Genomic DNA, 72,089 nt, shown 5'->3' on the forward strand with positions numbered 1-72,089 from the left:
ACTGCACCAGAAAGTATTACATTTGGACAAGGAGTCCATGGGGATGAAAACCCAAAAAGGTCCTCAGGGTGTGGTGGGTATGGGAGAGGGGCCGTGTTGGATACTCAACAGGTAGAAATTCAACAGAAATGAGACCAGAACCAGAGTTCTGGCAACCAGTTGTCATTGTTATTAAGCCCCTCTGGGCCAAGAGCTATTCCAACCGAACTGCTACACCTGTTAAGTAGAGGTACTGGCATCTCAAGCTGCCAGTTTCCTTTCTGGAAGGATCCTCAATGCTGGAAATAACACACCACCAATACCCTTCAAACCCTCATAAGTCAGCCCTCTTTTAGCTAGCAGAAAGTCAAATAGATGCCAAGATTTACTGAGAATTGGTTGTGTATGAGACTCTATCCTAAGTGCCTCATATTATTAGCTTATATAATCCTCCCAGCAAGAGTCTTAGCCCCATTTTACAGGTGAGGAAACTGAGCTGCAGAGCAGTTAAGTCACCTTCAGAGGGAGCGAGGGTATAAATATGGGCAGCCTTGCTGCGGAGATGCCTTAATAACCATTGTGCTAGACTTCTTTTCACCAAGAAGCGGAGAGAGGTAGAATGAGGGCCAGGTGGCTACCACTTGCACTTACTGCTCTGTTCTTTGCACTCTGTGTAGATGTTTTAGGACACTTTTGTATGAATGCTTTATTTCTTGATACATGTTTTTGAAACGATGCACCAAGGTAGCCGTCTGATAAGGAAAAGCCAGGAGAGCCTTCCGTGTGCCTGCTGCTCCCGGGGCCGGGAGGTGCTCTTCGGCGGCTTGTTCGGGGCGGTCTGTTTGCTGACAACACACAGTGCAAACAAGGGCTCTGGTGGGGACGTCAGGGGAGCAGCTGCTCAGTGTCTAGGAAAGCTTGAGTGTGGTTTGCAAAGTAAACGGACTCTAATTTGGACAAATACTGCTGTGGCCTGGGACCTAAGCAAGATAAAGCAGCGAGGATGTGTTGACATGGATGTTTCCCTGGGCCCAAGTAAGGAATAGAGGAGAGGTCCAGGAATGTGAGGGGTCCTCTCTCCCCAGTATTGAGTTCACTGCTGTCAAGGACTCAACTGCTAGAACTGAAGAGAAAAATCCATCTGAAGTCATCAGTGCCTCCAGTATTCATGGAGAGCATTGCTAGAGGGAAGGCAGAGGCTACTTGGGAGGAGGCGGCCTTTGGTCAAGGTGTTGTTTCCACCAGCTTAACAGCTTTGCGGGTCATCATGGGCTCCAATCCCACAAAAGCAAGCTAGTGGGAGGAAATAACACAAATAAAAATCATTGAGAGACGGAGAGAGAGGTCTCGACATGCAGTGTCTAATCCAGCTTGTCTCAGACTCCACTGAGTGCATGTCACCTGGGACAGAAGCAAGGAGGTCTGGGTTTGAGCCTTGCTGTTGCCACCTCCTAGCCGTATGTCTTGGGCAAGTCCCCTCACCTTGCTTGACATGTCTCTCCATTCCTAGGATCAGCACCTGCCTCACAGGGTCGCCGTGGAGACAGTCGTGGGCAGAGCACGGTGGCTGGCCTATGGCGAATGCTACGGAAAGCAGCTGATTTCGTTTTCTGCGTTGCTGCCAACAGGTATTCACTTCACAAACACACCGCTCTGTGGTAGAACCTTGTGGTGCCCCACGAGTGCCCCAGCTGTATGTTGGCTGCTAAATAGCTGCTCCCTTCTCCTAGAGAACTCCACCGAAGGGCACCACATCACCTGGAAATGACGAGAAAGTTGCCCCCACTGACTTGTACAGCTACGAGAGCCTGGCCCCCTTATATGTGACAGGACAACTTTGTGCTGCTGTTCACGTTCCAGAACTCTCTGTGGGATCAGCCTGAGGCCAGACTTCAACTGAAGCCACATTTTTGCTTAGCATCTACCTTACCTAGTCTTCCTCCCTTCCCTGCAGATTCCTCCTGAGAGCGCTTCCTCCGACGGTGGCTTGCTGGCCCCGGACACTGCTTCTCGGGGCCCTGTCCTAGGTGGCCACCATTGCCAGGCTCCGGTGATACCACAGTGAAGAAGCAGTGGCCCCTGCCCCACGGAGCCTGTATTCTATAGAGGAGGTGTGACCAGCAAAGAGACTATCAGAGTAAGAAACTCCACGGAGGTTAGCTCTGAGGCAGCGTGAGAGCTCGTAGGCTGGCCCCCATGGCAGGAAAGGGGCTTTCAGGAGGAAGAGACACCTATGCCAGGACCTCCCGGGCCAGTAGGCATTAGCCAGCAAAGCAGTAATAAAGGCTGTGCTGGGAGGAGACAGGCCCAGGGAGGGGGCTGGGAACATTTGAATGGCGTGAAGATTTGAATGGTGGCCCAGTAAGCAAGGAGAGCATTTGCCAGCTCTAGAGTTGCCCATCATCCTTTCCTCCAAGACCGCAGAGGTGACCCCTGAGCAGAGTCATGGCAACACAGCGGGCACTCCCTGAGGCTGTCCCCTGGGAGTACTCTGTCAGGGGAAGGTAGGTGCGGTGACCTTCACACAGTGATCCCTTCCCAGGCACTTCCTCCCCAGGGCTCTGACCACAGTGAACCTCTGCCCTCCTTCCCACCTGCTGCAGAAAGACTCACAAGGTGCAAATGCTATGTGATTCCACTTATAGGAGGCCCTGGAGCAGTCAGATTCCGAGAGACGGAGAGCAGGACCGGTGATGCGGGATGGGGTGGGGGTTGCCAGGAGCTGGGAACAGGGGATGGGGATTTGGTTTCATGGGGACAGTTTCAGTTGGGGTCGATGGTCAAGTCCTGGAGATGGATGGTGGTGATGGTTGCACAACAGTGGGAATGTACTTAATGCCACTGAACTGTTCGCTTAAAAGTGACTAAAATGGTAGGTTTCGTCTTATGTATATTTAACCACAACAATCATGATAAAAAGAATAAGGCTGTTGTCTCAATCTACACTCTGGGTATTGAGTGATGTTGCTTCTTACAGTATAAGACTAAGAAGTTACTTGAGACCTTTCTTTTTTTTTTTTTGAGATACGTTTTTAAAGACCTCATTTGTTATCAGAAAGTAGATGAGGAAATCATTGGATCTCCCCAGTCATGTGGTTAGTTCTGACAACCCCGGGCTGCTTCTGTCATGATTCATTCCCCCCGATAAAACCCATTCTGGTGATCTAAATCTCCTCCACTGCCACCTTTCTAGAATTGCACCGAAGGTGATTAAGACAAATACTAACAGTGATCCCTATTTGGAGTTCACAGAACATCTATGTCGTTGTGGGAGCTTCATTCACAACCGGAGCAGAGACAAGGGCGCTGTCTTCCTGTGAGCTCCATCAGGGCATGGGGTATTCCTTCTCGATCTCAGCCCCCAGGTCCACTGCAGGGACTGACATGGAGGAGGGGCTCAGGGGATGTCTCAGGATGGAAGGAGGGAGGGGGAGCGGGAGAAGGGAGGGGCGGCTCCCAGATAACCCGGGGCCTAGCTCCTCCTTGTTCAGATACAGGGACATTTGGTCCAAGCCAGAGAGGTTAAGTCCAAAGCCACATGCTTTAGCTAGGTGAGCGATGACCCTGACTGGGGTCAGAACCAGGCCTCCTGGTCCCTAATCCAAGACTGCTCCCACTGTGTCATCCTAAAATTTGATACTTGAGACTCTATTTGATGACTTTGGTCTAATGAACTCCCACCTGGAATAACTGAACTTTTGTGTTTCTCTTATTTGTTTCTTTGATACCTAGTGTTTGCCCAAGTAAAGTAAACTTTTTAAAGATATGAAGCAGGGTCAGAGGCCTTGCTTTTTACACAGCGATAAGTATAGGAGAGTGACTGTGTCTCCACAGGGTTCATTTGACTAACAAATGGAGGTTTCAAAGATCACGTTATATTCTAAACTGCCTCCTTCGTGTTTGGGCCAAAGGAAAAAGAAGGAACAAAACATTATTAAGCAGTTATTGCCAAATGCTGGCCTGTAACGTCATCCACTTAAATCCTCATGGAAATCCACAGGCATCGTTATCTCCATGGTTACAGGTGAGGCAGCTGTGGCTCTGGGGCCCTTGGGAGTTAGACCGTGTGGCCCTAGGGAGCTAAACTAGACTTACCTGTGGTTGAATTGGGGTGAGTGGCACGGTGATATGCAGGCCCTCAGTGAATGTTTGTTGAATGAATAAACAAACTTACATTGATACCCCTGCCCTTCTGCCATATCTACTGCCATGATTTGGAAGGTGTTGTGTAGACCTTAGAGATCATCCTCAGTCCCAAGCATAGGATGACAATATAGTCAGACAGGAGATAAAAAAAAAACACCTGAAAGGGGGAAAAAAAAATAAGCAAAGCAGGGTACCTGGTGGCCCAGTCAGTTAAGCATCGGCCTGTGGCTCAGGTCATGATCTCAGGGTCCTGGGATGGAGCGCCCTGTCTTAGGCTCCCTGCTCAGTGGGGAACCTGCTTCTCCCTCTCCCTATGCCTCTCCCCCTGCTTGTGCTCTCTGTCTCACTCTCTCTATCTGTTAAATGAATAAATCAAAACCTTTTTTTATTTTTTATTTTTTTAAAGATTTATTTATTTATGATAGACATAGAGAGAGAGAGAGAGAGAGAGGCAGAGACACAGGAGGAGGGAGAGGCAGGCTCCTTGCCGGGAAGCCCGACACAGGACTCGATCCCGGGACTCGTGGATCACGCCCTGGGCCAAAGGCTGGGGCTAAACCGCTGAGCCACCCAGAGATCCCCTCAGAACCTTTTTTTAAAAAAAAGAATAAGCAAAGCAGGTTTTATTAATCATTCCAACAGATGGAAGGGAGGCGGACGAGGGGGTGTTGCATAATTAGTTACTTCAGGATGAAACATCAGATTTTGAAACAATGAAAAGACACAAGAGAATCTTTGTCTCCGTGTCTACGTGTCTCTGAGCAGTCACTGCTTCTGTCACAATGGGGAGGGACCAGGAATGTTTTAAGTCAGCAGAGCGGCACAGCCAGGGGTGTAACTGATAAAACGGGGGTCCTCTGACATAGCTCCCATGGTTCTTACCTTTCCGCACTCACAGGACAGAGTTTAAAACAGAAAGGAGTTTCATAGCGACGGTGAAATCTCTCCAGCTAGAGAGGCGGTCTGGGCCTGCTCCCCCCACCCCCCCAGGAGGGAATGTTTCCTGTTCCCAGTGCTCTGGGAGGACCCCACCATTCCTACTGGGATCCGGGGTCCATGCTATACCACCCCAAGGAGCTGAGAAGCAATCACTCGGGGAGAGCTACCTGGACATCTGGGTCCAACCAGGTGTGCCTTTCCTCCCTGCCCGTCCCCGGGGTTCAGCCCTTTATATCCCTGACCTCAGAAAAGCTCAGCGGAGTTATTTCAATGAAAGGAGGCGATGTGCTATTCCAGCAAAATTTAGTCAGGACCTGGTGACTCCGGTGACTCGGGAGTCTGGCAATGATCAGCTACCCCGGTGTGATACTTAAATTTGTTTAAAAAATGGGGGCGGGGGTGGAGAAGGTGATGAAATCAATACTTGAAATCATCCTCATTGGGTGGGCTGTGTGCTTGCTTTTTCACCCGAGCTGTTGTTGAAGTTGTTTATTGAAAGGTTATGCAAACATGATTAGTCAGCTCCGGGCCCATTAATAATCCACTGGACAGAGACGGCTCTGTTCCAACTGATTTTTGGATTTTGGGAAATGTCAGATTCCTTGCAGTAGAGATGAAAGTCCCGGAGGGGTTGGCAATGAAATGTGAAATGTTTGCCCCTACTGGGATTGATCCTATGGGTTCAGGAGATTGAATGCCGAATCGCCACGATTTGCTTGTCACTCTGGATGAGTCAGAGACCTGCAGCAGTTTTGTAGAGAGAAAGAGGAGTCTGAACCAACATTCCTGTGGCGAGACCAGTGCAACAAGTGGGGGGAGTCTGCCGCTGTCTGCATACTGATGGTGACCCAGGAAAAAAATGCACGTGCTTAAAAAGCAAACTGCGAATTCCGAACCCTCTTCCCCTGTGTGCAGTCCTTCCAAAACTATTAGATCGAATATCCTGAGAAAAGGTCTGTAAGGTAAGCTGTAGGGGGCATGTGTGAGAGATGGCCAGTGGTAAGAGCTCAACCTTTGGGACTGGGACTCAACCTTTGGGGCCTCCTGGGATATAACTTAGAGCAAATTGATCGCTTTGAGCTTCTATTATAGTAATTGTGAATTGAAGATTTCATCATAACAAATTTCCTATTTCAGAAAAAAAAATATTTTCTCTGGACCTAGTCCAATTATGAGCTCAAATTCTGAACATGGAACCCATCAGAGCTAAGTTGTCTACAACGTCCAGTTGCACAACTACATATGCAGGCCTAACATCAGAAATTTCAGAAGAGGGGCACCTGGCTGGCTGAGTCGGTAGAGCATGTGACTCCTGATCTCGGGGTTGTAAGTTTGAGCCCCACATTGGGTATAGAGATAATAATAATAATAAAGGAATTTCAAAAGAATACATACACTTCCAAGAACAAAGCCATGCTTCCTCACCAACGCGTCAAGACTGCCAGGGCATAGCTTTTGTGACCCATTAATTCAACAGTCATTGGCCACTGTCTACAGAGGATATTCACTGAGGCTGCTCCTGTTTGCAGGTCACCCTCCCCATGTCATTCCCAGCTTGGAGTCCACCTTGGGCACCAGTCACAGCCATTAGAATCAAATGGTCCCTGCTCCTATCCTCTCTGTGAGGTGTTCTGTGCAAACTCCTTCCTATCCGCCATCAATCTCCTCTCATACTCTAATTTTCTCACTGGGTTTTGGGATATTCACTCCCTCCAGGTGTACCAAAGTAGAATTAGAAATTCATAAGGAACCTACTGAATGAGAAGACGAAGATTTGAGAAAATGTTGAAATTGTTGAACTTCAGAAAAAAGACAGACTCTTTTGCTTCCTTTTCTTTTTGCAAGGGCAAAATGAACTCAAGGGACTAGGATGGGACAAACATGACACAGAAGGAGCTGGAGCAAGGGAAGAGGGCCCATCCCACCCTACGTCAAGAGCACATGGGTTATTTCAAGGTCCTGTCAGAAATCCTGACAGGTAATGGGGAGCAGAAGATGTGTTGGAACCTGGAAGAGGCAAATGCTGCTCAGTTTTCTGCACCCTGTCCACTATAGTCTAGCATCATTGTCTTTATCTTTGTCAAACCCTAAGAAGGATGATGAGCAGATGGCTCAACCACAGGGGCAATCAGAAGACCTGGTCGTGCAGACTCACCTGAGGTCCTTTTATGAAGTCAGATGGGGAAGTCAGCAAGATATGTAGACAAAATCAATCCCAGATTCATAGAAGATGGCAACTTACACTTTTTCTTAAAGTAGGTTCCATGCCGAGCATGGAGCCCAATGTGGAGCTTGAAATCATGACCCTGAGTTCAAGACCTGAGCCAAAATCAAGCATGAGATGCTTAACTGACTGAGCCACCCAGGTGGCCCAGCAGCTTACACTTCTGAATGGGTATGAGACTAAGGCCCATAGAGATGCAGGGATTTGCAGAACTCTTACTTGAACCCCGGCTCCCTGCTCCCTTCATTCAGGGCTCCTAGGGAAAAGAAGGGAATTTGACCAGTGTTTTCTTCTTTCTTTCTTTCTTTCTTTCTTTCTTTCTTTCTTTCTTTCTTTCTTTCTTTCTTTCTTTCTTTCTTTCTTCTTTTTAGATTTATTTATTTATTTATGATAGACATAGAGAGAGAGAGAGAGAGGCAGAGACACAGGAGGAGGGAGAAGCAGGCTCCATGCAGGGAGTCTGATGTAGGACTCGATCTCAGGACCCCAGGATCGCGCCCTGGGCCAAAGGCAGGCACTAAACCGCTGAGCCACCCAGGGATCCCCTGACCAGTGTTTTCTGCATTCTAGACACTTCATGCGCTTTCTCAGTCAATCCCCATCACAGAGGGATTGACCCATATTCTAGATGAGCAAACTGAGACTCAAAGAGCAGAGAGCATCTGCCCAGTATCCATGGTAACAAGCGGGGAAGTGGGCAACCAACACCAAGTATCATGCCCTTTTTGATTTTTGCTTTTTGTTTTTTGTGAGGGTTGGCAGAGGGAGAGGGAAAGAGAGAATCTCAAGCAGACTCTGTGCTGAGTGCAGAGCCCAACTCAGGGCTCCATCTCATGGCCTGATGATCATGACCTGAGCTGAAATCAAGAGTCACAAAAGTGTGAGACAGCTGATGGGACGGAGAGAACAATCCAGGCACTAGATCACTCTGGGAAGCAGGAGGACCCGTTGGAAACTTGGGGTGAAGCCAGAGGGAAAGATCTTAAGTCCTATGCTGAGGGCCCAGCAATTTAATTTCAGAAACTTGTCAGGGGAGAGACCTGACTGTCACCTCCGTTGACCCTGTCCCTTTTGTGATTTCCCTGCTGTGGCCTCTAGGAGGGCAGAAAGCTTGGTGTGAGTGCAGGGATCTCACATGTGCCCCACTGACCAGCCCAGGCCTGGCCCAGAGTCTACATTCAACTTGAATTTGTCCAGAGAACAATCTCGTGCATAGTAACAAAACAAAAGCATTTTACACCATGTTAACAGAAGCACAAAGCCCAAGATCTGACCATGCAGAGCTTGGATGTGAATCTGGGCAGGAATGAGCTGAGATGTGCCCAATTTGAGGCAGGCAGCCGGGATGGGCCCCAGAAGGGCCTCTGAGGGCCTCCAACTTTAGTCCCACTAACTTGGAAGAATAGAATAGAAAGGACCTTAGGCATCCAGGACACTTTTTAAAAATATATTATTTATTTATTTATTCATGAGACACACACACACACACAGAGGCAGAGACACAGGCAGAGGGAGAAGCAGGCTCCACGCAGGGAGCCTGATGCGGACTCGATCCTGGGACTCCAGGATCATGCCCCAGGCCAAAGGCAGGTGCTCAACCGCTGAGCTACCCAGGCTTAGGACACTTTTAAGAGACTTTTTACACTGTAACAACTGTAAGAGAAACCCTTAGTTGTTAGAATTGAAGGTCTTAGAACTTGTGCCACACTCTTAACCTTATTGGCCCAAATGGTTTAAAGATCTTAACTTTAATTTTTCCTTTTTACCAAAAGTACAAAACATGAATAAGTTCATTTATGTGTAAGTTTCCAAGGAAAGAACAGGAGCTTAGATGTCGCTTCCTCTCTCAGGGATTCAGTTTCCTTTTCTAAACTCTATTATCTAGGGGCCCTTTTGAATTTCAAAATTGTAGAATTCAACATGAAATGAAAAGGACCTTCTTACAGAGGATCACATTCTAAGCTGGGAGATAGAGAATTACCCTCATCCCTCACATCCATGTCTGGCTCTGCCTCCCTCCCCTCTCCCTCCTTCTCTCCTTCTATCCTTTCCCTTCCATCCATTTAACATATACTTTGTGCCAAGCAAAACTTATTTCTCTGGTTAGGGACATGTGTTGTCAGTAATTCAGGGATACAGATGTTTTCTCTGTAAGCTTCTCTCCTTGGCATCCACCGCAGGTCCCCTCAAGCCATCCATACCATGGGCTGTGTGGGTGGGGATGGGCCCAGGGCTGGAACGGAAGCAACGGGAAAGCTGTGTTGACAACAAGGAAGACCCTCACTGGCATTCGTCCACAAAATAAGTCAGAAATTGTCCTGCTCCTTTCTTCAAGGACCTCTCAATGTCTCTGCCCCTCAGAGACCATTTGAAAGGAGACTAAGCCAGGAATGACTTCCCTCCAGGCTCAAAGCTGCCTTGCTCTGTCAGGAAGCATAAGAAATCTGGTCCATTCTTAAATATGGATGATTCTACGATCTTGAGCAGATGGTTCACTGCTCTACCTTTGAGAGTTGTAGATTATAACAGTGTATTGTCTTTGGAGGGGGTGGATTGTTTTAAAGTTAAATCCTGGGAGCATTATAAGCTAGAAAAATGAGCTCCTGAAGATGACAGAGTCTAGGGAATGTCTCCTAGGAGATGCTTCCTCCAGCATCCATTCATTACCTCAGGGGAGGTGAGGAAGCAGTTCACAGATGGCAGGGCTGGACAGGGTTGGAGAGCGGGGGCCACCCCTTGGAAGCCTAGCCAAGTACACCTGTCATGGCCCCATGATGAGGTCACTGGGATGAGGCTACCCTGGTGCTGCTGACCTTTGGTGAACTTCATTAGGTGGCACCACCACCACCCAGTGTACATTTATCGAGGGCATGAAGATCTGACCTCCTAGGATGGAGCTGAAGAGTCAGGGATCCAGAAACCTCGGCCCCCAGAGAGCTGCCTGCAGGGACTCCTCTCATGGCATATGCAGGATGGAGGCAGATGTCAACTCTACTGTTCAGGATGGGGCCGGAAGCCAGGACATCCTTGGGGAGTGTCGGGGGCTTCTGAGATGGTTTAACACACAGGTTGTTGGGGACCAACATGTGCGGCAGATCCATCCTCTCTCCACTGGCCCACAGAAGGGGCTGAGAATAGGCTGCACCCACAGCACCCAGGCCTAAGTCTCCCTAGGACATTTTATCCTGACCTGTATGTTCTCTAAATTGTCAGACACACAAGACAAATCATCAGCCATGAGGGCCTGGAGGCCCATCAGGCCGTAGGCAAGGCCTTGCTCTTGGTAACCAGCCCTCTTTCCATTGCAATGAACCTGCACCAAGGAAGGAAGAACTCTGTGGGAGGCAGGAAACGATTCCTCAGAGAAGACTTTGCATGTGACCAGAGAGCATCAGTGACAGGGAGGGCAGGGGTCAATGTCACCCAGGGCTCCAGGACAGACCTACAGGCAGGAAGGGCCCTCTGACCCCCATCCATCTTGTCCGGTGGGGCTCCGGGGAATGTCCCAGCCCCAGGTGGCTCCCCAGTCAGCGCCTGGCACCCTTCGGTGTTGCCTCCAGTGGAAAAAATGGGACTCCCCTCCCCCCACACTCCCCCCGCAAAGAAAACAAAGACAAGCCCACTCAAATACAAAATCAAAGTAAAAGAAAATAAAAAGAATAATTACTAAGCTAACTAACTGGAAAATGAATCCTGACTGTCAGGAAGTTAGCTGACTAGATGTTTGCTGTCCTTCTGTAAACACCAGGAAATGAATGACCCTAAGGAGAGCCTCCCTCAGCCCTTTGCCTTAGGACCTGCCTCTTCCAGGCATCCTCCCCAGCCCCACCCCTACCCCCAGGTTTGCAGGCGGGTCCTGGAACTTCAAATCTTGTGGAATGGTGACATCTGCTGGCAGTCGCTGTTACTGGAAGCAAGTTCTCAGAGATTAAATGTGTCCGTGTGTGCGCTGGGGTGTGTGCCCTGTCATGCCACACCCTCTGTGCAGGGGGAGGGGAGAAAGGATATTTTGTTAGGCACACACACACCACACACACACACACACATACACACACACACACACACACACACACGTGTGTCCCCTCTGTTTTAGAGACAAGAAAGGCCCAGGGGTGGCTGGTACACTTGGAAAAGGTGATTGAAAAAGGATGTGAATCTCCTCCCAGCAGAACCAAGACCTGGCCTCATTGATCCAGAATGATCTGCTCAGTGAGTTGATAGTGAATTCCATGATCTTTTAAGAGATCTACCAATCCACATACTCGGTGTTCTCACAGCTCTCTGAAAAATAGCTGTTTAAGGGAGATCAAATGCATTTTTTTTTGTCATTCCTCTTGTGCCCTGGTCCTTGGGCCAGCACAGGGCAGGAAGAGTGCTGAGCTAGCAGAGGAGTCCAGCTTTAAAAGATTAAGTTGATTCGTTCAATGCGTAGTTGTGGAGCACCTCTACTCCTTGGCACTCTGTGTTGCCAGTAAAGCTGAGAATAAGACTAGCAATGTAAATGGGGAATGTAAATGATGCTCACATTGCATGCAGTTGGGAGAGAGACACGTAAATAAGCAGGAAAGGATACTTCCTGGGACGTCTGGGGGGCTCAGTGGTTGAGCATCTGCCTTCGGTTCAGGTCATGACTCCGGGGTCCTGGGATCGAGTCCCGTATCGGGCTCCCCACAGGGAGCCTGCTTCTCCCTCTGCCTATGTCTCTGCCTCTCTCTGTGTGTCTCTCATGAATAAATAAATAAAATATTTTTTTAAAGATACTTCCTGATGTTAGAAGGGAGATTAATATTTTGTGATAATTTTATCGTTGAAAGGGCTCCCTTAGATTGGTGGCATTTGAGTGCAGCTCAGAATGACCCTGAGGAGCCAGGCAGGCAGGGAAGACCATTCCCAGGAGAGCCAGCAGGTGCACAGACCTGAGGTGGGAGGCTGAGGGAGAGCGCGCCTGCAGTGTGTCTGCTGTGAGGCACGAAGAGGAGGCAGGAGATGACCTGCAAGCAGAAGGCTGCCTGTATGGATATCATCCTGAAAGGTGATCTTTTTTTTTTTAATAAAAAAGAAATGGACACTTCCCCACAATTCACAATACAGAAGAGTAGATGTATCAGATCTATGTTGCTCAAGTGGAATTTCCCTTTCAGAAAAGAATGCTTTCCTCAAGATGAACATCTCATCAGGACAGGACTGAATATAGTTTTTCAGTGGTAATAGTTTGTGCTAAGGAAAGAAAAATTGATATTGTGTCTAGTTTTGAAATTGTGGGCAGATTCTGGTAATTGAGAGGACAAGGATGGTCTGGGCTAGGACGAGATCCATGACTGTGTGTGTGGCACCACCAGGCGGGGCTGTAGACTCACAAAAGTGGGGCACGGAGCCTGCGGAAATGGAGCCACCCACAGTCTCTCCCCAGAGGGAAGGAGAGTTGGGGAAGCTTGTCCCTCTCAAATATCAACGCAGGCTTGCTTTTACCATTTCTTTCCAAAGCACACGAATCCTTGATTATCCCCCCATTTCATATCACTTTGTGTCCTGAGGTCCCCTCCGCACCAGCACAGAGATCAGTCAGCCAGTGTGTCCTCAAGAGAGGGAGCGAGTGGGAAAATGGGAAGATTAATGAAATCAGCCCTTCTAGCTCCCGATGAAAGCCTTGCAGGAGCACACATGTTAGGAGGTGGGGGTTCAAGAGGTGAGAGGATTGGGCACAGACTCGGTGCCGGAGGAAGAATTATCCGTAAGAGTAATTTAGGTGATGGAGAAGAAGCGGGCCTGATTTGAGCCATTAACATGCCCAGCACATTGCCAACGCTTTGGAAACATTACCTCTTTTTAACTTTATGACTCTATAAGTCAAGTGTTGTGAGCGGCCCCAGTATAGGGGAGGAATGTGAGGCTCACAGATGGGAGTCGTCCAAAGTCACTGATTTGAACCCAGACACTCTGACCCCAGAGCCCAGGAAATCGACTCTGTCATGTGAAAACAAGGACAAACCAGGTTTTCTAAGACAGTACAACTGGACGCAGGCTAATAAATTGGCTAATGTACTCCTTGGGTGGCAGGGTAATGTCCAGAACAAGAGACGCATTTGGCCCCATCAGACACATGTGCACACACACACACACACACACACACACACACACGTGTTAACCACATTGTCTGCTGAACCACCATAGCTTGGGTGCATTTCCACCTCTCATTCCTTGAAACTTTTGGTTTACATGTGTATTTCTCCTCTTTACTGAGAGCTCAGTAATGGCAGGAACTCTTGTTTTTGCATCCCCGGGTATTCATTAGGTGTATCCATTTAATTAATTAATTGTATTAGTTAGATTTGTTAATTAATAATTAAATTTTTAAAATTATGGTAAAAGGCACATAATACAAAGCTTACCGCCTTAAGCATAGTCCAGGGGCAGTACGTACATCCACATTGTTGTGCAACTATCACTATAATCCACAACTCTTTGCATCTTGCAAAACTGAAACTCTGGGGGCACCTGGGTGGGGTGGCTCAGTGGTTGAGCATCTGCCTTCGGCTCAGGGTGTGATCCTAGCCTCCTGGGATTGAGTCCTGTATCAGGTGCCCCGCAGGAAGCCTGCCTCTCCCACTGCCTGAGTCTTTGCATCTTTCTCTCTTTCTCTGTGTCTCTCATGAATAAATAAATAAAATCTTTTTTTAAAAAAACCCTGAAACTCTGTCCCCATTAAACAATAGTTGTCTATTCCCCTGCCCCTAAACATCCCCGCAGCCCAGATCACCCTCCAACTTTCTGTCTCTGTAAGTGGAATCATATAATCTTTGCTTTTTTTGTGACTGGCTCATTTCAATCAGTTAATGTCCTCAGGGTTCATCAATGCTGCAGTTTCAATAATCATCACCTTTCAAATCACATATTTTTTAACAAAAAAAGAGCAAACAGGGGCACCTGAGTGGCTGAGGTAGTAAAGCCATTGACTCTTGATTTGGGCTCAGGTCACGATCTCAGAGTCCTGGGATCGAGCTCCTCATTGGGCTCCAAGCTTAGCCCAGAATCTGCTCCAGGATTTTCTCTCTCCTTCCTCTGCCCCTTTCCCTGCTCATTCTCTCTCTCTCTCTCTCTCCCTCTCAAAACAAATACATCTTTAAAAAAAAAAAAAAGCAAACATCTGTTGAATGTTACTAGGTATTACCACTGTTCTCAGCAATTTTACATCTGCTACCTGATACAAGCCTCATAACAACCCTACATGGTAAGTACTATTGGGATCTATGGTCTCAGATGAGAAGACAGAAGGCCAGCATCGCATAGCCAGTAAGTGGTAGAGACAGAACTTGACCACAGGCAGCTTCACTCAGGATCCATGCTCACATTATCATTATCACGCCATACTACTCTCTTAGAAGACTTCAGGAATGTTTTTTGAGCAGAACTTAATTGAATTCAAGTTTATGCTTTGGCAAGGCCCATAAAGGTTAAAAGAGCAACCAACTCGGTCATAGTCATGGGAACATCATCTAAAAAATACTTAAGGGGTGTGTAAGCAGGAAATTGAAGAAGATGACAGGGGTGCACTTAAAAGAAGGACAAGCCCCCTTGTGTGTAGCTAAAATGGGGAGAAACAGGAAGGGTCCAGGAAGGCAGATTTCTGTTTAACCAATATAAAGGAGAATTCTTGAGCAGTTCAAGTAGAATGGAAAATAATCTGGAAGACCACCAGTGAGAGCTGTCACAAAGGAGATTCCTGGGTCGGCGGGTGGGTAGATCAAGTGATATCCGAAGTCCCTTCCAACTGCGATAGTCTGCGGTTCGATGATCTGTGAGTATCAGGTTTGAGGGGGAGGCAAGGCAGGGAGAAATGTATGATTTAGATCTTGGTGCCTGGAAGGATAGCAGGACTGTCCCTGGAGATAGGAAATTATAAGGGAGGATTGATTTGGAAAAGCAAGACGAATCTGGCTTTGGGCAGATGTGTTTTTGCGTATGGCAGAAGGGGAGGTTTTTTCCTGGAGTATTATAGGAAGTCCCCCTGGGAGGTGAGTGCAGAAGAAGCAAGAGGGAAAGGATCAGGGGAGAAGAGCGTGTGGGGAGGGAGACCCTCCCCACCTGGACAGGACGAACCCTGGAACAGCCTCCCCTCCCCGGGCAGAAATGCCTTTGAGCAGCTGCTGGCATTGGCCGCTGTTGTCATCCCCTCTGCCACCTCCCACCTTAGTGCTGTGGCCTCTGAAGCTTTGAGTGTCCCACCTGGGCTGAGCCCACAGAAGCCTGGTTGGTTCAAGGAGAGGTTACCCAGGCAGGAGGGTCAGGTAATGGGCCCAGTGGTGCGTGGCTCTCAGGTGGCGGAGGGCCTTGGCCACCAATCATCCTAAGCCATGGAAGGGCTGGAGCAGGGAGCGACGTGATGCAAACCAGCCTTGGGGAAACAATCCGGTGGTGGGCTTCGGAGGATCATCACCGGGGCGAGACTGGAAGCCGGGGGTTGTCAGGAGGATTATTGGATTAGCCCACGGCTGTAGTGACGTGTCTGCGCCGCCCTCCTGGACTGAAGTGCCCCCTTCCTGCCCCTCTGGCCTCCCCCTAGGCCAACCCCCACTTTGTCCAATGGATGCTCGTTGAGTCCCGGAAATCACAGGGAACATCTGCGGTATTTCCATCTCTGGGAAGAAGCAGAGCACCAAAAAGAAGAAAACTCCAGAACTGGATGTGGTCTTAACTAGCACACACAAGACCTGTTTCCCTAGTTACCTAGCTCTGAAGCCTCCCCGCCTGGGAGAGGAAATCCCTGCGTGGAGCGATCAGTCTCATCCCAGCTCTATGAACTGTTGGCTGTGCCACCTTGAGCAAGTTACTAACCTCTCTGAGCCTCAGCACCACCTGTCAGACTAACGTAATCATAACCTCCCACACGGGGACAGTGTGCAAAAAGCTCTTAGCAGAGCACTTCACAGCACTCCAGACGGGAGCTGTTCCTCTCGCCCGTGGGCACCTTCCTCACTAGCTCCTGTCTCCAAATGTTCGGTCCACAGCTGGGATGAGGCTGTTCTGGACGGCGCCCACTCACAGCTGACAAGAACCGTGCATCACAAAATCTCTTTCAACCTAGAACATAACATCTTAAGTGGAACACGATGAGGTTTTAAGCAGATCTGTAAGGTGGTTTCTTTTCGATTATTATCAAACAGGAAACTGGGGTTTGGGATTCTCTTGCCATGACTCCAGCTTTCCTCTGTTCAACCCAGTGTTCAACCAGGGGCGACCTCTCCGTGACACCGTCCTCGAAAGGCTGGAGTCACGCCTCCCGAATCCACATCTCTCCCTGAGAGATGTCTGGTTCACCCCTGCCCCTCAACACCATTGACCCTATTTGCTTTCTCAAGCTGAACAGTATGAGCGTGAGCCTGGGTGTCAAACGGCCCAGTGGCGCCTGGGAGCTCGGGCACAGCCGAAGCATCGAGAACACGCAAAACCAGAGGACTCTCGGCAAATATTTATTAGATGCATTACACTGAAGGCACAGGCCTTGACTATAGCCCTCTCTGGAAAATAATAATTATTTCCCCAGCCGGTAAGTCAGCTTGTGTTTATCGTCCGCATATTTTCTAACCAAGATATGTTATGGTTTCCCTTTATGGTGGTTAATGCTCAGCACGCCAATTACTTTGGATTTATTCCATTTGACATCATCTCCTAAATTGGATTTCTGCCTCTTTGTGCCCTGATAACTCCTCCAAGCATCCGTTTTATTGCTTCTGTTTGTAATACCTGAAGCCATGCACTTATTACTCAAATCATTCCTCTGCTTTCCCGTTTCTGTGCAAGGGAAGAGCTGGCACAAATCTTCTTTGGCACACAAGATGCATGACTTATCTCGCCTTCCTGGTTGCAAAATACTCTCTTCTGACAAGACTTTGCCCAGAGGCTACAACACCAGGGCAAGCCAACGGCATCTGCTTTTCAGACACTCGGCGAGGATGGTATAATCTTTCCAGGACACATCCCTCAGCTGGGTGGTTGCCTCCTGGGTGGGCTCTTCTGCTTCCCATATGTCTCCCCCACACCAGGTCTTCTTTGGGGGCCATGAGGTCAAAAGAATCAGCATCACAGACAGAGGCAGCCAGTGGGGGACCAGACCCTGAGTCTGGCATCATCAGCCTTGTGACCCAGGACGAACAACCTAGCCTTCTCGGCTCCATTTCCTCTCCAGCAAAGTGAGACTAATAAAGAGAACCAACCTTGAAAGGTGGATGACAAATTAGAAATAATTATGTTAAGTCTGGGTTTCTCCAGGCCATGCCAGCTAAGCCTTATTTTCAGTGTCCCCCAAAACAGTAACCCTTGGCATGATCATGTGGACCTTCCCTCCCCAACAAGTGCTTTTCTGGCTAACTCTAGTCATGCCCTAGCAGAGACCCACATGTCCTCATGAACAGCACCCAGTTATGGCTTGGTGTTGGCCATCCCTTCCCCTCTGCTTTGGCCTACTTTGGGGAGATGGGAAGATAAGGCCACTGTTGCCCCAAAGCCTCAAGGACGCACAGAACTGAAGCCCCAGAAGAAACCCAAAGATCCAATGTTGACGAGAACATGGGTGCCACCTCCCATGGCTGCTGAAGTGGCTGGCCCCACTGTTGAGGCCATCCTCTGGATTGTAAGGGGCAGTTCTTTCTGTGCCCACTGGCTATTTCATTATACTCTCTTTTACTGAGGCTACGTTCAGGGTGGGCAGGAAGATGACAGGTGATAGATCCCAGTGGTTCTTAGAACACACTCTTCCTCTCCCACTCTAACCCATTCATTCACTTAATCCAACCACTACAGCCCCAGTACCTACTACTTACCAGGCATTGTGCTCTGCCCTGGGGATACAATGGTGAAGAAAATCAGGGCAGTCCTTGGCCCCATGGAGCTCACAGGCTGGTGGGGGACAGCATGGTAAGTGTTCTCATAAGGAGTGCAGGGTGCTCTGTCGTAGGGTACCAGGCACCTTGAGGTTAGGGAACACTTCCCAGAGGTCCCCCCTAAGCAGTCTCCTTGCGGGCACCCCTTGGCTCCCATAGGCAAGTCAGACTGTTCTCTGTCCTGGGGAGGCCCTGCACAGGCTTGAAGTGGATGCCTGAAGCACACATGCAAAAGTGCCCAGCGTGATGCCTGGCCCAGAGCAAGGCAGTGAAAGAGAAAAGGGAACTTTTTTTTACTTACGGGCTTTTAGCCAATGATAAGGGACTTGTATGATTAGTTGATGGTCATTTGCCAAACAGTCCTAAGATGGGCTTGGGTGAGGTGGTGCTAGGGAGTGGACACAAAGGTGGAGTGAGAGAAGTCACATGCAGGGGACCCAAGGACACACTTCCCTTGTGGCTACTGGAGTTCCCATAAAGGATTATGAATCTTTCTTGCAGTTTTATTCTGCTGAAGGAATAGCAGTAACTTGCCTTTTCTGTAGCAAGAAGTTTTTTTTTTCTCTTCCTCTTATTCCTTTTGTTTGCCTCTTTATGTTTTCCTGTCCTCCAACATCCTTTTCTTTCTTCACTTGAAAGTAAAGCAAATTAAACAGGATCAAAATCCTCTGTAAAGAGGCATCTTGATCCACCAGCAGCTCCAGAGCAAAGGGAAATTTGCATCTCTTCAATTCCTCGTAATTATTCATTTCCTTTCTCTTCCCCATCTTGAACATAATGGCTGCATGAATCGTTTTTCCCTAGATAAGAACTTGAAACAGTGAAGCTGCCAGCAATGACTCAGCTCTCTTTTCCAGACTCGTCAGTGTCCGTGAATTTTTGACGGAGCATTCCTGAGAGGTAGAGCTATGCCAGCCCAAAGGGAAGAACAGCAGCAGATGCACTGAGCAATATTCTTCCAAAAGCATATTGTCATGCCATGACCGTTTTTCTGTTTAATATTTATCACCCACTTATAGTGCATTTGGTGTTAAGTGGAGCCATTAAAAAGTTCAAAATCAATCCTAATAGCAATAATTGCTCCTATCTGCAGTTTATCTTTTAAAGTTTGGTTTTACCTGCTTTTACAGATTGTGAGGTTAAATGGCTTGATCAAATGGCCCACCCAGGGTTGGAGCCTGCTTCCTTAGAAGGCAGCTCCTGATTGACCATCAAATGGAAGTCACAGACTCGCCCATACCCAACCCCCCAAACTAGAGCCTTCCTTGCTGTTGTCATGGTAACGTTATGATCCGCTTCATTTAAAAAAAAAAAAAAGTGACTTTTTAATGCCAGTCACTGTCTTTAACTCAGACCTGTCCCAAGCTGCAGACTTGTAGATAGAGTCCCTTCCTGGGCACTGCTCTGTGACGTCACCTCAAATTCAACCCGTCTAGAGCTAAACCAGAATCACCCGCACTAAAACCCGTGCCCCCCAGCAGCTTCCTGAGCTTAGAGCTCAGAGTTCTGGCAGCGGCCGCCTCAGGGAAGGAAGGAGCTGGACCAATGGTCCCTTCTCAGGGCATTACCCGCACCCCAGCGAACCCACACCAAACGCTATATATACAGTCAAATGAACTTGGAAAGATTCAGCTCTACCCGTCCTGTCTCACTGACGTCCATTAGTTCACCACCCGAGAGTGGGACAACTAGTCTAGGGCAAGGCCGACTCTCTTCTGTTGTGTGGGTGAGCCTATCCTTGTCACCCTCAAGTACAATGGAGCTGGAAGATGGGGTGCCTGCTCACACCCTGGAAAGGAGGGACAGGAATTAAATTGGTGGAACAGCAACTTTTAAGAGAAGACCAGCAAGGGCTAAGTGTGTTGTGCCCCGCAAACCTTCGTATCGGCTGCCTGCGTGAAAGTCAAAGTCACTCAAGGAAAAGTATTGCTTATCACGGAGAAGTGTCCAGGACACAGGGGAGCCTCGAAAGCTGTGCCACCCCGGAACTCTGGACAGCTCCTGGCACAGAGTGAACTGGCCAGGGTGAATCCTTTTCTCACGGACCCACAGGCGGATGGTGGTGCGGGCGGTGAAAGATGGAAGAGAGATGTGGTGGGAGGAGAGAGAACAGAAGCTGGTCTGGAGAATTCCAAAAAGGCAGCTCTGGCCCCTGAGAAATCTGTCAGCAATGGCCTCAGTACCCACTTGTGTGAGGCCCGATGGCCCCCACCTACCCCTCTGCACTATTGCAAAGTCCATCCGGAGCCCCAGAAATGCCTCTGCAGCCATGAATCCCAACGCAAACCCAGCCTTTGATGCCAGGCCAAATCCCTCCAACCTCCCTTGCTCTACCTTGGACTGACATTGCAACTCTCCAGTCCTCGCCTGCGGGCCTACGGAGCAGCCAGCATAATCTCCAGGGATGCTTTTACCTACCCTCTCTGGCGGTGGCTTTTCCTGTCAGCTTTACCCTCCCCAAACAAGAAGTTTAGAGAGGAGTGCAAGACCAAAAGCTACACAGGTAACATCCAGAGCAAAGCTCTCCCCGAGGCCTGAGCCATGAGGACAATCTCAAAGCCAGCTCCCCTCTGATATTTAGAAACTCCCCACAAAAGAGATTTGCTTTGATTTGCTCAAGGAGAGGAACATGTGGGGCTGAGGCGTATCTGAATTCTTAGAGGGTCGCTGCATAAGCAGCTTAAGAAGCCCAGGGAGGCAGGTGCATGTGATGGACCAGCATCCAGCACCCACTCTGCCCTCCTGCCAACGTGCCCCCCAGGACGGTAGAGGCTGGAGCGAGACACGCTCCTGACAGCCAACGTTGGCAATGTGGTTTTGCTCTGGGCAGACTGTTTGGAGGTAAGGCGGGGGTCACACTGGCGGTGCCCACGGCGCCTGGTGACAATCGCAGCCATGGAGTCGCCGGGCTTTTCTGCCACGGGGCCAGCAGACGCTGCCACACCTCTAGCATCTTGTCGTGAAGCTCACAGGTGTCCAGGGAGGAAGGACACTGGGCAGTGATGTGGCGGGGGCAGGATGATTCAAGAACCAGCCTAAGCTCATGGCACCTTTTTGATTGTGACCTAGACCATTGTGAAGCTAGAGGCTGCCCGCTTTTTGAAAGACCAGTCCTGGGGTGTGACCCACTTTATAATCCACTGCTTTCGAAGAGATTTCATCTCCTTTACTGGATCCCTTTCTGATGAAACTCATTCGAGAGGATTCTGTCCTCTGCAAGTTAACTCTGACCATGCAGGATCTGAAAACCACAAAGCTCATGTGTGCAAAGAAGAAATTTGAGAGGAAAAGGAATAATGTATGCTGTGCTGCATGTATGTGTAGTTTAGAAAATCGCTTGTTACACCACAAATATATGAGCATTCAAAAAAGCATTTTGTTTAAAGATAGTCATTATGCAGTAGATAACTCAGTCAGCACCATGTCCAAGTGATCAGAATTACTGTCCCCACACAGGAGCAGATGGACACTGGGTGCCTTCAGCTGGGAGACGTCGAGAAGGACATAATGTCACTTGCACCATCTCTAGTGGGGAATGCACAATCTCAATCTAATCATGAGGAAATGCCAAGCAAACCCAAGATGAGTGGCATTCTATTTAAAAGGTAGGGAGAGAGGCAATGATAAATAATTGAATTCTTTAAAAATGTTGCTGTCAGAATGCCTGAGTGGCCCAGCGGTTGAGCACCTGCCTTTGGCTCAGGGCGTGATCTCAGATCCCTGGGTTCGAGTCCCATGTCCGGCTCCCTGCATGGAGCCTGCTTCTCCCTCTGCCTGTGTCTCTGTCTCTCTCTCTCTGTCTCTCATGAATAAATAAATAAAATATTTTTTTAAAATGTTGCTGCCATCAAAGCTAAAGGCTGAGAAGATATTCCAGATTAAAGGAATCTACAGAGATATAACAACTAAATATAATATCTGGCCATAGGCTGGAGTCTGTCCTGGAGTTGGAGACATGCCATAAAGCACATTCATCAGGCAACTGACAAAATTTGGGAAATGAAGAGTAGGATTAAGTTTAAAGTATGAACCAATGTCAATGCATGAGGTTGATGACTGGTTTTATGTAAAAGAATATCCTTGTTCTTAGCAAACACATGGGAGTATTTAGAAGCAACTTACTCCCAAATGGTCTAGCAAAAAAAAAAAAAAAAAATTGAGAGAAAGAGAAAGAAGGGGCCAGGCGACAAAGAAAATAAAAGAGTAAAATGGATGGGTTAAAATGTTAACAACAGGTGAATCTAGGTAAAAGGTTTATAAAATGTTCTTTGTACTATTCTTATTTTTGCAGTTTTTCTGTGAATTCAACATTACATCCAAATAAAAAGTTAAAACAAACACCATTTCTTTTTTTTTTTAAGATTTTATTTGTTCATTTAAGTGAGAGAAAGAGAGCACAAGCAGAAGGGAGAGGCAGAGGAAGAAGTAGGCTCCCAGCTGAGCAGGGAGCTGGACATGGGGCTCGATCCCAGGACCCTGAGATCACCACCTGAGACAGAGGCAGATGCCTAACCATCTGAGCCACCCAGGTGCCCCACAAATGCCATTTCTTTACCTTCATGTGTTAGGTTTTGTCAAAATTAGGATGCCTGCCTCCTCGGAGCCAGGCCAGCTCTAATTTTCTTGATTGTAATGAGAGGGAACTTCAGGCGCCCCAAAGCAGAGCCCAGGACTCCTCTCCCTTTACCCCCATCAGTGCATTTCTAAGCGTTCAGGTTTATTTATGCTGCTCATGCCCTCTGTCTGAAGGTGAGGCACTGTCCTGGACTCCCTAGCAGGTACTGCTCCATCTGCACTGGACGGAGCCATAGGAGAGCTGCCCACCCCTTGCTGTGCTGTGAGTCCAAGGTAGGGTGAGCACAGTGTTTCCACCCTTTTTTTTTTAATTGCAAGGCCTTTGGTACTAATCATGATCCTCTATTACCTTTTCAAGAGAGGGAGTGACAAACCTCCTCCTAATTTTAAAGAAACATAAAACACAGACAAGCAGATTGTTTACCTCAGAACTCGGCAAGGATTTACTTCATTGTCAAGACAGCAGAGAGAATCTCAGGAAAGAAAGGCCTGGGGAAACTGATCCAAAACCAGATGCTGAAAGTAGGTTCGCGGCAATACAGTTTGAGGTTCATAGGATACAGAAGTAGATGAAGTAGGTCCAGTCGAAGAGCTGGTGTCCCCATGGGGAGGCAGAGCCTACAGGCTAAGCATCCAGCAGGGTAGGCCCAGGGCCGGTGGGCACTGCAGGGAAGCCAATCAGAAGAGGTGAGACTCAGCCATATGTCTAGGGTGAGAAAAGGCAAGGCTTTGGCTCAGAGCCTCTAGGACCCCAGGCCTGCCCCACAATAGGGTCCCAATCCCTGCTGTAGGACTGGGCCCCAATGTCAGGGCAGAGGGGCCATCGAAAGACCTTGTGCCGAGGCTGGAGTTCACCAGGACTTTTCCAGCTGCAAGGAACAGAACCCCACCATGACCGTGGGAAGCCCATGGGTTCTAGGTCATCCATGGAAGCCAAGAACAGAGTTGATGCTGGGCCCAGGAACCAAACCGGAAGATGGAATCACAGGGGAGCTGGACTGTCGCCCCTCTGGTGTTCGTCTCTGCTTCCCTCTGTAATTTGCTTCATTTCTCTCTTTCAGACCCACTTTTTCTGTTCCTCAGACCCCAAGCTGCAAACAGAAGTGTCCAACAACTTCAACATCACAGTTTAGCCACCTGGAAAAAGAGAGACTGATGTTTCAAACAGGCCCATTTGTAAGCTCCGATGCAGAGAGATGGCTCAGATATTGCAGTTTGCCCACCCCTAGATTAATTGACTCTAGAAGGAACCCTGGATGGTTGCATTGTTAAAAACTTGGTGGCCTCCATGGATAGATGGATGGATGGAAGGATGGATGGATGGATGGACAGATGGATGGAGGGGGGCTACGGCAGTTCCTAAAAAGGTGAGAGGACCATCCAAACAGAATGCGGTCCAGAAAGGGGTCTGCCAAGGCAGGCTGCAGAATTAGAGGACTTTTGTTATATATCTCTGCTTAAACGTGGCTTCTTTGGGGCTATTTTGACAAAGCTTGAGACTGGTTGTCACTGGGCATGTGATTCATAAAGAGGGTGATTAGCAACAAAAGTCTCTAACTCAAGAGACTGCTGTGAAGCCCAGGAGTGAGGATTAGGTGCTCATCTCTCTTAGGACCAGGACTTCTCCATAACATCCTTGCTCTCGCCAGTTAGGTGAGCACCTTAGGAGGAATGGGCCTCCTTGCTTGGCACCTGCCCCTCAACACCACCTGGGGTGCTCCTGAAAGAGACTCGGGGAGCTTCCCCTTGCAGGGTTGGAAACAGCCTGAGAGGCAGGCGGTGGTCGAGTTTTGCTGGGTTGTGAGAGGTTGGAAAGGATACAGTGACCTGGGGCAGAGGAGAGACCAGAGTGGCCAATGTACTGTGCTCCCAGTCAGGCAAGGCTGCCCCCCCTCCAGAGCCCAACCCAGAGAAGATTCCAGAGATGCTGGAGGTATGCCTGTAGAGAGGAGGAGGCAGAGCAACTAGAGCCAAACTATCAGGTGGCTTGACTCCTGTAGCCATCTTTGCGCCCAGTGCACCATTCCCAGGTTGCATTTCTACATCTGCCCTGATAGGTAGCCATCCATCCCTCCAGTCACTCATTCATTCATTTGCCATTGAACTAACACCTTTAATTTATTTATACATCAAGCTCTGTGCTGTAGAGATGGGGCAGCAGAGACAGGTACGTAAGCCCTAATACAATCATTACTTTAAGGTCAGTATGAGTGAAGTGCCAGGGAGAAGAGAGGCTCCCAGGGGCACCTGGGTGAACTGGGGGCGGCTTCATGGAGGTTGAATTTCGAGCTGAGTTGTGAAGGACGATCGCACAGAGTGTGCTACGGCACAGCAAGCACTGAACGCTGCCTCAGGATGCCTGGGGTTTTGCCCTGAGTTTGTGACAGAGGCACCAGGGCTAGATTGAGGCAGGAGAAGTGCCCAAAGGGGCAAAATATAAAGAGACAGCCCTGTCGGGGTCACACAAGTGCAGGCTGAGTGGCCCCTTAAGTCACATGCCTCTGCTCCACCACTGCTTCCAGCCCCAGCCCTGACTCCTCCTCCAGCTTTGTCCTCTTAGCAGTCACTTCACTGGCTAGGCTCTGTTTCTTCATCCACAGGGCCCTGGGCTAGAGAGGTGGTGTAAGGACACCTCTCTCTTAAAGAGCTCATGATCCGTCCGCCCTAGCGTGGCAGGTGCGCTAGCAGACATTGCTGGGGAGTCCCAGCTAGGTGCCCAAAGAGCAGATGGAACTCCCCTCCGGCCTAGAGCCAGGGCCCGGGGCCTGGAAGAAGCATTAGCTTTTCCGTTGCCTTCTGCCTCCCCTGTGTCCTTGCAGCTCCCAGGCCTCTCTCCTCCACTTAGCATGGGAAGCAGAAGTAATCGCATCCCCATTCACGGTGAAGGAATTAGATTTCTAATAAGTTTTATGTGGGAAATGAGCTTCGTAAACACCAGACTGAGCAGTTCCACATCATAATTGAGGAAGAAAGAGCCTAAAAATTATTAAGCTCTGTGATTGGGGAAAGGAAGATGAGCCATGAGAGGAGGGCCTTCCAGGGATCAATCTGTAAGATTGCTGGGGGGCGGAGGGGGGAGGATTTCTGGCCTCTCTTGTCAAGTAAGAAGAGGATGTAGCTACTCGGAGCAATGTTTAGGGGTTATACGTCTTGTACCGGCAGCTGGCTACTGGCTCTGCTGCGCTATAATCCTTTTATCTGACTACTGAACAACCTATTTGGATGTTCCCACAAGTACCCCAAAGTCAACTTGTTCTAAACAGGACATATCATCCCTTCCAAACCATTCCCTGGCTACCCTCTCCAGCATGGACCATCTAGTCTCCCAGGAGGAAACCACAAAGTCACTAGAGGTTCTAGACGATCCCCTTGTGCTCATTCAGTGCAACACCTGTTGCTGAAGCCCTGAGGTCTATCCCCTGGGGGTTTCACAATGCCCTTGCCTCTCCATCTCCTCCACCAGTGCTCGGGTTCGAGCCTTCATCACTTCTTGCCTGGATCATACCATGGCCTCCTTACTCATCCCCCTCTTCAGCCCAGCTCTTTCCCAGACAGCCAGAGTCATCACCACCCAGATTAAGAGAGAAAACACTGCCCTTCCCTTAGAGTGGCCCATGCAGGCCTCTCTGGATGCCTCCTCTCTCTCCCTGAGAAGGAACCATGATCTTGTCTCTTAGTGTGCTTTTGCATTTCTATACACACTCAAGAATCAGAATCTAGGGTTCCAGAGAACAAATCCAGTTGGGTTTTTTATTTTTATTTATTTTTCATTCTTTTTAAGATTTTATTTGTTTATTCATGAGAGAACAGAGACAGAGAGAGAGGCAGAGACAGAGGCAGAGGAAGAAGCAGGCTCCCTGCAGGGAGCCTGATGCAGGACTCAATCCCAGGACCCTGGGATCAGGACCTGAGCCAAAGGCAGATGCTCAACCACTGAGCCAACCAGGTGCCCCAGTTGGGTCTTTTAAATTGAGATTTTACTGACTCTCTAGATCAGTTAGGGGAAGATTGACATCTTTATAACATCGAGTCTCTGATCCACATCTGTTCGAACATGTCTGTTCCTCTGGGTCTTCTTTCATGCTTCTCAATAAAGACTATAGAAATCCTGTAAAAATTTAGCTATATTTTTTCCTAAATTTTTTGTGTTCCTATGCCATCTTCTGTTTGTTGCTATTATATCAAAATGTAACTGCTTTTATATTGATCTTGGATCCAGAGACCTTTAATTTATGTAGGTTCTGCAGAACCTACATTACTATTTGAACAGTATCACCAAAAGTGTTCCTTGATGAATAGGTATTTACACAACATTTTAAGGTTCTGCAGTCAAACAAGCTAAGAGGAAATTGGTCTGGTGTCTATGACAGCTTGGCCATCTGACCTGCTGAGGAGGTGTCACGGGAGGGGGGAATAACTACCTGGGCGTCACAGGGATTTTTCTGAGCCCTCCTCTGGGTCCCACACTGAGCAGGGTCCTACAGATACTGTCCTGCTCTCAAGGGGATCTCCTTACAACCTGGTAGAAGTTAGAATTTTTATTTCTCTGCTATACCACAGAGATTTCTCCTCTGAGCACTCTGTGATCCTACCTTCCCAAACAAATCCTTCAGATCTCTTTTTACTGTTTCTATGTGCTTCCCCTGATTTGGTGTCATTCCAATCTTTTGCTCTTCTTCTAGACTTTGGCTTTCAGGCCATTGGAGCCACTTAGCCCAGAGGCTCAGAGAACCAGACGTGCCAGGGAATGTGGCCCCCTCCCCACTTCTGGTTAACTAACGAGTGACTGCAGCAGTGTGCAAATCCTGCTCCTTTGCTTTAGTCCAGATGACTCTGAGGGGACTTACACTCCAGAACCCTCTGTGGGAGCAGGCCAAGGCCAGGCATGTGCACAACCCCTTTCTGTCTTATTTTTCTTTCCTGTTCTCCAGCTTCCACTGGGAACTGTTCCTTAAAAACTATTTGTCTCATGGGGCACCTGGGTGGCTCAGTGGTTGAGTATCTGCCTTCAGCTCAGGTCATGATCCCAGGGTCCTGGGATCGAGTCCCATATCAGGCTTCCCACAGGGAGCCTGCTTCTCCCTCTGTCTATGTCTCTGCCTCTCTCTGTGTCTCATGAATAAATAAATCCAATCTTAAAAAAAAAAACTATTTGTCTCTGAGTTTATTTCTTTCATTTACTTATTTGATCCATTCTTGGTCTTCACAGGAGACCCAAATGGGTGGACATCTCTAGGTGTACAATTTAGCATGCAACCATGCAGTAGAATTTTCCACTCTATGATTCAGAGCAGGAATTTAATACAAGTAATGGGAGAGCTAAGGAACCAAGCAGGGATAGTGGAGGCAACTGGAAGTCCTTGAAGCAGAAGGCATGGCCACTCCTAGCAGAGGGACAGGGTGAGGAAATGGTGTTAGCAGACCCCTGGGCTAAACCCCCAGAGGGCCTGTCTGAAGTCCAGAGTGGCCCCAGCAGCCCCAGCTGAGAAAGGGACAGGGAACAGAAACCAAGTGGGAGCAATGGGCAGAAAAGTGATGAGAGGTGACTGTAGGGAACAGAAGTACTTCTAGAGAAATCTGGCTGCCCCACCATGGAAACATTTTTTTTTTCTAGTTGAGAACATCTCCCTGTTGAGAGAACGCTCCTGGAGAGGTTTACTGGCTGTAAACCCATCCCTCGGTTGGTCCATGTCACAGAACCTGGAGGCCCGAGAAGCATGCCCAACTGGGCCAGGATGTTGTGTGAAGTGGCACAGAATCTCCACCCGGGTCTAGCATCCCTGTCTGAATTAGGCCCCCAGTGGGTCTTGGGTGGGCTGTGGGGGGTGGCACAGACTAGACTAGAGTGATTCCAACAAGAGTTTGATAGCCAGCTCAGAGAGCATCCTGCTAATTCTCCCTGTGCCCGTGCCAGCCCTGCAAGCTCCCAGGTGTAGCAGTTTATAATTGTATTTGACTAAACGATTACAAGTCAGAGAGAAAAGGTGAGCCTAAAAGGAAATAGGCAGCGCCCTCAATGAATTCAACTCTGGTCCCCCATAGGTGAAACAGAAGGTAAAAGTCCAGGGACAAGAAGTAGGGCCATGAGGTCCAGCCATACCTCTCCACATGCAGAGCCCCGGAAGCTGTCAATGAGGGGCCAAAGCTTACACAAGGTGTTAGCCATTCAAAGAAAGAGCAGAGAAGGGCCTTCCAGGCAGAACAATGGCCTGGAAATGCTCTTTACTGACAAAGTGTTCAATTCTTCTGGTCCTGACTGAGCCCACTGTACACGAGGGGCTCATTCTCTTGGGGCTGAACAAACTTGACTTTTAAATGAATTGCCTGGTCGCACACACTATTTAGTACAAGTATGTTCCTAGTGGTCTTTGGCTGGAAGATGTTGACAAACCATGATGAGTCATACATGTTACAAATTGTTATATCTTCCCACTGCATTGAGTATTTTACAAATATGTGATTGGTAAAACAGTGATCAGTACCTCTTTATCCCTAGGAATGCTTTTTGCCCTAATGTCTATTTGGTCTGGTATAGCCACCCCAACTTTATTTTGGTAAATATGCACTTGATGTGGCAGGCCCACCCCACCCGCATAGATATCCACATCCTAATCCCTGGAACCAGTGAATATGATACCTTTCATGGCAAAAGGGACTTTTTGCAGATGTGAGTACACTAAGGATCTTGAGATGGGAGACAATTATAAGTTATCTGGGTGGGCCCAATGTCATCACAATGGTCAGAATAAGAAAAGGGAGTAGAGGGGAAGGCAGTGTGATGAGGAAGGGAGGCAGAGAGTGGAGTGAGGCTCTTTGCAGATGGATGAAGGGGCCACAAGCCAAAAGATACAGGTGATTACTAAACACTGAGAAAGGCAAGGAAGCAGATCTCTTCTTCTTTTTTTTTTTTTTTTTATAACCACGCCCGACTGGCTTGTTTTATTGGAGAAGGGCATGTGGAGTTAACAACGTGAGGACAATTGGGACCTGAGGTCGGGGAAGAACAGCACCCCCTCCCCATACATGCCCACTGCCCCAAATAAAAAATAACCAACTATGGGAGAGCAGCTGAGACAGTGACTGAAGTTGGGGAAGGGAACAGGGAACCCAGGGAGTGGTGGAAGAGACCATGCGTGTGCTGGGAGGGCCCAGAGGCAGCGGCGGTGCGAGTAACATGAGTACGAGTCTCTTGTGTCTTCCACATAGGTCTATATAAATATATAGAGAGAAGTTGTTCACTTTCCCTTGCTCTCCCCTCTGCTCCGCGCGGCTTGCCGCGGTCCCAGCTCCTCTTTCCACATGAGGGCGAAGGGAAGGGGATGATGAGCAAGTCATCACCGAATTGCAATCAGACCCACATCCATCAGCTTCTGGATCTTCTGTGCTATTACAGGATTCTTTAAGTGTTCGCTGAGTGCCTGAGGGTCCTTCTGCATCTGCTCCAGGATAAGCCGCATGGCAGGGTCACTCATTATCTGCTGCACCTCAGGGTCAGCCATGGCCCGTCGCTTCACATCTTCGGGGCTATCGTGGCGGTTGTACTGGGCCATCATACAGCGCTGGTAACCGTCTGCCGCTTCCTTACAGTTGGAGTCCAGATCTAACGCCTTCTGGTAGACATCCATGGCTTTCGTGTAGTCCTTCATTGCCTCCAGGGCAGCTGCTTTCCGGGTGTACCTCTTGATGAAGGCTGGCTCTAGCTGGATACATTCCTCACAGTCCTTGAGCGCCAGCTGAAACTCCAGGAGTTTGGTGTAGCAGGCAGCTCGATTGCTGTACAATTTGGCATCTTTTGGATTCCGTTTGATGGCTTCTGTATAATGCTTCATGGCCTGGGGATAGTCCCCTTTCTGAAAACATTCATTGCCTTTGTTCTTCTCCTCCAAGGCCAGATCTGGGTTTATGTAAGCCAGCCGCTCTTGCTCCTTCAGAATTTTCTCTGCCTGTTGGCATTTCTTGAGCACATCTGGGGTCCGGTGCTCTGCCAAAGACTTGTTATAGAAATGGATGGATGGCATCCTTGTACTTTTCTTCCTTGAAATAGGAGTTGCCAATTCGAGCATAAGCTTTGGCAATCTGTCGATAGTCTTCTCGGTTTTCTCGCCCCACTTCGATGGCCTTCTCACAAAGCTCCCGGCATTTACTGTAGTCACCCTTCTCGAAGTACACGGCTGCTTGATTGGTCATGTAAGTCATGTTGGTGGGGTCCAGGTCCTTGGTTCGGTCATAGTGCTTCAAGGCTGTGTCAAAGTCTTTCTTCTTGTAGGCTTCGTTCCCCAGCTCTTTCTCTTTCAGCGCCTGCTTCTTATTCTCTGGAAGATCTTCTTCCATTGGCTCTGGCTTGGTGTCCTTCTTGGGAGGAGGAGGTGGGGGAGGTGTTCCAACTTCCTCCTCCTCATCCATACTGCCCAGATCCACACCCAGCAGGACGCTCAGAGTAGTCATGATCCGGGGATCTTGCAGTTTCGTGCCCAAGTCAGATGGCTTGTTTCGTAGTTGCTCTATCAGCTCCCGGTAGGCAGGATCAGCGAGCAGTGTCCTTGTCCTGGGATCACTCTCCAATTTCTGGTACAGATTGGGCATGTTGAAAGGGTTCATGAATTTCCGTTCTGCCAACCGAGCCTCCATATTCTGTAAGCCCTCTTTGAGCTGAGGATTATTTGCTTCATGTTTTAAACCCTCTTCGTAGGTTCGCTTGGCTTCTTCAAATCGGTTTAAGAACTCAAGGGCTGCAGCCTTCCTCGAATAGCCCTTGCCCCAGTCGGGCTTTAAGTCCACGGTTTTGCAGCCATCCTCATAAGCCTTCTGGTAGTCCCCTTTCTTGGCGTAGGCTGCGGAGCGATTGCTATAGAGCACATGGTTCTGGGGATCTAACTTAATGGCCTCAGAGTAGCACTGCAGTGCGTCATCAATGTTGCCCGCACTCAGGGCCTTATTGCCCTTCTCTTTCAGCTCATTTACCTGCTCCATAGCCCAGCCCGGAACCCCGTTGAATCGACTCCGTCCACTCCGCGTTCCCAACCGCCCAGATCTCTTCTCAGAGCCTCCAGAAGGAAGCAGCGCTGCTGACACCTTGACTTTAGCCCAAGAAAATTAATTTGGGACTTCTGAAGTCCAGAACTGTAAGAGAATACATTTTTGTAATTTTAAGCCACCACGTTTGCAGTACTTTGTTACAGTGGCAACAGAAAACCAATATGCCCAGTACTCACAATTTCTCTGGGCCCTCACAACTTCCATCTGAGGTAATTTTCCTTCTGCCTTAAAGTCAACCTTTTGAATTTTCTTCATTGAGAGTCTTTTGGTGATGGCTTTTTTCAGTTTCTGTTTGTTTGGGAAAAGATTTTTTCCCCACTCACAAATTAGGGAACTGATCCAACATACATTTCCTGGAGACTGGCTTCCTTCATTTGCTGATCTTCCTTGGGGATGAATTCCAGCTATTTGCTTCCATACGGCCTCTTTTATGGTTGAGTATGTATCAGCAAATGCCTTCCGTGTACAAATACTTTCTCCCAGTCTACGCACAGGATAAGGATTGTATATCTGACTTTGTTTGGGTGAATGGGGCCCTGTGATTAGTTCTAGTGACAAGTAGAAATTTTCTGTTTCTTGGTGATAAACATTTCATTGCTAGTGTGAGCCTGTAGAGATCTCTTTTTCCCTCTTTAGCAACAGGGAACAAGGAAGGCAAAAGAAGGTCTTAAGCCTGGGTTCCTGAGTGGCTTCAATGAACAGAATTCCCCGTCATTTTGCAATGGACAGGTAGTAAGAGCAAGAAATAAACTTTTCTTGGAGCTGTTTGTTGTCACAGCAAAGCCTAGCCTGGCTTGACTGATAGAATGCTCTTGGTTATTATATCTGTAGTTTTGTTTCTTCTTTCAGATTCAATCACACTGAAATCTTTAGGAAAATCAAAGGTAATTATGCCACAGATTGCCTTCTCAGAGTTCTAAGATCTGAGCAAAAGAGGGAAAAAATAGCACTTTATGCTGCCATGTGGTTTTAGAAAGGAATGTAGAAAATTGACTTTCTATTCCAGAATGTTCTTTGCAATGTTCATTGTTGTTCCTTTTGTAGAGCAGTAGGCAATCATGTTAAACATGAAAATAGGGATCCCTGGGTGGCGCAGTGGTTTAGCGCCTGCCTTTGGCCCAGGGCGCGATCCTGGAGACCCGGGATTGAATCCCACGTCAGGCTCCCGGTGCATGGAGCCTGCTTCTCCCTCTGCCTGTGTCTCTGCCTCTCTCTCTCTCTCTCTGTGACTATCATAAATAAATAAAAAAAAAATTTAAAAAAAAAATAAATAAATAAACATGAAAATAACACACAAAGGTTTTTGTTTATATTTCATAACTGATTTTCAGTATCATTATTAGGATTTTGTAAATATTTTAGTAATATGTGTATTTGCTGTATTCCTTCATGGAATTTTATTAAAATCCAATTTTTTCCAAAGAAACACATTCCTATTTAATGATGCAAGTCAATGGAAAAATAAGGTGTGACACTCCAAAATTCACTTTACGGGTCACTTTTAAGTGAAGAGATGCAATCCTAGTTTACATATACTCAGAAGTAATCAGTTGCTACTCCTAGTACTAATGCACACCTACTAATACTCCATCATATTCCCCATGGGTGAAGACCAGCAAGTCCAGTCACACCTCAGTTGAGGTACTTTGGAATCACAGGCAGAAGAGGGAGCAAGACTTTATAGGTCCCTGTTCTCTCTGCATCCTTCAGAGAAAAGCCTGATGGGCAGGGGGCCAAGAGTGGATTCAGCCATAGGGCTGGGTTCCAATGCCATGAGAGGGAACATGATAGCAGCCTTTCTCAGGGCCTCAAGTGCCAGCCAGAGTGAGCTTGGGTGCCAGATTTGGAGGTCTTCCAGCTCCTAAGGAAGTTGGGAGCCCCATGCAACAGAAAATTGACAATGGGTTTAGCTTCATCCATTGGGAGAGGTGGAGTCATGAAGAGGATACTCATCAAACAACCTGACTGCCATCTCTGCACAACCATCTATTAAGTGCCCACCACAGGCCGGACAAAAAACTAGGTGCTCTACACTTGCTAGTTCTTACCTTCACTATAACCTTTTGAGACAGATATAATTACTCCCAATTTTACAGATGAGGGGAATGAGGCTCTAGGAAAGTTTGGTTACTTATCCAAAGTTAGTTGACTTGTAAATGGTAGAATCAGGATTCAAATCAGGTTTGCTCTTTTCTCTGTGTTTTACTGTATCCTGATATAATATTAAATAAATACGACGAGAAAAGGGTACCTGAAAATATAATTCACAGTATTTTAAAATCATGTAGCTTTTTTTTTTAGTTACATAGCTTTTTAAATAACCAGGATAAACATCAAACTATGTCTTCAAAATGGACCCTCCCTTCCTCTAGCCAAGACACCAATAATAATGGCACCCCCCTCTGTTGCTTTTGGCCAAAGAGTGGCACTTGAAACATTGGAGAGAACCTAATGCTTTGCATTGGTTTTGGAAAGATCTCAAAAATTTGAGAATGTGGAGGTGGTGTGTGTGTATGTATTGCAAGGAGGGATTGCCAGAATTGGAATCAAAGGGAGTAGTGAATGGTCTTGACTACTTTGGGGCTTTAGGTAACTCTAAATCAAAGGGTCCCCCCAGAAAATCCAGGGCCATTCAGATGGCCTTAAATACTTTGAAATGAAGTATAGTACCCAAGACATAGTAAGAAATCATCAGAACCTCCTAAATTGATCCATCAGGTTCTCTGAGACACTTGTAGCTGGTAACCATACCCAGAGTGAATTTGAACTCCCTCAGAATTCAGGGCTTCAAGCTTAGGGCCAGTGACCTCCAATAGCTGAGGGTCCAGCCAGAGGGGGCATCTCCCCACCTGCCACAGGCAACTGTGTTCTTTAGAAAGGAGCAAGGGGCAGGAGCTCCAGGCACTGTTAGCTATAGCCTGCTCTTCTCATGCCTCAGAGCTCCATACATGAGAAAAATAAACTGGGTCATCGCTGCTGGTATAGGGACATTGTGTCAGGTTCCAGAGAAAAAAAGATAGGCTTTAATATAGCAGGATGATCTGTCATCATTTACTGGAGGCTAATTATAAGCCCGAAACCAGAACATCACCAATTTTGGAATCTCCTCAGAGGATAGCAGAGAGCTGACAAAGGCTAGCTTTCAGCTTAACTTTGGGCAAATGGTCCAACATGCTGTGGCCTACATTCCTCAGCTACAAAATAAGAATATCTAACGACTTCTTTGAAAGTGGGCCACAATAACATTTTGAAGGGTGGTGTATAAACATGGCACTGTAGAATCATGTACTCTCGGAAGCCTGACAAGAGCATGTAGTTCATTCTCTACTTGCAGATGAGCACTTGCTTATATGGTCCAAGCAGATGAGTGGCTATTCTCATTTTCAGTGCTTCCAAGCACAATTCACATTGTTGTTAGTCTATTTTGATAGTCAACAGCATAAGAAATCCCTCCCTATGTTGTCTTAATTTCCACAGACTGCATCCTCTGAACAACCTCTTCTTTTTTTTTTTAATTTTTATTTATTTATGATAGTCACAGACAGAGAGAGAGAGAGACAGAGACACAGGCAGAAGGAGAAGCAGGCTCCATGCACCGGGAGCCCGATGTGGGATTCAATCCCCGGTCTCCAGGATCGCGCCCCGGGCCAAAGGCAGGCGCTAAACCACTGCGCCACCCAGGGATCCCTGAACAACCTCTTCTATCATTCTTGGGCATTCCTGATACCCTTGTTGGACTCACTGTGCTGAGTTAGGACGTCCTTTCTGTTGCTGCCCCAGGTAAAGGCCATGCCTCTAAGGCAGGAAGTCAACATGTCCTCTGGAGGGAAGAGATAATCCCAAGATCTGCTGAGTGAAGTAAGTCAGTCGGAGAAGGACAAACATTATATGTTCTCATTCATTTGGGGAATATAAATAATAGTGAAAGGGAATATAAGGGAAGGGAGAAGAAATGTGTGGGAAATATCAGAAAGGGAGACAGAACGTAAAGACTCCTAACTCTGGGAAACGAACTAGGGGTGGTAGAAGGGGAGGAGGGCGGGGGGTGGGAGTGAATGGGTGACGGGCACTGGGGGTTATTCTGTATGTTAGTAAATTGAACACCAATAAAAAATAAATTAAAAAAAAAATCCCAAGATCTTCAGCAGGAAAGAAGGACATGGGGAGAGGGGAGAAAATCCTGGCTCTCAGGGCCATAATCCCCCAGATGTAGACCTTGAAGGCTCTAAACATATGTAAAGGACTCTCACAAGAGTTATCAAAAGGTCTCTGTCTTCTGGAGGTGGTCCAGGAGCTAGGTCAAGAGGTGTCCTTGGGAAGGACCTCGGGACAAACAGGTGACAGCTATATGTCCTAAACCAGACTATCAGGGCATATTGCTAAATGTTGTCCCCAAGATTTCACTCCAGATCTCCCCGGGACAAGCATTCTTTGCACCCTTCTCCTGGAAGGGTGATTTGTTGAAAATTTCAGGCAGCATCGTATCATAGAATTTCTTCTCTGAGAATATTTGGTGTTGTCCCTATTCATCATCCTGGCCAGATTTTTCCTTGTCCTTCTCTAATCTCTTCATTCATTCAATAAGCATTTGCTGAGCACCTACAGTGGGCTAAGTGCAGGATCTAGCTGTGGGCACAGTACACCTGGTATCTGTCCTCAGATTACAGTCAATAAAGACCAGACTCTTCTGTCCCTGAGATGATTTTATTTTCTTTGAGCACCTTTGTTAAGCATTTAGAAAAAGATAAAAGTTAAAACTTACCAGGATGACCTGAAAATTCATGGAGCATTCCATATTTTTTGCCCCACATTGGGCTCCCTGCTCAGTGGAGAGTCTGCTTCTCCCTCTGCCTCTCCTCCTGCTCATGCTTGTGTACTCTCTTTCTCTATCTCTCTCTTTGTCTCTGAAATAAAGAAATAAATAAAATATTTAAAAAATAAGTTAAAACTCGTCTAAAATGAGGGCTTGGAATAATCTTTTAGTGCTAATTACCCATATTGTTCTGGCCAAATTCCTCTGTAGCCTTCTGAGTGAATGTGGCACTGTATAGGTGGGAGTGGTGCCCAGGCACGGGCTTCAGGAATTTCCACCAGGTTAGGAGTAGCATGCGCTATATGTTGGGTGTATTCCCAGACAGAGCCCCCCAGATGTTGTGATACAGTTACCCACCAAAAGGGGAAAAAAATACTGGGGGAATCAAGCTACCAGACTAGGAAAGCTGGTTGTTTTCCTTCCTTTTATCTGTTTCTTAAGAAAAAGAATTCTTTTTTTAAAAAAATCCAAGCACATCCAATATAATCAGCCTGACAAACTATAGTATTATACCCTGACTAGCTAGTGTCAGGCAAAGAACCAGGCTCGAGCATCAGAGAATTTCTCCCTGAACCTCTTGAATCACAGCATCTGCCGTGTTTTGTTTGCTGTCACCTCAGCATTTTCACTTCATCGGGCTCTAAACCAGTCCCTCCTACACGGAGCTAGAGGCAGCTGGTAGAGTGCGTGTCAGGGCACCGGGAGGATTCTTATCTCAGAGGGAACAAATGTGTGATCAAAATCTTACACAACTGCAGCCTATCCTGAAAAATCTACCTGCTTGTGTCACCGCTGGGTGGGCGTTCCCAGGAGCAGCTGACACTTTCCACAATAGCAGCACTATTTCATGAAATTGCGTCTCCTGATTTCATTCCCACCTAAACATCACTGGCTCATAACACCAGTGACGGTGGAGAGACAATTGTTCCCTCCCACCCCACCTTCAGCTTCGTCACTGCAAGAGATTTATATATGCGTGACCTCTCTCGCCTCCAAATATAATAAGGGAGGGAATCTGAAGGGTATTGCCATAACATCTGCTCACTGCCACATCCCGTCGGGTTTCCTTTCCCTTTAGTCTAATGAATTGTTTGTCATTTTCTTACTCCCACTCAAAAATGCTCATGCTTACGTTATTTTTATAGTTTCCAATAGAAACCATACTCATTTTCCAGAACAACCTCCCTCCAATATTTTGCCAAGCTTGATTGAGTATTTAATTGAGTCAGAAGTGGTTCTAGTTTTAAAAACAAAGGTTTCTGGTTTTCATGGACATTCAAAGCTAAATTCTTCACTAGATCTTAATGAGATTCTGAATCATACTTTTAATTTTACCTGTTTAACTACTTATGCTGTTTTATTACTATTACTACTCTAAGAGTTTTTACATCAGTTCGAATGAAAGTAATGAGAAACGGCTAAGTCCATGTAGGAGAGAGGGTAAGTCAAGCAGAAAACATCCATACCCAACAGCCAGTAGCACTGAAAAGTCCTTTGAAAGTGTGGCTTCAGGGGCACCTGCGTGACACAGTTGGTAAAGCGATCGCCTTTTGATTTCGGTCAGGTCGTGATCTCAGGGTCGTGAGATCAGACTCACACTCTGCCTGGAGTCTGTCTGAGATCCTCTCCCTCCCTCTCTGTCTGCACCTCCCACCACTCACGCTCTAAATAAATAAATAAATAAATAAATAAATAAATAAATAAATATTTTTTAAAGTATGGCTTAAAAAATTGTTACATTTTAAAAAAAATTAAATTAGGTAACCTGATCTCTCTGTTGTAGGTATATAGGTCATAGCTAAGTAAATGTGCTTAAAATGCATAGAAAGGGGGCCTGGGGAATTGCTCAGGAGCAATTGGCAGTGGTAACAGGGAGCCAGTGTAGAGGCAGGGAATAAAGGGGAGTCAGGTTCCTCAAAAAAATAAAAATGAAAATATCATTTGATCCAGTAGTTGCACTATGGGGTATTTACCCATACATATATACATACATCAAAATGTATACCCCCCTGTGCTTATGGCAGCATTATTCACAACAGCCAAGACATGGGAGCAACCTAAGTGTCCACTGACAGATGAATGGATAAAGGAGAAGGGGTACCTATAGGTGGTATGTATCAGTCTTTAAAAAAAATGAAATCTTGCCATTTACAACAACATGGAGGGACCTACAGGGTGTAGTGTTAAGTGAGGTAAGTCAGACAGAGAAAGACTAATATCATATGATTTCATTTATATGTAGAATTGAAAATCAAAACAAATGAACAAACAAACAAAAAACCAGAAACAGACCCGTAGACAGAGAATAAACTGATGGTCGCCTCCACAGGGGAGAGGGTGGGAGTTGGACAACATGGGTGAAGGGGAGTGGGAGATAGAGGCTTCCAGTTTTGGAAGGAATAAGTCCTGGGGGAAAAGGCAAAGTCAACAATACTGTAACAGTGTTGTAGGGAGATAGATGGGAGCTCTGCTTGTGGTGACCGTGGCATAATGTATAGACTCACTGAATCGCTTTGTTGAAACTACCATAACATTGTGTGTCAACTAGAGTTAAAAAAAATAATAATAACAAGAAGAAATAAAAAGGAAGGAAGCTGGACACAGATACAAGCACAGAGGAAGGACCCGGTGAAGGCACAGAGAGAACCATCTACAAGCCAGGGACACCTGAGGCCACCAGAAGCCAGGAGAGAGATGTGCAAGATTCTCCTTTACAGCAATCAGAAGGAACCAATCCTGCCATCACCTTGATCTCAGACTAATGGTTTCCAAAAATGGTAAGACAGTACATTTCTGTTGTTTAAGCTGGAGAAAGGAAGATGGGTGGAGTGAGGCAGGTTTTACTTTGATTACTTCTATGTCACTGGATCTGTTACAAGAAGAATGCATTGATTGTATAATCTACATATGTGCACAGACACACATCAGGATGTATGTATATTAAAAAAATGGTAACTCTAAACTTTATTACACTTCCACAAAATTCCTATAGTAGTATAATCACTCCTGGAGACTGATAATTCTTCTTTTTTTTTAAGACTTTATTTATTTATTCATGAGAGACACTGGGAGAGATAGAGACATCAGCAGAGGGAGAAGCAGGCTCCCCGTGAGGAGCCCCATGCAGGTCTCCATCCCAGGACCCTGGGATCACGACCTGAGCCAATGGCAGATGCTCAACCACTGAGCCAGCCAGGTGCCCCGGCTGGCAATTCTTACTATATTTTAGCTTGTGGGCTTCAGAAAGCTTTGTCTTTCCTTTACTACAATGATTCTCAACCTTGGATGCACACTAGAATCATCGGGAGCTTCCAAATCTCAATGCCCACGCCATACCCTGGACCAGTGAAGTCAGAATCTCTCAAGAGAAACTGGCTCCAGCCTTATTTAAAAGCTCCCCAGGCAATTTCAATGTGTGACCAAAGTTGAGAACGAGTTTTACTCTGTAAACTCCTCAAGGGGAGCATCTATGTCTGGTTTGTCTTTTTGTCCTCACAGCACCTAAGTTAGTGACTTATGTTACTATAGTGAGGAGATCTGGACTCTCCAGTATTCTCAGAGGCAGAAAAAGGATCTTAATAACCACGAATTGAGTAATATGTTGGAACCAATGCACACAGATTGATTAGCTACAACAGACAACATCATGCCCTTTTAATGCCTTCAGGACACGCATCTTTTCACACACACAGATCTATACACACACACAATCCTGTGCTGGGTCTATCCTCTGAGTCTGAGAATTTGGGGAGGGTGTTCTTTGGTCAGGCGATAACCCAGTAGAGCAAGGTGAAAGTCCTTAACCAGCTGTGAGTTTCATTGCTGTCAGTAAGAAGATTGAAAATGAATTTCTAAGTCACCGTTGAGTGGAAGGTCACCTGGGAAGGAACCCTCACCCTCCTTCTGACTGCGTCCCAAAATTGATTACATTATCCCTGAGACATTTCCCAATCTTATTTGGGATAAGTTTCTTGGACTTATTGACAAGTCCCTGAAAAGGGAATTTTAGAAATCTGAAGTTCTTCAGACATATTTGGGTTTTTTTCCTTGAAAGTGATGCCAAAGGCTTCCTCTCCCCCCGGCACAGCTGGTGTTGAAGGTTCCAGTGGTTTCATCTAAAATTTTGTAGCTCTAAATGTTATTGATCCTTGGGCCTATCAGGCCTGTTATAAAGGTGTTAATGCTGAGGGCAGAGGGTCCGTTTTCATTAGGCAGTACACTGGAATTACCCATGCTTGCTACGGCCCTCTGAGCAGCTTATGTGGTTATATTAGTTCCCTAGCTGTCGATCTCTTGATGACAAGATTTCAGGAGCAGAATATCTGGTGTATGAGTGGATTATAATCATATTATAAATATCCCTGTAATGTATTAGTGAGGTACTTTTAAGAATAATTTACATAGCACTCTGCTTTGTGTCTTTCTTTAATTGGCATGAGGTCTCTGCGGCACTATTCCATTTCAAATTTCTTAGGGTGTTATTGCCTTTTTTAAAAAAAATCCCATTAGGCCATAGCCTCACAACAGATTTTGTGAAATCCTATTACTTACAGAACCTCTAAAATCAATGATCCTATATATTTTAAAAAGCAGGAAACAATTATTTGAAATAGTATCCGCATTTTACATCATTAGGGGCACATATATTTTGTGAAGTTTATAATTCCAAACATAGAATAAATCATTGTGTTAAATCCTGGTATTTTAGAGGAAAACAATATTAATCAGCTATGTAAATTATGGCATTATGAGTCAGATTATTTCCTCTGTAACAGTATAAAATTCGCAAACTTTCCATCAAGACAGAAACAAAAGAGAAAGAGAGAGAAAGACAGAAACTGAGATTGAGGAAAAACTATGATCCTTTTGGCATGTCTCTTTTTAGGATGACATTTCAGAGCCCATCTCTGCTGAGCTGGTGTCTGCTCACCTGGCCACACAGTCGTGTTTATTAATGTCAACTCTAACCCAGATCTATATCACACGACGATGCACGCATTTCCTGCTTCATTCATTCATGGTCCAAATAGTTTCTTTCATAGTAATTGCTTATGGAAGTTGTGATAGTACAAGCCTTCCCTTTCCCCTTGGTTCTCCCCATAGAAATCCAGCCCACTTGCCCCCTCCCTCCCTCCATTGCTTTCCTTCCCTGGCTTCAGAAATCCTGGGAAAGGCTGATTTGAAATCCACATCAGAGTCCCAGGATAGGAGAAATCCCTGTGCCCAAGGATGGGTGAGGTTAGCATTATGGTCAGCAACACACACGTGGGGTGCCTCCTTAACTTCTTAGAGTCAACATTATGCTTCCTTCAATAAAGACACCACACAACTGGGATGCCTGAGTGGCTCAGTGGTTGAGTGTCTGCCTTTGACTCAGGGCATGATAAGTCCTGAGTCAAACAGGACAACAAACTCACAACATTTTTCATTAAACCATTAAACAACCTTTTATATTTTTATTACATGTTCAAAAATAAAATTAATCAGAAAGAGTTGCATTTGTTCAGTATTTCACTTTCAGTTATGGTTTTCTTTCTTTCTTTCTTGGTCAAATTAATTACCCTAATTGTAATTAAGGGTAAAGAAATCAGTCTTTACTCTGCCTGTTTAGGTGATCAAGTCCCCAGTTCATAAAAGATAAGTTTTCTTCACCAAAGAATGCCAGGTTCCAAAGGTAGAAGAAATGATAGAATTAGGAAGTCATCATTTTGCAACTCCCCATGAAAAAACTGATTCAGGTAAGAGCCATCAATGAATGCTACAAGCAAGGGGTAGAAGGTTGTGGGGAGTAGGATCTTTGGTCGTTACCAAGGTATCACCCTATAGGTGACTTGCCAATTTCAAGAGAACAATTTACTATCACAAAGGCACGTACAGGTGGCTGACAATTCAACCAAGGGAACAAACTCAACATCCCTAACAATGGCACTCCTCGGTGTGCTCCCTGACTGACAGGATGCAACAGGAAGTATCCGGTATCACCTATGCAGTATTTCTTCCTGATATGTTTAACCTGCACTTAAATAAGCCTTTAGACCTAACTTTTAGTGCACAGGAAATTCAATAGCTAGAATGTGGAGGTAACGACACTACAAGGAAACAATTAGACATGTGGGACGTTTTACAAGACAAGCTGGCCTCGTCTCTTCAGAAAATCAATATGATAATAGAAAGCAGATCAATGCTTGCCTGGAACCAGGAACAAAGGGGATATGACTGCAGAGGGGCACAAAGATTTCTGGGGTGATAGAAATCTGCATTTTGATTGGGGTAATGGTTACACTGATGTATAGAGTTGTCAAAATTAATGAACAGAACACTGATAATGACTGAATTTATTATGCTGAAGTTATACTTGGATATAGTTGATTTTTAAAATAAAAACCAATTATCAGTGTCACACAAAAACTGAAGCCAGGTATGCCTGGGTGGCTCAGTGGTTGAGCACCTGCCTTCAGCTCAGATTGTGATCCTGGGGTCCGGGATAGAGTCCCACATTGGGCTCCCTGCATGGAGCCTGCTTCTCCTTCTGCCTGTGTCTCTGCCTCTCTCTCAGCCTGTGTCTGTCATGAATAAATAAATAAATCTTAAAAAAAAAAAGTGAAGCCATTGGCCCATATTTAAATTGTCTAAAGAGCCATTATAACCAGATATAATAAGAGGAGCTCAGTCAGATCCAGGCTTGAAAAAAAGGGACAACTAAGGACAATTGGGGGATAATGAGGAGAATCAAAACATAAACTAGATGCTAGATCATATTGAGAATTTTTAAAAAGATTTTATGCATTCATGAGAGAGAGAGGCAGAGACACAGGAAGAGGGAGAAGCAGGCTCCTTGCAGGGAGCCTGTTACGGGACTCCATCCCTGGACCCCAAGATCACTACCTGAGCCAAAGACAGACACTCAACTGCTGAGCGACCCAAGCGTCCCAATCACATTGAGAAATTGAGATTTTTTTTCTTCTGGTTTATGATAGGACAATGTTCTTCTTCTTTTTTTTTTTTTTTAAGGATAATGTTCTTATTGTTAGAAGATGCTTGTTGAATTATTTAGGACAGAAGTGCCATGATGTCCATAACCTAATTTCTACACTAAAAGATATATATGATCATGTAGAAAGAGAAAGCAAATATAGCAAAAAGTTTTCAATGGTTTAATTCTATAGAAAGAACTCATTGATATTTAGTATGCTAGACTTTTAACAATTCTGTACTTCTGAAATATCTAATAATAAAAATATAGAAAACAGTGATAGCCGTGTGAGTGAGTGGTGATGGCTCCTGCGGTTTGGAGGCAGCCTTCAGAAAATCTTCTAGCCTTTTCATGAGATTAACTTTTATGGCAGGGAGTCGCCCTTTCCATTGCTTCTCCTTTAGGAGAAAGGATGCTAGTAGATCCCCAGTGAGACTTTTGTGTCCTACTCTGTGACCTAAAGGACTTTGGGCTCCTCCCATCATCCTTCACTTCTCCCTGCCACAATGCTACCGGGGAAAATACACACAAATGGCTCTGTTAATTGCTTGAATAAATATTTCAACAAGACTAAAAAGAAAAGATACATTCACTCCTGGAATTTCTCCATGAGAGAAGAGAGGATAGAAAAACATAGGTCAAGAAGCTTTTATCGCTTGAATGGAAACATATGTAATAAGTACGTTGAAGGTAAGAGGAAAGTTCTTTTTCAATATCAACTAAATGTGGTTACCAGGGTTCCGGATGTGGAAGGTCAGAGTTGTTTAATGTGGTGATGTCTACGTTACTTTTGCTAAGGGAAGTGATCTCTATTCAAATTCTCCTCTTCCTGGAAGGTCTAGCTCAAATTGCTTCTCTTGTACAAAATCTTTCCAAACTAATCCAACCCCTTATGGCAATCACTGCCTCTCCCAGGTTCCACCTGTTTTCGTTGTCTGTTTCAGCTGCTAGGTTATTTAAATAGCTTATATTTTTGCATCCTCTCTCTTAAAAGCCAGAATCAGGTTTGATGGGGATGCCCAGCCCCGATTCTCCCAACATGTCTGTCTCCGTCTGCACATAGCCATCCATTCGATAAGGGCTTGGACGCAGGGACCATGGCTAAGCCCCTTTGTATTCCCAGTGCCCTGCACAGAGCCTGGTCCATAAAAATTTGAAAAATGAGCAATGGCTTTCTTCCTATCCCTATTGTGGTCCAGAGCATAGGGCAAGGCATGGAGGAGTGTCTCCTTTTAAGTTTCCTTGTAGAATGAATCAAAGTTACCTAGGATCAGGAAACATGAGTGATAAAGTCTCTCTCTCTCTCTCTCTCTCTCTCTCACTCTCTCTCTCTGTGAATCTCCCTCTCTTTCTCTCTTGCTTGCATGAATATGCATTTTCTTTCTCACCCTTGGAATGGAGACACTGTGTTGGCAAGAATCCCAGGATTAGAGTAAGGAGTAGAGATAAGCCATGCCTACTATCCCCTGTCCAAATCCCTGATCCATACAGTTCATGAGCATAATATGTCATTGTTTTATGACATCACATTTTGGGGAAATACGTTACATAGTCACACCAAATGGAACATTTTTTTGCTTCTCATCCTTTTCTACATATCATCTAAATATGGATGTACCTTAGGAAGGGTTGTTAAATAAGTTGCAGGGTGTCCAATTAAATTTCAGATAAACAATAAAAGCTTCTTTTAGCATAAGTATATCGCCAATATTTCATGGAACATATCCTTAAAAAATATTTATTGTTTATCTGAAGTTCAAATTCAATCAGGACTCCTCTATTTTTATTTGCTAAATCTAGTAACTCTAACGTCAAGTCTCCATCCTGGGGACACCTGGGTGGCTCAGTGGTTGAGCGCCTGCCTTTGGCTCAGGTCGTGATCCCTTCCTGCCTCCCTGTGGGAGCCTGCCTCTCCCTCTGCCTGTGTCTCTGCCTCTCTCTCTCTCGGTGTCTCTCATGAATATATAAAATATTTTTTTAAAAAAGTTCTGCCCCTTACCTTTTCTCATCTACAGTCACTACTTGGAGGAGTCTTTCCAGTCCAATCTTTATCCTGATAACTCTGAAATTTACATCTCCAATTCGGAAATCTGTACTAATCTCTATTCTAAAACATTGGACTACCTACTTGATAATTCCATTTTTATAGCTGACAATCATGTCAAACCTAAACAGAATTGTTGATTTGCACCCCTTACCCACACACCCAAGCTGCTGCTCCTCAACCTCCCCCATCTCATTGAATGGCACCAACATCCACCCAGCTGCTCAAGCCCCTAAGTCAAGAGTCAGCTTTGATTCTTCTCCATCCTGGACTCTGTCTCCAATCAATCAACAAGTCCTATTGGCTCAACTGCCAAAACATATTTCCAACCCACCTCTGCTTCTGTGTGTCCACTACACCCCCTCTGGATCAAGCCACACTCTCTTCTCACTTGAACAATTGTACTGGCTGCCAAGTATCTTTCCTCCTTTCCCTCTTGCTTCTCTATAACTCTGTATAATGCATTCTGCACACAGTAGCTGGAAGGATCTTTTTTTTTTTTTAAGATTTTATTTATTTATTCATGAGAGACAGAGAGAGGCAGATACACAGGCAGAGGGAGAAGCAGGCTTCACGCGGGGAGCCTGATGTGGGACTCGATCCCAGGTCTCCAGGATCACGCCCTGGGCCGAAGGTGGCACTAAACCGCTGAGCCACCCAGGCTGCCCCAGAAGGATCTTTTTAAAGAAAGATCATGTAACTCATCTGCTAGAAATGCTCCAATGGTTCCTCACTGCACTAAAAATAAAAGAGCTCTCAGTATGATCTTTTCCCAACCAAATATCCTTCGAGACCCTTCATGATCTATTTCCTGTACCACGCTGTCAAGAGGTCACCAATCTTTCCGTTCCTCAAACATGCTAAGCTTCTTCCTCCCTTAGGACCCTTGGGATGTTCTGCCTGAAGAACTGCACCCAGATGGCTCATTCTTATCATTTCTGCCTCAAATCTCACATCACTTCTTCAGTTAGGCCTCCCTTACCCCACACCCGCCCCATTGGCTCCCAAGGCCATCACCCCAGGTATTTCCACCTCTAGGCAAAACCCTCTGCACTTGCTTCAGTTTGATTAGTTTGTGCCTGTACACTCACCTGTTCCTGTCCTCTCTCTTTGATCTTTTTTAAAACAGCAGAGAACCAGATTTTGTTAATTTCCTAGTTCAATTTAAGGGTTCTGCTCATTCATATATGATTTAATATGTGGTTTATTTGCATTTGTTGTGATGGCTCATGTAGGTGGACTTATTTCTACCATATGATTTTTAGTTTTCTATTTATCATGCATTTTTCATATTTTTTTCTTCTCATTTCTTCCCCATTATCAGGTTGATACACTTCCTTTATTCTCTTATTTTCATCTTTTAGTTTGAAAAATACACACTCGAGTTCTGTGACTTTAGGTTACCTTTAACTTTTAAGCACATGTAACTGAAGTGTGGAGTGAGTCTATTACTCCTCCTAGAGTGTGAGATAACAATCTCAGAATCCTTTAATGCCAAACACCATCAGTCGTGCTAACCATGTGCATTAAATATCATTCGAATTTGTCATTAATATCTCCCAAATTCACTTTTTTGTGTGTTTTACAGCTAATGGTAATTTAGATTTCCCAACACATTGCCTAGCTACTTTGCCCATCCAGCTCTTTGTTTCCCACTCATTCCTTTGGGTCCAATTTTCTTGTGTGAGACAAAAGCTCTCTCAGACTGTATGTCTAAAAATGCTTCTATTGCACCTTGAATCTTGAGCATAATCCACCCATAATCTTGGGTAAGAAATTCTGGTGTACAGTTCTTTTCCTCAGTGGTTTGAAGACGCTGTTTGGGTAGTGGCTGGCATCTATCATTGCTGATAAGTGTGCTGTCCGTCAAAGTATCAGTGCTTTTCAGTCTTTCTAGTGGTTTTGAAGATTCTCTCTGTGCTTTTGAGGTTCTGTCATCATTCTCTGCTATGTCCACGTGTGGACTTTCTGTATGTATTCTGCTTTAGACATGTGTGTCCCTTCGATCTAAATGCTCACCTTTGCTTTTTCTTAGCTTTTCTTTTTATTACTGTGACTATGTCTTACATTCAAAAGAATGCATAGACTGTATGAGTAATGAAATAAGCACCTGTGTATCCACCACCAAATTAAGAATTAGATCTTCACAGGTATCTTGTTGTTGCTGTTGTTGTTGTTTTTAAGATTTTATTTATTTGAGAGAGAGAGAGAGATATCAAGTACACAAGTGGCAGGAAGCAGCAAAGGAATAAGGAGAAGTTGACACCCTGCTGAGCGGGGAGCCCCATCCAGCACTCAGTTCAGGACCCTGAGATCATGACCTGAGCCAAAGAAGGATGCTTAACCATCTGAGCCACCCAGGTGCCCTTCTTAGAAGTCCATGTGTGCTTTTCTCTGATCACACTCTTTTCTTCCTTACATGAGCTACATATCACCTGAATTTTAAATCAATAATTCCCTTGTTTTGCTCAAAGGGTTGAAGGGACTACTACTATTGTATGTTTCTACACAATGTGGGTTTTTAAAAAAATTTTTGTATATTATTCTACTTTGTATTACTGGAGTCATATATCCTTTATTCTTGTGACATGCTTTTTTCATTGAACATTAAGCTTTTGAAATACATCCATATTCATGCATGCAGCTCTAGTGCATTTATTTATATTTTATTTTAAAGATTTTATTTTTATTTATCATGAGAGATGCAGAGAGAGAGGCAGAGACATAGGCAGAGGGAGAAGCAGGCTCCCAATGGGAAGCCTGATGTGGGACTCGATCCCGGGACTCTGGGATCATGACCTGAGCCAAAGGCAGACACTTAACCACTGAGCCACCCAGGTGCCCTAGTGTATTTATTTTAAACAAGTGTATATAATTCCATTTTATAAATATTCCAGAAAATAAATATTTAGAAAGTGAATGGATAAGTGAAGAAACTTACCCTCACACATTGCCCCCATTTTTGACAACCAAATTTTGTTCTGAACATCAATTTTTGCTCTCTCAGTATGATCTTTTCCCAACCATTGAGCTCCAACACAACTTCTCCATCATGCCCAGCCCAATTCTCCAATTGGCATCTGACCTGGCTTCTCTCCACTAGAATAAACCCCCAAGGTTTAGTTCATTTAAATCTAAGTCACACTTCTTTGGGCAATCTTTTGTGATTAATCAGTCATTAGGCAATCACCTTTAAAAGAAGACTGTAAGGAGCATGTAACCAGACACCAGTCTAGTGAGATACCCCTGGCAGATGGACACTCATCTGCTGGAACACAACAAGTATTCATAAGCGTACCCATTCCACCGGTAGCTTTCACCTTGGAATTTCTTCCTTCTTTTTTTTTTTTTTTTTTAAGATTTTTATTTATTTATTTATTCATGAGACACACACACACACAGAGAGAGAGAGAGAGAGAGGCAGAGACACAGGCAGGGGAAGAAGCAGGCTCCATGCAGGAAGCCCAATGTGGGACTCTATCCCGGGACTCCAGGATCATGCCCTGGGCCGAAGGCAGGTGCTAAACCGCTGAGCCACCCAGGGATCCCATTCTTCCTTCTTTTGAGCTGAAACTGATTCCCGGTACCTTCCACCCTTGGGTGGTTATCCTGCCTTCTGGAGAGACACTCAGGAATCTATACCCTTTTCACATCATCTTCTCAAATGTCTGCAAGGTATAAGCAGGTCTCTCTGTCCTAACTCCTTTCATACTATGGCCCTCAACCCAAGCTCTTCCTTTTTCTGCATTCACAGTTTTTTTTTCTTTTGTCATTTCTTACTTACTATGATTTCTGGGTTCTCTTAGTAGGCTGATCACTCTCCTCTGAGCTCCCGCCTATCTATCAATATGATATATGACATGATCTTAGGAAATAAGTCGCCTGCCCCAAGAGATGTCTCACAACTTGCAGCATTTATAATCTTTATCAGTGCCTTGTTACATTTGGTAAAAGATTTTAGATGTAAGCGGGATCCCTGGGTGGCGCAGCGGTTTGGCGCCTGCCTTTGGCCCAGGGCGCGATCCTGGAGACCCAGGATCGAATCCCACATCAGGCTCCCGGTGCATGGAGCCTGCTTCTCCCTCTGCCTGTGTCTCTGCCTCTCTCTCTCTCTCTGTGACTATCATAAATAAATAAAAATTAAAAAAAAAGAAATAATAAAAAAAAAAGATTTTAGATGTAAGCATACACAAGAAACAGCAGAAGACCAAATAATTCCTCTATCATCACACCTTAGACATCTTGTGCCAGATATCTATCTATCTATCTATCTATCTATCTATCTATCCTTGATCCTAGGGCCCTAGGATCACGACCTGAGTCAAAGGCAGACACACTCAACCACTGAGCCACCCAGGAGCCCCTGAAGCAAAGATTTCTTAAGGCACAAAAATAATAATTATAAAAGAAAAAATGAGATGTACTACATGACAATAAAGAATTCTATTCATCAAAAGATACTATTAACAGTAAAAAGTGAGTCTGTATATTGGAAGAAGATATTTGCATGCAGCACATGCTCAACAAAAGACATTTCAATAGAAAAACAATCCCTTCAAAGTGATAAGAAAAAGAATATTCAATAGAAAAAATGTACAAAAGCCTTGAACAGAAATTTGACAAAAGATACTTAAATGGCAAATAAACGTATAAAAAGTACTCAACCTCAATAGTCACCAGGAAAACACAAACTACAATGATAATGTGATGTCATTTTACATCTGCCAAAGGAACTCAAAAGGAAACAATTCTATTGCTAGGATTCAGAGGAGCTACAACTCCCACATGCTTTTGGCAGTGGTATAAATTTGTAAGACAATTTTTGAAAACTGAACATAAATCCAATCAAGGTTGAACATACAATTACTCTACAATCCAGCAATGCTGCTAGGTAGAGATTCAACAAAAATGCATACTGGGGCACCTGGGTGGCTTAGTGGTTGAGCATCTGCCTTTGGCTCAGGTCTTGATCCCGGGGTCCTGGGATCGGTTCCCACATGGGACTCCCCACAGGGAGCCTATGTGTTTGCCTCTGTGTGTGTGTCTCTCATGAATAAATAAATAAAATCTTTAAATAAATGCATACTGATTACATTCAATGCAATCTCAGGCAAAATCCCAAAAGATTATTTGTGGATATTACAAACTAATTCTAAAGTTTATATGGAGAGGAAAAAGACCTAGAATAGGCAACACAATATTTAAAGAGAACAACAATTTTGAAGGACTGACACTACCAGCTTCAGGAGTCAGCATAAGTAACTACTAACTGTAGTTCGTAATCAAAATCATGTGGTCTTGGTGAAAGAATAGACAAATAGAAAAATGGTAAAGAATGGAGAGCCCAGAAACAGACTCACACAAATATAGTCAATTGTTCTTCGAAAAAGGAGCAAAGAGGGGCAGCCCGGGTGGCTCAACGGCTTAGCGCTGCCTTCAGCCCAGGGCCTGATCCTGGAGTCTTGGGATCGAGTCCCACGTCGGGCTCCCTGCATGGAGCCTGCTTCTCCCTCTGCCTGTGTCTCTGCCTCTCTCTCTCTGTATGTGTGTGTCTCTCATGAATAAATAAATAAGAATCTTAAAAAAAAAAAAGGAGCAAAGACAATTCAACATAGAAAGGATAGTCTTTCCAATAAATTCTGCTGGAGGAAAAAAAAAAGAATTTAAACACAGACCTTATACCCTTCACAAAAGTTAATTCAAAATGGATCACACACCTAAATGTAAAATGCAAAACTATAAAACTCCTAAAATATAACATAAGAGAGAATCTAGTGGGTTTGGCAATGACTTTTTGTTCATTTTAGATAGAACACAAAGGCGTAATCTGTGAAAAAAATTGATGAATTAAATCCTTTGTTAAAATTAAGAACATCATGAAAATGAGAAAGTAAGTCATAAACTTGGAGAAAATAATTGCAAACTACATATCTGATCATGACTGATTTCCAAAATATACAAGAACTCTTAAAACTCAACAATAAGAAAACAAAAATCTTAATTTAAAAGTGGGCAAAAGATCTGAGCAGATATAATAATAACAAATAAACATTAAAAGATAATCAACATCATAAGTCAGTAAGGAGCTTGCAAATAAAAAAGAGAGATATCACCATACATTATTAGAATGGCTAAAATCCAAACTACTGACAATACCAAATACTGACAAGCACGTGGAGCAAACAGAACTCTCACTCATTGCAAAATGATGGGAATGCAAAATGGTACAGCCACTTTGGAAGACAGTTTGGAGATTTCTTATAAAACCAAACATTCTGTACTATATGATCCAATTGTGCTACTTGGTATTTACCCAAGGGAGTTGAAAACTTATCTACACAAAAACCTGCACACATATGTTCAGAGCAGTTTTATTCACAATTGCTGAAACTTGGAAGCAATCAAGATATCCTTCAAACTGGTATATCCCCACAATGGAATATTATTCAGCAGTGGAAAGAAAAGAGCTATTAAGCCATCACAAGACATGAGGGAAACTTAAATGCATATTACTAAGTGAAAGAAGCCAATCTAGAGGCTACGGGCTGTATGATTCCAGTTATATGATATTTTGGGAAAGGCAAATCTATAGACACAGTAAAAAATTGGTTGCCAGGAGTTAGAAGGGAGGGAGGGATCAACAGGCAGAGCACAGGGATTTTTTTTTAAAGATTTTATTTATTTATACATGATAGACAGAGAGAGAGAGAGAGAGAGAGAGAGAGGCAGAGACACAGGCAGAGGGAGAAGCAGGCTCCATGGAGCCCGACATGGGACTCGATCCCAGGACTCCAGGATCACACCCTGGGCCAAAGGCACACTTAAACCACTGAGCCACCAGGGCTGCCCAGCACAGGGATTTTGTTAAGGCAGTGAAACTATGCTGTATGATCCTATAATGGTGGATACATGTCATTATACATTTGTTAAAACCCATAGAGTGTACAACACCAAGAATGAACCCTTATGTAAAACTGGACTTTGGTTGATAATGATGATGTGTAATGTAGGTTCATCAGTTGTAACAAATGTATCCCTCTATACAAGACATTGATAGTGGGGGAGGAGGGGTATGTGTGTTGCGGGCCAAGACATATATGGGAATTCTCTATACTCTCTACTCACCTTTGCTGGGAATCTATAACTGCTCTAAGAAATAAAGTCAATCAAAAAACTCTTTTAAGTGGATGAACCTGTAAAATTTCATTTGTTTAAATCATCACAGATGGGCAGTATCCTTACCCAAATATTGGCTTGGAGAATCGTCCTAAATTAGTGTTATCCTCATGCAAACCTCCCAAGACACACCATAAAATGCAACTTGATGTGAGTGATAAATGGGAAAAGACAGAACCTCCGGCCCAGACTGTACTTAAGATGAATGATGAATGATAAAAAATGACACTATGGAATGCTAAAAAGGGAAATAATTTTGTTAAGGAAAACCTGAGGCAGAATGGCTGATTTGACAGCAAGAATTGTTTCGATGTGATCTTGCTACTCAGTTCTCATTCATTTCAAACTTTCTTACCCTTTTGTCTTTTTTTCTCTCTCTCTGCAAGATGTTTACAAGTGTTCTAATAGCAACAAAGAATTCCTTAAATAATCCAGTGGAATGCACTTGTGCCACCTTGAGACTTCATCCCCATTGTCATTTGTACCTGTCTTCCCTGCCTCTAGAAAGACAAACATCATCCAGGGATAAAGCCCATCTCAGTAAGTTCCTAAGAGGAACACCCACATGCCTGAAGTTATCAGAGGAAGAAGTGCAGAGAAAAGGCCTAACTTTGGCCACTGAAGCATAGATTTGAGGTTTGGGGGATTTTTTTATGTTTTGTTCGTTTTTAAATTTTTTGAGTTTTGAGTCTACTACTCACTCCTCTGGCATTTCCTGAGGCTTGCCCTCTGAGTAAATGGTAACTACCACCCCAGTATATGGTATCTACCTTGTTGCACATTCTCAGTGACCTCCAAAGACTCAGTAAATTGGTTAGCTGAGAGACAAGAGAAGCACCCTTCCTATTTGGATTTCCTTTTTTAAAACAAACTATATAATCCTGTAGTCAACCTGCCAAGTGGAGATACTTTTGATATGTCTTTAAAAGTTATTTATGATTTAGAGCTATACTTATAACCAAACTCTCACAAATAATTTGATAGTAAATTCCAACTATTATCTAGGTCTTCTTTGCCTAGACCTGGTTTTCCCCTGATGAATGACTAGAGCGGATGTGCCCAAAACCTATCCCCAGCTCTTGCTAATTTCCTGACCTGGTGATCCCACTGCAACCAAAATGACTGTTTGGAAATGCACATACGATCATACCACAGGTACCTAAAAACAGTTTAGGGGCTTCCTATTTGGGCTTTTATAGCAGAGCCCTTCTAACCCTATGAACTCTTTAAGAAGGAGGTTGGTGGTGAGCCAGTTGAGATTATCTGCCCCAAGAGAGATGCAGTAGGACAGAATCAGAGACAGCCCCCACAGATTTCTTGGCTTTGTATTGCAGAAGTCCAAGCCCTTAAAGACTACTAAAATATTCTGTATATAGATATAATGCCATATTCAGAAGCATAAGGGTTGTATATTTATAATGAGGAGAGGAGTTGGGGACTACAAAATATCTTTTGGGGAAGCTGGGGTATGGTAGGAATTAGACTTTATTCCTAGAACAAGACTCTCTCTGACTCAGGAGGAGATGGGGGGGTGGGGAACAGTGAAAGTAGTGTTGCATGCCTCAGGGGAGGTGGCTGGACCCAGAAAGGCAATGCCAGACAGGCACAATCTTCAGGAAGATGGCATTCCTAGCCTGGCACAGAGACTGCAGGGACCTGGCAGGCCCACTGTCCACCATGAAGACAGCTCAGCAATAACCAGCCAGGATCTGTCATTGGTGATCAGACAATCCTGCTCACCACTACCTTGTACCTTCCCTCTTGCAAAACAACATGATGCCTGCCTGCTACAGAGAGATATTCATTAAGTGTGTTTTAAATGAGTGAAGAAAAGGAAACCTTGTAAAAGTGACTTTTCACAATGGATACTTTTCTTTCAAATTACCTTAAACTTCATTCTCTCCTCTGATATATAAGCACAAAATATCTCCTAATAAATACAAACTTGTGGGGAACCTGGGTGGCTCAGTCGGTTCGGCTCAGGTTATGATCACGAGGTCTTGGAATCGAGCCCCACATCAGGCTCCCTGTTAATTAACTTAAAATTTAAGCCAATGTATAATGTTTTAAAGCAAAATGCTTTCCCCACACACACAGAGAAAGAGATATCTGACCTTATTTATCTGGGCTCTGGCTCCTATGGCCAGGTCAGCAAAGGGTGCTGAGGCAGAGAAGCAGGCATCCCATTTCCAGGACAGTTCTGCTTGAACTGTGTGAAAGTCAACAAATATGCCCCCTGGGCCATGTGGCTGGTATTTCAGAGGTCCTGCTGGTTCCCAAATCAACAAGCTGGTAGTGGGTAGCTATAGAAGGTTATATAGTACCATTAAAAGGCTGAAGGAAAGATGTAATGCCCATGTCATGGGTTTACTCTGACCTGGTGTCTCCATGCCTTCCACACACTCTTTCCATGTTGTGGCTTTGCCTGCTTCTCTGCCCCTCCGGTGCTGTGTGACCATTTAAAGCAATTAGCAGAGCATCTGATGTACCCAGAAGGCCACAGTGAGTGTAGTCAGATGGAAACCCCATCGGCTGTGCCAGTGCATCCCCACCCTTTGCTGGGGGACCTGTGGTTTACCCTCTTGCAGGGAAGGCAACCAACCCAGGAGTTCATGTGATCGTTCCTTAGAGGCTTGTGCTCCCCACTGAGCAGAGAACAAGTGGTTGTGTCCTGCTGCCCCGGCTCCTGAGCCCCACCTGGCATGTAGGCAAGGGTTTCCCTTCATGAGAGTAGGCGGCCTGTGCTTCACCACCACATTAATGTTACCACAGGAGTCATTGTTTGGTGGGCCCCTTAATGTAAGTGTAGGAGTGGGGACGTCAGGGAGTCTTCATTTGAAGGGATAAAGAGCAGGCAAGACTCCTCGGTCCTCCTTGTAGTAAAGCAGTCCTCCTTACCAGTCAGGAATTCTTTCTGGAATCCCTCTGGGTTGGGGGCGACTCAGTGTCCCCCAAGCAGAGTCTTTGAAAAGCTGCAGGGCTTCTTTAAAAGGCCATACCCAGGGGGGAATCCCTGTGTGGCTCAGTGGTTTAATGCCTGCCTTGGGCCCAGGGCGTGATCCTAGAGACCCAGGATCGAGTCCCGCGTCGGGCTCCCTGCATGGAGCCTGCTTCTCCCTCTGCCTGTGTCTCTGCCTCTCTCTCTGTGTGTGTCTCTCTCTCACGAATAAATAAATAAGATCTTTAAAAAAAAATTAAAGGCCATACCCTAAAGCTCTCCAGAATGGTGGTGCCTTCCTTAGATAGAGACAGCTAGCTGCTGTCGGGTACCCGTTCTCACGTTCTTCCTTAGTGACAGAACTGCAATATCAGGAGGGGTGTCAATACACACCCAGAGAAGAGACTACATTTCCCAGCTTTCTCTGCAGCTATGTGTGACCCTGTGACTAATGAGATAGAAATGTATGTGTTAGGTTGGACATCCAGAAAGATTAATTAATGAAAGCTAGGCCACCTGAGATGCTGCTTCCCACTGCCTGGAACTTACATGGCTGGTGCTCTGGCAGCCATCCTGGACCATGAGGGCACCTTGAGGACAAGGGCAACATGCACTAGAAAAGGTGAGTGGGAAGTCCAGAGAGTTCCCACATACCTTCTTGTGCCCCCAACCCCAAAACATACACACACAGTTTCCCCTATTTTTAACATTTTGCATTCATGTAGTACAGTGAATCAATACTGAGCATTATTATTAACTAAGGTCCATCATTTACATAAGGGTCACTATGTAGTACCTGCCATAGGTCTTGACAATGATGACAGGTATCCACCAGTATAGTATTAAACAGAATAGTTTCACAGCCCTAAAAGTGCCCAGTACTCCACCTGTTCATCCCTCCTTTTCTCCCTCCCCCGAAATCCCTGGCAACCACAAATCTTTTTACTACCTCCATAGTTTTGCCTTTTCCAGAATGCCATATGCTTAGAACCACATAGCAAGCAGACTTTCCAGATTGGCCCCTCTCTCTTAGCAACACACATACACATTTCCTCCATGTCTTTTTATGGCTTGAGAGCTCGTTTCTTTTTATTGCTAAATAATATTCTACTGTCTGGATATGCCACAGTTTAATTTTAGGCTCTCCTTAATTTTATGCATTCACCTGCTGAAGGACATCAGGGTTGTACTTGCATCTCTAGACTGCTGGCTCTGCCCTACAGACTTTAGCCTTGCTCCTTTCAGGTCGGTTCATTTCTCCTACAGGGTGAGGAATGGGGGTGGGGGTGAGGGTCTGTGGGCAGCATTGCAGTCTCTGCAGCGGGAGGTGGTGGGAAATGAGGCAGGAGGGAGAGCATGAACATGCCCGCGCATGCCCCCCGCCCCAATTCCTGTTTCTGTGATGTACTGCTGGCCTCAGCATCTGCCAGCTGTTCGTGTTGTGGCAGATTTTCAACCTTGCAGGCAATACTTACCAAGAAAGGGGCATTGGCACTGATTACAATCCACTTTTCTTTTCTGCAATGTCTGGAGCACACTTTGTGTCATATTTTATCTTACCTGTTTCTGCTGCTATTTTCTTAGTCATGATTAGTGCCATTGTGATCCTTCTTTTGTGAACATCAGTAGCCCAACAGGGACATCACACTTCACAAATAGGACTAAGTCATTCGGTGTTCCTTTCTAGAAGAAAGACTATAATCAATTCCCACCTAATTAAAAAAATAAAACTGCTGTTACTTTCCCCACACACACTCAGCCCCACACCAGAGACTCATACTTTAACAGCTTTATAGTGGAGGCTCTTTTGAAGACTCCACCGTCAATAAGTTTGCGACTCAGAACTAGAAAAAAAATACATTGCCAGCGTGGAGTGTCAGTGCCTCAATGTTAAGCCCAGGACAATTCATTCTGCATGACCTCAGTGAGACAGCTGGGTGTTCCCACTTCTCCTCCATCTGTTGCATGTCAACTAGCACCTGCTCCCTTCGATTACTTTCAGAAGAAGTTGAGGATTTTAAGAGATGTGCATATCCTTGGGTCCATAATAAGTCTTCAAACTTCTCAGAGAAGATTTATGCAAATCAGCCTCGTAAAGAAAAATTTTACAAACCACCCTTCAGAAGTTTTGTGATTTGAAACAAGAATGATGATTTTTGTTCTATTCACTATTGTTTTGCTATTCTAAGTCCTTTTACCATAAATAGCAATAAATATCCAGTAGAAATTCCCATGTACTTGAGCATTACGAAGGAAAGCCACAGAAACCAGGAATTTTTCTCATTGAAAGCTTTCAAGTTCAATCAAATGGAATCACTAAAAAAGAAGAAAAAAATCCTCTTTTAATAAAAAAAAATATCCGGGGACACCTGGGTGGCTCAGCAGTTGAGCATCTGCCTTCGGCTCAGGTCGTGATCCTGGGGTCCTAGGATGAGTCCAGGATTGGGCTCTCTGTAGGGAGCCTGCCTCTCCCTCTGTCTGTATCTCTGCCTTTCTCTGTGTGTCTCTCATGAATAAATAAATAAAATCTAAAAAAAAAAAAAGAATTGCAAGTCATGACCCAGGACTGCTGTCACTTCTGTGTCTTTGGTCACATTTGTTAGTCCTTTCTTTTACATCTTCTCTGTTGTGATGGCAAATGTTATGTCTCAGCTTGGCTGGGCCATGGTACCTCGTTGTTTGCTCAAACACTAGTCTAGATATTGTGCAAGTGTTGTTTTTGGTTTTGTTTTTTTACAAGTGTTTTTATTTTGTTTTTGTTTTGAATAATCTGTGTGAATAAAAATGAAAGTGTATTTTTAGGTTTGGCTAGTATTTAAATCAGTAGACTTTGAGTAGAGCAGATTACCCTCCATCAGGTGAGTGGGCCTCATCCAATCATTTGAAGATCTTAAGAGCAAAAGGGCAGACCCCCAAAGAAGAAAAAATTGTTCTCAAGACTGCAATATGGAAACTCTCCCTGAATTCCCAGCCTTCTGACTCAAGGCTACAATACCAACTCTTACCTGAATCTCTAGACTGCTGGCTTGCCCAATGGATTTTGGACTGGGGCTTACAGGTCCCCACAATCACACAAGGCAATTCCTTTAAATCAATCTCATTCTCTCTCTCTCCTCTCTCTCTCCTCTCTCTCTCTCTCCCTCTCTCTCTCTCTCTTTCATACACACACAGACACACATTATATATATATACTTTATTAAGTCCATATATACAATAGCTATAATGTATGTATGTGTATATATAATATGTACATGTGTATGTATCTTCTACTGGTTGTGTTTCTCTAGAGAACATGTTTTATGTCATACTTAGAAAGATCTTCCCCATTCTGAGATTATTAAAACAATTTTCTGTCCGCTGAACTCAACCTCTAAAACTAATAATACACTATATGTTAATTGAATTTAAATAAAACAAAACTTTTAAAAAATGTTCCATCACTTCTTTTCACCCTTTTCATGGCTTCTTTTTTTTTTTTTTTAACGTTCAATGTTTTTTACCCATTTATTTTTATTTTGGTGTAAGATATGACTAAAGATAGAATTTTATTTTATCCCCAGATAGGGAAATGCCATTTTGATTTGTAAATCTGGCATAAATATAAGATTGATTTTTATCATACACTTTGTAAACTGGTTCAGAGAGCAACTATAAAACTTTACAACTTTTTAAAACCCTTAAGAGAATTCAAGCATCTTTGGGGAAAAATGTATTACTTTTTGAGAACTACTTTTAAAGACCAAAATGCATTCAAATGTAGGAGTCCTGAAGTGTTAAAAAAAGAAAAGCCAATAACTCAAGAGTCAAACCTCCTATATCAAACTATATTACCAAAATTAAATTACTTGAGGGGTTCCTGCCACAGGCATTGATCTGGGGCTGGGGAAGGTATTTTGCCCACAAGCCTTAATATCACTGTGTGCCCTGTGACTTGGGTTTTGAGTCAGTGACACCTTGACTCAAAGCACCAGAGAACTCACACACAATATTTCATTCTGCCCTTTATTGAATCCTTACTTGCACTGTGAAATGCCCTTTGGCAAAAAACAACTTGTAATCCAATGGGAAGATTATTTATTGGGTCAAAGTCCTCAAGGTACTGATTCAAGAGGTATGACTATTCCCTGGGTGAATTTAATTTGTTCAAAAGGTGGTTTGAACATTGTAAACACTTGAGCATTTGGGAACTGCTTTCCCAACAAGGTAAAAAAAAAAAAAAAGAACCTAGTTCTGTAATGATACAAAAAATACTACTCACGGGGTTTACAAAGAAGATCTTTGGTTTGAATTTGAAGTCAAATTTAGCCCAACAGGTGCTTTCTTGTCACTAAACTATGTGACGTTGCCAAAAGAATCCATATTTCAGGAGGAAAAAAAAAAAGACTTGAATCAAGCACGATCTGAGTGCAATACATGTGAAATAACTGGAGACTAGTACAAGCAATTAAGCAACACACTGTTTCAAACCACTAACCCTATTCTAGGTTGAAAATAGTACAAAACTTACAATATTTAAAATAGTACATGAAGAAAGGTGCAAAAATCACAAAAATTAGAATTGAAAGTATGTCGACATTAATGGGACTTGAACACAATCACATCAGGCAGGTGAATTGGTACATAAGTTAATAATTTTTCTAATCAAAGTAATTAACTGGAAAAAAAGAAATTAACTAGAGAGAACATCTCTGGAAGGATATACAAGGAACTAGTAAAAAGGGGTTTATGTTAGGTAAGTGGGTCCTGGTGGCTAGAGAGTCAGAGTTCAGAGGGAGATTTACCTTTCATTTTGTATCAAAAACAAAATGATTTTGAAAGAAATAGGAGGAACAATTAGCAAGCAACAAGAAACAACCAAAAAGAAATGCTGCTGAAGAATCGCTGAACCACCATAGATAGCTGACACCATTGACCACAACTTATGACTTGGCACTCCAGCCTTCCTTAACTTCCAGGACAGTGCATTCCTCTGGCTCTCCCACTACCTCTTAGATGTTCCCCCTTGACCTTGTCATGGGCTTCTCTTTGCCTGTCCATTAATTTCCACAGCTCTGCCACCAACCCTGAGTCCATCCTTGGTTGTCCTTCCCTTGTACACTTCACTCTAGACAAAGACACTCACTCCCAAATCTCTTCCGAAGCTTCAAAAGGTGTAACCAAGGGCCCCAATATCTCAGCCCACGTACCCTGCAGGCTTCATAGTCTCAACATGCCTACCTCCAAATGCATCTAAAAACTAAGAGAAGACTTTTGGGAGGCTCACAGAAGAAGCTCTCCATGTGGGGTCCTGCTGAGACAGGCTTAAATGACTTGGAAGAATAAGGCAGGAGTCTGTGTTGAACAATGCATCTCCAGAAGCTTCCAAGGCACTCAACACCTACCAGATGCTATCCGCATTTGTTGGGAGAAAGAAAAAGAAGGAAATGGGGGTGGTATGAAGCCCAGGAAAGAGAGAACAGAGAAACTATGTTGATTCAAAACCCAGCTATTTACTAAACTTATGACCTTGGGCAAATGAGTCAGCTTCCCGGACTCTAAGCCTCTCTGTTCTTATCTGTAAAACAAAGCAGCCACTCGGGATTGCTGTGAGGATTGAATGAAATAATGCATGTAAAATGCTTGGCATAGGGCTTGACATGTAATAAGTGGCCCATAAATGCTATTGTTATTACTCTTGATGAGGGTCAATAAAGCTGGTAAGGACCAAGGGCTTGAAACATGCCTGTTACCTCAACATCTGAGCCCCTTCTCTCTGCTATCCCTTCCACCTACAACCAGTTGCTTAACAAAAGCCTTCCTGGCATAACTCCCGCTCCTACTCTCCTCTTAAGAGTCCTGTCCCCTCTGGTGAGTGCAAATCTGCTGAGAACAACCAGAGAACTACCGCAACAGTTTCTGCGAGCTTGATAAAACCTCTTCAACAGATCAGCTATCTCTGACACACAAAAAGGAGCAGGCTGAACTATTAGGATGCACTCAGCCTGTTCTAAACCTCAAGGAAATCAGTCTGAATCACCATCCTTGTCAACTGAGCCTCTCAGAAGCATCTGGAAGATTCTGTTCTCAGCACTGAACCAGATTGCTCACAGAGCAAGAGGAAGCAGAAAACTCAGGGCACTCTCTCTCACTTCTGCTGACCATCTGGCTACTGTTGGGGACACTAAGCCACAATCCTAGCAGAAGGGACAGCAGCGCAGGAGTCTGATTCTAGGCAGGAAGCTCTTGTTCCTTCCCCAGTGCCCTGCTATGTTCTCTCCCCCTCCGACAAGTAGAGAGGGATGGTAAGTAGTGACCATCCTGGTCTGCCCAAGTCCCTGACCACAGACAAAGGCTAATGATAAGAGGTGGTATTGTTTGGCAGCTAAAGGAATAGTCTGGAGTTGGACAGCCTAGGTTTGAATTCTGAGTCTGCCTCTTACCATGCAACCTCGGGCAAGTTATTTAACTTCTCTTTACCTCAGTTTTCTCATATGTAAAATGGGGTGATAATAGCAGAACTTAGCTCATAAGGTGTGGGGTATGAATCCATGTAAAACGTTTCTTCAAAGAGTGCCTAGTTCTATACAACATATGTGTAAACCATATATAATTATCATATTACGTCACCAGTAAGCCAATTTAACACTGTTGACAAAATAGCTAATGGCACAAAGTTATTGGTGTTTGCACAAGGCAGCATGGTGGTGTAGACAGAGCAGAGGAGTGGTAATTAAAAGGATACTCTGGTCCCTGTGCTACCACATCCTCCTTATGCAAGCCTGGGCAAAGCACATAATCTTGGGATGCCTGGGTGGCTCAATGGTTGAGCGCCTGCCTTCAGCCTAGGGTGTGATTCAGGAGTCCCGGGATCGAGTACCACATCAGGCTTCCTACATGGAGCCTGCTTCTGTCTCTGCCTGTGTCTCTGCCTCTCTCTGTGTGTTTCTCATGAATAAATAAATAAAATCTTCAAAAAAAAAAAAAAAAGCACATAATCTTGCTGAGTTTCTTCCTAAAACTGAGAATAGTAGCTTTACTCTGCCTAATTTACAGAGCTCCTTTGATGACTAAATGAGGTGGTATCCATGAAAAATATTTGGAAATCCTAGAAAGCTACCCCATTGCAAAGGATAATTACTGACCTGAAACTCCTCACAAGGACCCACATGGTCAAGTCTATCAGGACAGGCACCCTTGACATTTCACATGGCTCAGGAATTGGTATGAGTCCTCAACTGGCCTAGTCAGATCGATAAAAAATATATTCCATGGTGTAGGAAAAGTGTTCACTCTTTCTTGATTGACATGAAGCCCCAATGGCCTTGGGCTGCCATAATCTTGCCACCAAGAAGAGAACCAGCTCTGGAATGAAATTGATACTGAGGAGAGAATGAAGAAGTGGCAGGACCCTCTGAGCTTGCTATTACGTGAGATTATGAGTGTTTCTATTGCCAAAGGCAGCTGGAATGGAGTTTCTAGCCAAATGCATGCTAATTAATACAAGGAGAGAATCATAAATGCTAGAGCTGGAAGAAATTTTAGAAGCCATCTAATCCAACATCCTCATTTTGTGGTTGAGGAAACAGTTTAGGCAGGCTGAGTGCTTTGTCCACAGAAATGTAGGGATGGAGTGGCAGTGCTCATCCTCCTCACTCTCTGCTGGAGCTATGATGGGAACAAAGGTGGAATTTTCCACATAGCTACTCTGGAGACTGTCTCCAGTCTAGGACTCTAGCTAAGAACTGTGTCAGTTGGCCACCCCCCAAAGCACCCAAGGCCATGCAGAACATTCATGGTGAACATTCTCCCCACTGTTAGCACTCTTCAGTTGGCCAACTAGAATTTACCCAGCACCTATGCACCCACAGTGAGCCTCACCCTCTAGGACAAGCAAGGGTATTACAAAGAAGGGTATTATTTCCTGATCTCCATGGGTGTAGAAACCGAGTTTGTATAACCCTTCATAGCCAGGATGTTTTCACACACGTGAGGTCTGCCCCATTATGTTATTCAGGCAGAGGATGATGGAATGGCTGCATGTTGTCTTATTGAAAGGATCAGCATGTATGTGACTCTCCATCATACGCCTATTAGATGGGGGATCAGTTTGCTTGGACTATCATAACAAGGCACCATGAACTGGAGGGGGTGCTTAAATAACAGAAATTTAGGGGCGCCTGGGTGGCTTAGTTGGTTGAGCATCTGCCTTCGGCTCAGGTCATAATCTCAGGGTCCTGGGATCCAGCTCTCTGTCGGACTCCCTGCTCAGTGGGGAGTTGACTTCTCTCTCTCCCTCTGCTCCTCCCTGGCTTATGCTCAATCTCTCTCTCTTTCTGTCAAATGAATAAATAAAATCTTTAAAAAATAAAAGATAAAAAAGATAACAGAAATTTTCTCATAGTTTGGGAGGCTGCAAGTCTGAGATCAAGGTGTTGGCTGGGTTAGTGTCTTCTGAGACCTCTCCCTTTGGCTTGTAGATGGTCAGAGGAAGGACCATGTATGTCCTCACATGGCCCTTCCTCTGTGTATGTTTCTGTCCAAATTTCCTCTTCTTACAAGGAAACCAGTCAGATTGGATTAGAACCACTCACATGACCTCTTAACTTAATTATCTTTTTAAAGACCCTACCTTTAAATACTCATATTCTGAGGTGCTGAGGGTTAGAACTTCAACATAAGAATCTGGAGGGGACACAATTCAGTCCATAACAGAAGGCATATTTCCTTTTCTTTTCTTTTCTTTTTTCTTTTCTTTTTTTCTTTTCCTTTCTTTTCTTTTTTAAAGATTTTATTTATTCATTTGAGAGAGAGAGAGAAAGAAAGAGAGCATGAGCAGGGGGAGGAGGAGAGAGAGAGGGAGAAGCAGACTCCCCGCTGAGCAGAGAGCCCTACACAGGGCTTGATCCCAGGACTCTGGAATCATGACCTGAGTCAAAGGCAACTGCATAACCGACTGAGCCACCTAGACATATGCCCTTGGGGACTGGGAGTGGGATCAGAAGGTGGGCTAGTGACATTGACCTGCAAGGTAGGGTCTTAGTGGGTCTGAGAAGTTTGGTTTTGTTCTCTGCCACAGTCACATGATCTTTAGGCTCTCAACACTCTTCAGGAAGAATTTATACAAACAGTCTCTACATTTGATGCTTCCATTCAAAGGAATATTTATAAACATCAGGCTTCTGATTCCTGAACAAACTCAGGGTCAGCAAGACCACATCCTTGTTTGCATAAAACAGAAGACCCAGGGCCAAGCAGCCTTGTACAGCATATCTATCTTCAGCTTCCTGGCATAAATAGAATAAGAATATGTAAAATTAATTAAGTCCAACCTCTGATAACCATCAGCATCCTATGGACAAGCTGTCCCCCAAGACCACTTGTGCTCTAATTTTCTGTCACTCTAATCAGTGTCTCCAAGCAACACAGGCAATGAACATTTTGTTCTTTCCTTCACTTACTCACTCAACACTTATTGATCAAGCATCTAGTACGTGCTTGGTGCTCAGGGTGGAGGGGTAAAGAGGTCTGAGGAGAGTCCATGGAGGAAGCGAGATTTGAGTTTGCCCTTGTAGACAGGCTAAGATCTGGATGAACAGAAGGGATTCCAGGTGGAAGGACCATATGCACACATGCCGACAAGTGGGAAAGACAAGCCATATTTAGGGTCAATGAGTAGATAAGGCCTTGTAGGAACCGAGGGAGGATTGTGTCAGGGAAGCATGGGCTGCCAGCCTAGATGGGTAGATAAGATCTGATTGTGCTTGAGAGAGGGTACTCCACCTCACCATCTGCTCTTTACTTCCCACAGACTGGAAGTCAACCTGCAGAGATCAAGGGGAAGGTGGGGAGAATGGGAGGCAGGCAGGTCCTTCTTGCTTCCGGGAAAGGGTGGAGAGAGGAAGGAAATGGTGTCAATACAAGCTGCTCTGACTATAAACAGCCCAGTTTTCTGCCAGTTGGAATGTACGGCACCTGGATTCCGACCATTCTAGTGGGCCTTCAAATCTGCATGGAAGTATGGGAAAGGTGACTTGACTGCCTATTTTTGAGCATCTAAATCTCTCACCAGTTGAATGATTTTGTCTGTGTACCATTCACAGGATGGTATATATGTTCATGCAGATACAAAGCACAGGTGGGTGGAAGCCAAGAGAAGCTTACACTCAGATTGGCCTCTTAGATGGGACTTAAGTTCCTCTCACAAGACAGCCTTGTCCCAAGTACCCCTAAGACAGAATCACAGATGAACATGTTGGCTTCCTGAAGTATGCTGGGGTGTGGGACAATGAAGAGAGGAACCTGTAACCTGCAGAACGGTCTCTCCCATGGGGAGCGTGAGAGGACCACTGGGGCTCCAGGACAGCCCACCCTAACTGTTCAGTGCAGGTGGGTTGTTCAAGTAAGCAAGGGCTTCCTGTCCAAAACTATCAATCAGGCAGCTCCTTCTTGCTTGTTGGTGGGATTCAGAGTTTTCAGTGCACCCAAGAAACAGTAAAGGGAAACTTGTACAATGTTTTTGTTTCCCTTCTGGAGCATGATAAATAAAACAAAAAGGAGTGGCCTGCTTTGTGCTAAAGTGAGACACTGCCATGTTGGAAAGATCCAGTGATGCTGCTCAGATAGGTTGTGTTAAAAATTTTAAATGCTTCTTGAAGTACATTTTTTTCTGAAAAAAAAAAATGCCTTTGTTGGTAAATGTTGGGTTTGGGGAGAAAAGAATCTAAGAATATTAGAGATAGAGTAAGGGAGGCTAAGACATGATAATTGAATACATTATGTGACTGGGTCTTCTGCTAGAGAGAAACAAAATGCCATGAAAACATTACTGGATACCAAACCCTTATCAAAATCACAGTGAGAAACCACTTCACAACCACTAGGAGAGCTCTAACCAAAGACAATCACATGTGTTGCCAAGGATGCGGAGAATATGGAAGCCTCACACATTGCTGGTGGGAATGTAAAATGGTGCACCTGCTCAGGAGAACAGTCTGGCAGGTCCTCAAAAGGTTAAACAGAGGTACCACGTGACTCAGAAATGTGCACTCCTACGAATATACTGGAGGAATGAAAACATATGTCCAGACAAAAACATGTACATGCATGTTTGTGGCAGCATATTCATAACAGCCCCCAAGTAGAAACAACCCAAACATCCATTAAATGACAGACACAAAAATAAAATGTGGCACATCCAGGCAGCAGTAAAAAGAAATGAGCTATCAGCCCATGAAAGACACAGAGGAACCTTAAATGCATATTACCGAGTGAAGGAAACCAATCTAAAAAAGCAACGTACTATAGGATTCCAACCCTATGACATTTTGGAATAAGAAAATTTCCAGAGACAGTAAAAAGATTAGAGATTGCCAGGGATTAACAGGGAGGGAAGGGTGAGTAGGAGAAGTACAAAAAAATTTTTAGGGCAGTGAAACTATTCTGTTATGATTTTGCATTAATGGATACACATCACAAAAAAAAAAATGGATACACATCACTAAACATTTGTCAAACCCTATGGACTGTACAACACCAAGAGTGACCCCCAGCATAAACTATAGACTTTTTTTTTAATATCCAATTATTTTTTATTTTTTATAAAGATTTTATTTATTCATGAGAGACACAGAGAGAGAGGCAGAGAGACAGGCAGAGGGAGAAGCAGGCTCCATGCAGGAAGTCCAACGTGGGACTAGATCCCAGGTCTCCAGGATCAGGCCCTGGGCCGAAGGCAGGCGCCAAACTGCTGAGCCACCCAAGGATCCCTAAACTATAGACTTTGAATGATATACCCATGCAGGTTTTTCATTTATAATAATTGTGCCACTGTGGTGCTGATGTTGATAGAGGGAGAGGCTGGACATATGTGGGGATAAGAGACTTATGGGAGATATCTGTACTTTCTAATCCATTTTATGATGAACCGAAAACTTCTTTAGAAACTAAGTCTATTTTTTTTTTAATGGTAGGATGGGACACCTGGGTGGCTCAGTTGGTTAAGCATCTGCGTTTGGCTCAGGTCATGATCCCAGGATCTGGCCTGTGCATTGGGGTCCCTGCTCAGTGAGGAGTCTGCTTTCCTCTCTCTCTGTCCCTCCCCCAACTTGTGCTCACTTGATGTCTCTCTCTGTCTGTCAAATAAATAAATAAAATCTTGAAAAAAAAAAAAAAAAGTAAGGAGACCCCAAGCCAAGGAACCCAGGCAATCTCTAGAAGCTGAAAAAGAAAAATGGATTCTCCCCAAAGCCTCCAACAAGAACACAGGCTTGCCAACACCTAGATCTGAGCCCAGTGTGAGGATTAAGAAGCTATCAGGCCACAGTTCTGACCTCCAGAACTATACCAGAATGCATCTCATTGTTTAAAAGCACCAAGTTTGGGTGACTTGTTACAGCAGCCACAGGAAGCTCATACACCAGCATTGTTCGCTAAATGTACCATGGCGGTCATGTAACATAATAGCAAGAGGAGAAGCCAGCTGAAGGACACGCAGGAAGTCTCTATACTATCTTTGGAATACTTCTGTAAATCTAAAAAAAAATTTTTTTAAGTTTTTTTCTTAGAGGCTAAGATGTGCTAAAAACCAGCAGGCGAGGCCACTTGTACACATTCCCGATGTGGCAGGCCATCCTGTCTTCTTGCTCCCAATCCCACCTCATCTCCTCACAAGGAGCCATGACAGAAAAACCAAAGAGGAAGAATACCAACCATTTCCCGAAGGCATTGCCCAGAAGGAAACCAAACAACTGATTTTAAACAACAGTTTTAAAGAAGAGGCGAGTCACCAGAAGCAGTGACCTGTGAGTCCCATGCAAGACAGAAATTAAGCAACTATCCAAAGTCATAGGGATTGAACAGTAACAAAGTAGAGAATGTGCTAAGCATCTACCACATGCTCTGTAAATATGTGTTATGGAAAACAGGGGCACTGTGCCAGCCGCCCAGGAGGGGCACTCAGTAAACGCAGATATTGCTTATAGATTTTTTCAAAAACACTTTTTTGGGCACTTATTCCTTACATTGAGAAACAGTCTTAGCAACCTAGTTTCCCCTTCCTGGAAGTTTTAATAGATTATCACAAAGTTAAGAGACTTTACAGGAAACAAATTAACATTGAATTCTAAGCTAAAGAACATGACACTCTTCATGGCAAGAGCCCCCACTCAGTGTTGCCTGCTCCGCATGGATGCGTGCCTCCCAAGGTGACGCCTCTCCCTGGTCCCGAGTTATCTTCTGAATTGAGGGCATCTTCATATTCTTCAATTCAACTTTCTACTCTACCTAGCCCTCTTGGGATGCCCTTGTTGGTAAACAATGTTTCTTTTTCTCCAGTTGCCCCATGCTAAAAAGGTTGGGTCACCCATGATACCTATGTCTCCTCCACTCTAAACCCCCAGGCCACCTCTTTTCTGTGGACTCTGCTTTGGGGGATCTTTGGGGGATGCTTTGGAGCAGCCCCCTACCCTGTGCCCACCACCTCCTGCCCATTCCCCCTACCACTGCCCCTTGATTAGGAACCATGGAGATGGTGCAGCCTCCTGGTTTCCTGGGTCCACTCAGCTCCATCCAGCCTGTAGTATGAAGCCTCCACCTTCCTGACCTCCCAGGCCATAAAGCTCTTCATGGTCCCACCCACAGGCTCGCCTCACCTCCCCTGGTCCCCTCTTGCTCAGGCCCCACACACCAGCCAAACCAAAGGGCCCGCTTCCTAGAGAAGGCAGGTCATATTGGCACCTGGAACTCCGTGCTGAGGCCCCTCCCTCAGGCTGGGGGTGCTCGCCTCCCTTCACCCTTGACAAACTCCTACTTTCCCATTTATTTATTTATTCATTTATTCATTAATTCATTTATTTATTTGAGCATAGTTGACATACAATGTGACGCTAGTTTCAGGCGTACAGCATAGTGATGCTACAACTCTGCATTGCGCCGTGCTCCCCTCAAGTGGAGCTCCCAACTGCCACTATACACCATACACAGACTCTACTCCCTGTGCTGTGCCATTCATCCCCATGACTTACTGCATATAACTGGAAGCCTGTTCCTCCCACTCCTCTTCACCCGTTTTGCCCATTCCTCCTCCCCTCTGGCAACCACCAGTTTGTTCTCAGTATTTATGGGTCTGATTCTGTTCTTTGTTTGTTAAGTTGGGGTTTTTCTCTTTATGTTTTAGATTCTACATATGAATAAGCTTCTACTCCAAATGCCTCCTTCTCTCTGATGCTTTTTTGAATCCCTCCCATCAGAAAGACAGGAACCCCTTCACTGACCATCTGCCCTGCTCCTAGAGCACATGGCTCATCCCCTTCCAGTCACTTCGGCCTGAGTTTGCCCTGCATGCTGGGGGCTGCGTGTCTATCTTATCTAAAGTGCAAATCCCTTCAGGGAGACTGTTTATTTAAGCAGCCAGCAGAATGGGTGGGTCATGGCTGATGACAGCCTCTTGGGAAAGCCATAGCTGAGAGCCCTGGACCCACAGCCAAGGTCAGCTGGGTCTGCATCACAGCTCTGCTTCTCCCAGCTGCGTGACCGGGAAAATCCTCTCAGCTACGGCGTGCCTCTGCACATCTGTGACAGGGGATACTAATGATACTAACTAGTACTGATGTACTAGTAAAATAGTACATGTCACAGGACTGTTGAGAGATAAAATTAGTCAATGCATGAAAAGCTCTTTAGAACAGTGTCCGCCACACACCAACCACTCAATAGGTTTTAGGTATTTTTCTTAGGCAATTTCCACCTGGAATCACTGTAACATATATACCGTGTGTACACCCTCTTGTAACCGGGTGCTTGGGAGTGGTCCCAGGAGACTGCAGTTTCAGCACACACCCCTGGGTGAGTTCACCGCAGGCTGGAACTTGAGGACCATAAGGAAATCCAGATCTTGGGGCTCCTAGGTGGCTCAGTGGTTGAGTGTGTCTGCCTTTCGGCTCAGGGCGTGATCCTGGGGTCCTCGGATAGAGTCCACATCAGGCTCCCTGCGAGGGGCCTGCTTCTCCCTCTGCCTGTGTCTCTGCCTCTATGTGTCTCTCATGAGTAAATAAGTAAATTAAAAAAAAAAAAAAGGAAACCCAGACCTCTTGATTTAGAATCAAGGAGTTTGAAGGCCCAGGAGGGGCAATGACTCACCCAGGTTCCGCAAGGAACTGCACAAGCCACTGTCTAGTCTATCTTTCATCATTCCGGGGCTTTAACAAGTCCAAGCAGACCAAGCTTTGTTGGTTTTCATATGCATTCCCCACCCAGGGGCAGCTTTTACCTCGTGGGCAGTCCCAAAAGCACCAGAGGCCGCAGAACCAGCTGGGAAGTCCAGCTTTGGCTGCTACACGCAACTCCTTTTCCTTCTGCAGCTGCAGAACCAAAGCCCATGAATCACCATTTACTTCATTTCCTCTATGCCAAGCTCCTCAAGACCATAAATAAAAATGTCTTTGACCATCAGATAGAAGAACAGTTTTTCTCCAGTTGCCCCATGTTAAAAAGGCTGGGGTACCCATAACACCTCTGTCACCTTCCCTCTGAGGCACAGGACCTTCCTGCGATTTGTGTGGGTGGCCTGGGAGAAGCTGAAGTGGACCCCCAGAGTGTCCAGGCTGTCCGGGTACTAGGAGCAGACAAGCCATTGAGAGGACACTGGACAGAGCCATTCAGGGACAAACTTCCCTGTCCTCCTCCAGACAGATATGAAGGAACCTGTTTTCTTCCTTGTCCTCTACTAACCTATGAAAACCCAGACAATGAATCTGTCTTGAGATGGATTTTGTGGCAGTGACCATGAGTTGTCACCAAGACCCATTCTCTTGTCCCTTAATAGTAAATGGCAGTAGAATTGTTAGCAGGGAACAGACGGCCGAGCAGAAGATGGCATCGCTCAATCACAGGATGGAAGGTGAGCAGAGGCGAAGAGTCAGCTTTTGGGTCTCCATCTTTTTTTTTTTTTTTTTTCAGATTTTTAAAAAATATTTTATTTATTTGAGAGAGAGCACAAACAGGGGCAGGAACAGAGGGAGAAGGAGAAGCAGACTCCCCATAGAGCAGGGAGTCCAATGTGGAACTTAATCCCAGGACCCTGAGATCATGACCTGAGCCAAAGGCTAACACTTAACCAACTGAGCCTCCCAGGTGTCCCTTAGGTCTCTATCTTAAGGGAAAGGAGCCTCCTTTTGTCTTGCACCTCCTAGCCCCTTTATGCTCTCTGGCTGGGGACTGGCTGAGAGCCATCCTAGATTTTGGAACGAAGGTGACACCAGAAAAGGCAGAGTGAGAGAGAGGTGGAGCCTGGGCCCCTGCCGGAACCTCTGAGCAGAGCCACACACCCAGCTGGAACTGCACATGTGGGCAGAACAAATGATCTTTCGTTAGGCCATTTAGATTTCACATCCGC

The 72,089-nt window shown here is 45.2% G+C and overlaps 2 long non-coding RNA genes and 1 pseudogene across 2 annotated transcripts; 1 reads left to right on the forward strand and 2 right to left on the reverse strand.

The window, feature by feature from the left end:
• Nucleotides 1-862: 862 nt before the first annotated feature.
• On the forward strand, nt 863-3,349 carry LOC125753604 (uncharacterized). Its single transcript, XR_007405786.1, has 3 exons — nt 863-1,014; nt 1,490-1,607; nt 1,934-3,349. It is a non-coding gene; the product is annotated as an uncharacterized LOC125753604 (long non-coding RNA).
• Nucleotides 3,350-22,541: 19,192 nt separating this feature from the next.
• On the reverse strand, nt 22,542-57,398 carry LOC125753605 (uncharacterized). The gene is made up of 3 exons (XR_007405787.1): nt 57,281-57,398; nt 36,539-36,680; nt 22,542-23,877 (listed from the first exon to the last, which is right to left on the reverse strand). It is a non-coding gene; the product is annotated as an uncharacterized LOC125753605 (long non-coding RNA).
• Nucleotides 29,639-31,764, reverse strand: LOC112669494 (stress-induced-phosphoprotein 1-like; annotated as a pseudogene).
• Nucleotides 57,399-72,089: the final 14,691 nt, after the last annotated feature.

The sequence above is a fragment of the Canis lupus genome, chromosome 25 (assembly GCF_003254725.2).
Source record: "Canis lupus dingo isolate Sandy chromosome 25, ASM325472v2, whole genome shotgun sequence".
Taxonomy (NCBI): Eukaryota; Metazoa; Chordata; class Mammalia; order Carnivora; family Canidae; genus Canis; species Canis lupus.